At 37.6% G+C, this 72,089-nt stretch overlaps 1 protein-coding gene and 1 pseudogene across 1 annotated transcript; both read right to left on the bottom strand.

Annotated features, from left to right (window-relative positions):
* Positions 1-47,479: 47,479 nt before the first annotated feature.
* On the bottom strand, positions 47,480-49,826 carry LOC149233147 (cytochrome P450 71AU50-like). The gene is made up of 2 exons (XM_089376662.1): positions 48,737-49,826; positions 47,480-48,647 (listed from the first exon to the last, which is right to left on the bottom strand). Exons 1-2 carry the CDS (start codon positions 49,661-49,663, stop codon positions 48,030-48,032), a joined length of 1,545 nt encoding a protein of 514 aa, XP_089232788.1. The 5' UTR covers positions 49,664-49,826; the 3' UTR covers positions 47,480-48,029.
* A 2,783-nt stretch (positions 49,827-52,609) lies between these two features.
* LOC149233146 (uncharacterized) lies at positions 52,610-69,683 on the bottom strand (annotated as a pseudogene).
* Positions 69,684-72,089: the final 2,406 nt, after the last annotated feature.

Below are 72,089 nucleotides of genomic sequence, written 5' to 3'. Positions count from 1 at the left end.
CCATTTGGCCTTAGAAGGTTTTTGTCCCTTGAGTTCCACTCGAAGGTATTTGACATTCCCTCTCTTTGAAGTTTTGGTTCTTATGTCAAGTATGAGATCTTGCTGAAGTTCATCAAGATATTCTCACGAGAAATAATCTATTGATGGCAGTTGTACATGTTCTCCTTGATCATCAATCAAAGGAAGCTCAAACAATATCAAATTCTCAACATTAACAACAGAATATATTTTCATATAAGGAGGAAAATCTAGCTTAAATGCATTGTTACCAATCTTTTCTAGAATTTTAAAAGGACCATAACAAATTGGCTTAAGCTTTTTACCTTCCCCTTGAAGTCTCTCTTTGCTAATATATAACCAAACTTCGTCTCCAACTTGAAATTTGTGATCGAAATGGTGTTTTTCATGCCTTGCCTTGTAGTTGCTTTGACTTTTTTCTAGGTGTTCTTGCACTATGTAATGTATCAACTGAATTTTCTTAATGAACTTCCTTGCCTTATCGATGTCGCTATGACCATCGATGGTGACATATTTCTCAAATATGAAGTCCAATGGCGATCTTGGCAAGTACCCAAACACATGCCTCTGTCACATGGAATGAGTCGATCTTGCGGACAAGATAGACCTTCCTAGAATCTAAAGAAGACCTAATGACAAGAAAACCAATCACAAACTATCTTTCTCTAAATATGCATTTATAAACAAAGGCAAACAAGTGTTTTAGGCCTACCTTGGGTCCAACGCAAGTTTGTGGAAGCCTCGCTCCTTCGATCCAAATGAGCTCCCTTGTCGCGAATCTGCAAACACAAACAAGCAAACAAATTAAATAGCACCTGAAAAGCCAATATCATAAAACATATTTAACATGAAAGTCAAGGAATTCATGAAACAAATGACATGAGACAATTTGTTGAGAAAAATGAATCTGATTGTATTAATTCAAATCAATGAAGAACTTTACAACCTATGCCTTGACGCTGTACAAGCTCCTCCTAGGGTCCAGCAAGAAGTCTCCTCTACTTTGACAAGTTTCACTCACTTCCCAATGAAGCCAAAAAGGTATGTGATCTCTCCTCTCAAGCTCAACTAGGAAGTATTAATTTCACCAACATTTACCCTCAAAAAAGTTCAGCTTCCAACCTCCTCAGCAACCAGCCCAATGCCTGAATTTATAGTGCAATGGAGGGAAGTTACCAGGTCCTCCTTCAAAGGGATAAAGCCCTCCTTCAAAGGGATAGCTCCTCTCATCAAGGGATCAGCTCCTTCTCTTTTGGGATGCATGAACCACCTAAGAGCAACCAATCCACGTCAAAATTTCTTCTTGAATCATCTAGAATTAACCCAAACTGAGTTTTTTAGAATAAACTTGCGCCTTTTTTACTTTCACAGGGGTCCGCATCCACTCCTTTAGGGACAGAGCAGGAAGGTCTACAGTTTTTATAAACAGGAGGTGTGGGACCGCAGGAAATAGTGAGAGAAAGTGCGGAACCAGAGCTTTATTGATTTTCAATGTCTTTCTTTCATTTTCAAAGCTTGACTTGAAGAGCTGAGGTATGAGACTTGCTTAGGAGGACAGTACAAGTGGTGATAGACCCATACTGACTGAAAATAATCATGGTGATGATATTTTTGTGTAACAGATTGCCCCCTAAAGTGTGAAGTCTGTAGTAGATGAGGATTTCATTTATCATTTAGGAAGAGTGAAGTACTTTATCATTTCGAGGATCATCTTGTGGAGAGCCCGGTCGGAACCTGTAAACACATTCAATGCAAGATATATATATGAGATGATATCATCGCTGAGGTAGGCATTCCCATACTCAAATCAAAATTGACTTAGAAAACTAACTACTGCTCTGATACAGGAATGATCTTGTAAGACATCATAAGTATAGACTCATGTGGACACAGTATGGACGCAGCCATCTGTTTATGAATAGTCCATTATTTCATGAATACAAAATTCCTCGCAGCCTTGATTGTAGAAACTAGATCCAGGGTCTTCATTTCTACTTCCCGAAACAATACGATTCTATCCATGCGAATGAATGTGTTGAAGTCGAACATGGTAGAAACCACTTGATTACTAGTCAATGATGTAAACTGTTAACAAGTGTGAGAGAAACTACCAGTGATGTCAATGGCTCTCAAAGTACCCAGTACAATCCATGAGATGTGAATAAATGTGTTGATGTCAAACATGTCATGGAATCCTTTGATCGAAGGTCAATGATGCAACATGTCGTCAAAGGCGAGAAACCTGCCATTGAGGCATGCAGATCCCAAGGTACTAACGATTTCTAGATCATATTTTTAGATAATGAGCTGAAGTCGATAGAAAGTGATCCGTCACAGGCAAGCCCACAACACGAAATCATAGATCAAGTTGAAGAAATTTAGTTGCAAGGACTGACTCAAGGATGGTCAAGATGGATGACAAATATTTTGCAGATGAATGGCTTATTGGCAGTGACCTCTTGAACACATAACGATACAACAGATGGTTTGGTGACAAATGACCCAAAGTTAATACCCAGAAAATGGCTGAAGACTTTCAATGTGGTTTGATCAACTATTAGGCAAAGGATTTCCCAACCCAGGTGAATAAAAGTGTCATGTTCAAGAGTGGTTAAAAAGTATGACAAACAGGCTGATTTTCTCTCTTTCCCCCCACCATTTCTAGCAAGTACCTCTTTAATTTTGACAAGCTTGAGGAGGATAACATTTTCTTGATTATAAGCTCATCCTTCGAATGAGTCCAACTTAGTTTAAATTCGAACACTAAGAAGGAGTGGTTCATTCCTGTTTGTAATTGAACAGGTCCTTTACTGTGAAATTTTAACGAGTCCAGTATAAGAGAAACTCGGCGTTTTTCAATTTTAGAGAGTATGAAAAAACTTAAGAAGACTCCAGGGTTGACCTTTTTCGTAAATTTGTGTCTCCCAAGCCCGAAAAAGTATAAAATAATACTTGAGAGAACCTCTTGATCTTTACGACCAAGGAGTACTTTTCGTAATTAGTGCCCCTAATCCGAAAAAGTAAAAAAGCGATCAACGACACGTCGTTTTATAACCAATATTGAATTTGAAACGACAAAAATCTGGCAATCCTTTCATGTTTTTACGGTTAGAAAAGAGCTGTAAGTGGACCGTCTTTTAGTTCCGTTTTAACGAGTTTAAAAGAAAAACTCGACGATCTTTTCATGTTTTAGGAGTCAGAAAAGAGCTTAAAGGTGACTCTAAATGTTTTTTCGTCGAAAATGATAGATTTCGCCTGAATAATCCGTTATCCTGAACAAAAATGCAAACATTACTCATACCTGTTTGAAATGGATAAAAATGTTGCAAAAATACCTTTCCAAAGTGAAACATAAACAAATTTGCAATTTATTTACTCAAAAAACTTATAAAAAGGGCTTTCGTCAATTCATTTTTACCGTTTGAGTTGTGGGTGAGAAAATAGTGCTTTTGTTCAGAAAACGTCCCATGAAGATTGCGGAAAATCCAACCATCGGAATCGAACGCCGTCTTCTCCAGGTAATCCACATCATCCCACTCTTCATTTTTAACCGTTTCATTTTTTGTTTTAGGTTTTTATTTCATTTTTTGGAGGGTTTTTAGGCTTGAAACCCGCGCGCGGGGGCCTGTAGGTGTAACACTGGCAGCCCGCGGACCCTAACTTTTTCTCAATGGGGAAAAAGTCAGGGTTCCGCCCCTTCCATGTAGGCAAGGTGCGGACCCACTCACTGTCTCTAATACAGAGGGTGCGTTCCCCGCAACAAGGGTTTTTAACCCAAAAATTCTCAAATTTGGCCCAAACAAATTAATTTCTAGCATTCTAATTTGTCTTTTTACTGGAGGCAGAGAGTACATCATGCTAGATTAGCGTGAATGAGAGCATGAGGACGTGGATCTAGCCGCGTTGAATCATCAACCTTCGATCGATGCATTGAAGGCATGCGGCTTGTACAAATTCTGGGTCATACCTGGCATGAGGGCCCAGGTGGATTTCTTACAGTGGCTGGTTGACAGATGGAGCATACAAGACCAGTGCTTCTTCATTGGTGGCCACCAGCTCGAAATCGAGCCGGCAGACATATATTTCTTGACCGGTTTGCCTAAGAGAGGCGAAGACTTGAATCTATTCGGGACTAGGCCAGGTGGCCAGTCTGTCAATAGCCTCCAGCTAGAGTTCTGCAACATCCAGGCTAGAGACAAAGGGATAGACATAAAAACCATATCCCTTCCTGAACTCATGGTGATCGTGTTTACTGTCACCAGACTTTGCGGGAGTGTCGTGTTACATATTGCCACCGGATCCTAGATGCGGATGACAGTTGACTGCTTTCGAGGCACCATCTTCAACTGGTGCGATGCTATGTTGGCCGATGTAAAAGGCCAACTGACCAGAGCCAAGAACGGACAACTAAAGACCTTTGGTTATGGGGCTTTGGTTGTGAGTTTTGGTCTGGAGAGGGTTCCCATGTTGATCCCGCAGCACCTTATTGTTGGAGCTGGGCTTCCTCGAGAGCCCAAACTGATGCGATGGGTCGCAGTTATGGCCCGTCATCCGGACGAGGGGACAGAGGTTGTTCGATTCAAACCTGAGTATTTCCAATGGTTGGAAAACCAGGATTTTTCTATTCAGGATTTCCCTTACGCCGGGGTAGATTTTCGTAGTGACCCAGACATGGCTCTTCCACCAGGAGAGCAATGGGATGACTCAGGTAAAATCATTTTCAACATTTTCCTATTTTAATTTTTTTATTATTTTTCTATCGTCCCAAAACTGATAGTAAAAGTTTCAAATGCAGATGTGGGTCCACCGTAACCAACCGCTCTCCGACCTTACGAGAGGAAACAACCAGTTGCAGCCGCGCCAGCCCCACGGGACGAATCAGCAGAGGCTTTGGCCGAGTTGGAGAGTCATCTAGAGCGCTTGACAGGAGATATTCCGGAGACCACCATAGATGGCATTCCTCGTCGACTTTAGCGCTATGTGATTGGGGTCCCAGGACCTTTTAGGAGGTTCCTTTGCAAGCTGGCCCGTGCAGTGGTTTCTTATCGAGATCATCACCAGTGATAGGATGATTGCCTATTGTAGGCACATATGACATTTTTGCTTTTTGTACTTATCATTTTTGCCGATCATAAGGTGTTTTTCAACCTATGATTGAGGACGATGTATTTTTTGACACACTCCTATATAGATATATATATATATATATATATATATATATATATATATATATATATATATATATATATATATCACTATTACCGGCTTATCTTGTAAATCACGTTATGGAATGGTTTTAAATTTACATGTTTGATTATTGTAAAGGTCTACTTAACATTCGAGAAGCAATTGCATCTGCTAATGTATTTAAAGATCTTGGAATATGCTGATATTCAATATAATCAAATTCACGTTCCAAGAGACGCACTCTCAAAAATAATCTCAATAACACTGGATTTCTAATGGCATACACTCTATTAAGCTGTAATACAACGAGTTCAAAATCTAACCTCACTATCAAACTCCGAATCCAAAATGAAATAGATTCAGATAATAACTCAATCACTGCACTATACTCGGCAATGTTGTTCGTTGTTTGACTGAGGCTTACCCCATGCATAGATACCAAGTCGTCAGAGGGCGAATAGATAACCCAAGTTGCGGAAGGAATGTTCCGTGTATTACGACAAGCACCATCAACGAAACCAATGTATGTTTGGAGAGGCATCGACATCTGCAATATCAAGAGTAAAACCAAGATAAGCAGGAATAATGACGAAAAAACACTCTCTAAGCCAAGCACACTGTTTAAACTAAAACACACTAGCTAGAAAGAAAAAACTATCCTAACTAAAAATCTCCATACCCATTCTTTAAGCATAATACCTCTTCAGGTAAAGACCATTTCTGGGTTTACCTAAAGAGTCCCCGTCAAAGTCTACCAATTCATAGGCCCCTTTTTCTAGCTTTCGCTTGACAACATAGGGACCATGCCACATAGGAACGAATTTTCCAGCGCCTAATTTATCATTAGCTTGATCGTAAACTAAGACTAGATCTCCTTCCGAAAAATTTCGAGGGGTCACATTTCGATCATACTGAGCTTTCATACGTTTTGCGTGAGTCTCAATCGCCAATGCAGCATCACATCGATTCTCATCTAATTGAGCCAAGTATAACAAACGTTTTTCCTCTTCGGAAGTGGCTGGAAGTAACTCGATGTCCATTTGCAATGACGGGATTTCGCATTCAATGGGTAACATAGCTTCCAAACCATAAACTAGTTGGAAAGGAGTGAACCCTGTTAATGTTTTTACTAAAGTTCGATACACCCAAAGCACTGAAAATAGCATGTTATGCCAGTTCGACCGATGAATCCCAATGATTCGTCAGATCATGATGACTAAGACTTTGTTGATGGATTCAACCAGACCATTAGCTTGTGGATAATAAGGAGTTGAACTATCGTGACGCAAACCAAGCTGGCCTGTAAGTTTGGTCATCATAACGTTTCGAAAATGACGCCCATGATCAGTGATAATTGCTTGTGGGACACCAAACCTAGAAATTATATGATTGAACATGAAAATTACAGCTGTCTTGCCGTCTGCCTCAAATGTAGGCATCGCCTCGGCCCACTTGGTAAAATAATCTACCGCAAGGATGATATACGCATGCCCCCCGGCCGAGTGAGGGTTACATGTACTAAAATCGATACGCCATTTGGCAAAAGGACCAACGAAATTATAGGGTGGAGAGGAGCAGGTAGAGCGCGCATCTTTCGATCAAAAATTTGGCAGTTGTGGCATTTACGAACTGCGTTAATACAATCTTTAAACAAAGACGGCCAGAGTAGCCAGCGCGCAATATCTTTTGGGCTGTGGCATACCCAGACATATGACCACCACACGCTCCAGAGTGACAGTCATTGAGAACCCTTTCAGCTTCCTTGTGAGTTAAGCAACGTCGAAAAACAGAGTCTGCCCCACGGTGATAAAGAGTATCTCCAATAATCCTGAATTGTTGGGACTGGAATCGTATTTTCCGATGTTCTGACCTTGAAATTTCTGGCTGAAAGGATTGGATCTGGAGATAAACGATGATATCCCCATACCATGGATCTAAAGTGCTGATTAGAAACAAGGATTCGTCCGGAATGGGCTCCTCCGCCAGAGTCTCCGTGTGAGCACGCAGGAAGTCACACATTAACTCCACAAAAACTAAAGCTTTCTTAGACTTAGATTTTTCAAATTCCAAGTCGAACTCCTGCAGGATAACAATCCATTTAGAGTATTTTCCCCCTAGCAATTGCTTGGTCAAAATGTAGATCATAGGGTTGCAATCAGAATTACTGTAGTTTTACATAGTAAAATGTAGTGACGAAAACGTTGGACAGCTTGAACAGCTACCAATGCCAATTTCTCCACATGTGAGTATTTTAGCTCAGTTGGATTTAAAGTTCGACTAGGGTAATATATCACATGTTTAGTACCGAATTCATCTTCCTGAACTAAGACCATTCCAATGGTGGAATGAGAGGCGGCGAGATACAAGAAGTAATCCTGGTTGTAGTTGGGAGGATGCAATAACGGTGCATGGGTCAACGCGTGTTTTAGTGCATCAAAAGATTTCTGAGCTATCTCATCCCAATAGAATGGAGTATTCTGTTTCAACAACCAGGTAAAACCCTTTGTAACCTCGGCGTAGTTAGGAATGAATCGTCGTAAAAAGTTTGCTTTCCCTTGCAAACTTTGGAGTTGGCGAAGACTCGAAGGAGGAGACAATTTGACAATAGCTTCGACCTTCGAGGGATTGATGCGAATGCCAGCTTTCGAAACAAAAAACCTCAGCAATCGACCCGTTTCTATACAGAAAACACATTTGTGTGGATTCAACCGAATCCGATAATGCCTACACCTCATAAAGATTGCTCGTAAATGGATGAGATGATCAGCTCGATGTAATGAATGAGCAGGAAAATCATCGAGATAGGGTTGCACAATGTGCTTGATGTCATGAAACGCATAAGACGTGGCCCTTTGAAAAGTTGCTCTGGCATTCTTGAGCCCAAAAGGTAATTTGTAATAAGAAAATGTCCCCCATGGACAAATGAAAGTCGTTTTTGGTTGATCGGCAGGTAGAATATTGATTTGATTGTATCTGGAAAAACCATCCATGAAGGAAAATATTTCGCTTCCAGCACAATCATCAATGATTTGATCGATATAGGGAGTTGGGTAATTGTCCTTTGGACAAGCTCGATTAATGTCCCTATAATCGATACATATTCTTATTGTCCCTTGCTTTTTGTTAACCGGAACAATATTTGATACCCAATCGGTTAACGGGATCGGATAAATGAAACCTGCTTTGAGTATTTTTTCAACTTCTGCTTTAATAGCAACAGCTTTTCATGGGTGAATCTGACACAAATGTTGCCGGACGGGTTTAGCGTCCGGGTAAGTCTTTATTTCATGAAAAACAATCGTGGGATCAATTCCTGGCATTTCCTCATAGGACCAGGCAAACATGTCGCAAAATTCTTGAAATAGGGCCTTATATATTTGAATTTCATTTTCTATACATGAGGCACCTATATGAATGTTCTCAACAATTCCAGGCTTAACCGAAATGTCAATCGGAATAGTTCGAGAGATGTTTCCAAATTTAACTCCGAATCAGGATGTTTCATGGGATTCTGAGGTTCCTTGACATATTCAGTCGTAAAAATTGATGAAAAATCATTTTCAAAAAGATCATTCTTGGGTAAAAACGAAGATCTGTGATGGAGATCTTCCCATGGTAAATCATCCACACATAGGATTTCACGAATTTTCTCATCAGAGTGAACAAGTTCTAAAAACGTGATCGAATCCGAGCTTGATGTGAAAAGTGATTCTTCACGGACCACATTCATTAAGTCAATTTCAGTTGAAGATGGGTCGGTAAATGATTGCACGGCCTCATACGCAATTTCATATGGACTCAAAGGCATGACATCACCAAGTGATTCTATCTCAGATTCAAAAGGAACGATCCAAGGATCATCTAAACAATGGTGTTTGACGTAATCATATGAATGGTTGCAAATGAAGACGATGCGTTGATTGGAGGAAAAGGAAAAGTTCCTAGTAAACCGGCATCTTTAACTAGTCCTACTCCAACATCCTTATACGGGATAGTCGTTTTACCGACATGCTGAATACTTTCAGAAGAGGCTGGGTCGGATGAAAAGTAAGCCAATTGGTCTATTGTTATGATCTTTCCATTATGTGGAAACTTTATAACCCGAAAGACCGATGAAACGACAGCTGTCATAGCGTAAGACCAACTTTGACCCAAGAGAAGGTTGTAATCTATAGGGGCATCAACCACCTCCACATCTAGATTAACGGTTTTTCCTTCAACCCCTATAGGTAAATCCTATAGAATGCCGAAAGGATGAAACCCACGGCACTCAAAGGCCTTTAGAATCGTCGGGGATTGATTTAGCGAAGGAGAACCAAGCGATCTCCAACACTGTATCGACATAATACACGTTGAGGCTCCCTCATCAATCACAGTCCGATGAATAGGGTTGTTTTTTACTATCACTGGAATCTGGAAAGCCATTTGATGAGGTAAGCGCGGTGTACTATTTTCTAGATCAAAAATTATTAGGTTCGAGTCCTGAACGTCAACAGCTCCTATAGCTGACAAAAGTAATTTACGTTGTGCTGGACATGATTGCAACACTTCCAAAGCCAACATTGCCGAGGGTGAAACAGCTAAATCCTCAACAATGTTATAGTTCTGAGCCGCTCTCACATGTGGATTGAAAGCTGAATTTCGAAGTATACCCTTGGCGGGCGGTTTGATTACCAAGTCTGGATTAGGTTTCTCGATCTGTAGTGGATCGGAACCGGGAGCTGAGGTTGATGGGTTAGAATGAGAAGATTCTGCTTCTTTACCATCAACAGGGCTTTTACTACCATAATCATGTGATCGAGTCACAATCCTAACATGGGACATCATCAGTATGGGTTCTTCATTTGCACTCGAGGAAGAACCTATCATCTTACTATCTTGACTTGGAAAAGGATCCTTCAAAACAACAGGTGTTTGGGAACCTTTGAAAATCTTCGCAACCTCTGCACGATGAGGGCAGTCTCTTGTAAAATGTTCTTCGTCACAAATGAGACAAGGATAACGAGGTTTGTGTTTTTCATCATTAGATTCCGATTTTTCAGGTTTCTCCTTTGAATTTTTGTCTGTTTTATTCTTCTTCTTCCCTTTCTTCTTCTCACCAGATTTTGATTTGGCTGTAGATGACTCTACAACGTGAATATTGGCAGAAATCTCCACGGAAGAATCTCCTATCGAGAATCAGGCAAGGTTATGATAGGAGAAGAATTCTTGGAAGACTTCTTCTTACTTTTAGTGTTAACTATACCAATCATACCATCAGCGGCATGAGATCCCGAAGGAGCTGCAGCGATTTGATTTTGCTTTGGAAGATCGGGGATTTTCTCGTGTAACGTACCTGACTGAGTATAAACCAAGTCAAGGTACTGTGCTTGAGCAATTACTTGCTCCTCAGTAACAACTCCGGCCTTAGCTACATCTTCAGTGATCTTTCGCAACAAAGACTTTACAAACCATTCAGCCAAGATCTGATCCAGAATAAAAACCTTCACTAAACGTTGTCGACGTCTCCATTCATGAATATGATCTGAAATGTAAGTGGACGTCGATTGCTTTAACGAAGTTAGTAATTCAGTGCCATTGTCATATCGGACTGGCAACTGAAAATGAGGTAGCTAATTGACTAAAATTATAAAAAGTGCCTCGTGGTAAATCAATGTACCACTTGGCCACAAGACCAATTAGAGTGCGCTGGAAAAGTCTTAAACGGATTGAATCATCTGAAATGGAGTTAGACACACACCAGAGGTGATAAGTCATCACATGGTTCGACGGGTCCTCTCCTGATTTGCCTTCGAATTTAGGAATATCACTAGGCAACTTATTCGGCATTGGTGGCCAAAACGAAAGATAATTAATGGGATCGTTCGTTAGGTGCGACAAGTCAGGCAAGTCCAAAGTTGCGATAAACGGTAACTGACGATTAGGGTCCCTAAAACTCTGGGTCATGAGACCAGCCCCAGGAGGAGGATATCCAGGATAACTAGGAATAGGAATTGCATTTGGGATATTGTATCCTCCCTGAAAACCAGGATTAACTGGACCGTACTGGGGTTGGTGAGGTTGTTGATATGTGTACCCAGGGTACGGTTGATACTGATAGACTGGCTGCTGCACAGCAGGACCGAATTGGTACTGTCCCTGGTACGGTTGATAAGTAAATTGTGGTTGACTTGTGACAACCGTACTTGAACCAGGTTGTCCTACAAGCATCTGAACCGAAGTTTGAATCGTGGATCCAGACGGTGGTAAAGATGTCTGAGGAGTAGATACAGGAACAATAGAAACCGGAGCTGTCGATACTCCAGAAGTAGGTGGGGTAGATTGAACAGATGTTGCAGCAGTTGCAACAGTTGTTTGAGGTAGAGTACGAGGCGTACTAGGCCCAGGCTGAGAAACTACTGAAGGTACAAAAGTTTGAAGAGAAGACTAGACAGGTTGCTGTGGTGTACCAAAAACTAAGGGTTGTCCAGTTTGAGATGAAAACTGTACATTCGGTTGCAAGACCTGTTGACTTTGCGATGGATCCCACACTAAATTCATTCTGGGGTACGGACCCATAACAGGTTGAGAATACTGAGGACCATAACCGGGTTGAGGGTAGGATTAATAATTCAAAGGTACATTTCCCGTTCCTTCAACATATGATTGACCGGAGGGTGGTTGGAAACCTTGGTTCGAGTACTGACCTTGGGGTTGATACCCTTGAGGCACGTACTGATACTGGGGTTGACCTTGAGGCATAAATTGTTACTGCGGTTGACCTTGGGGTACATATTGAGTCTGGGGTTGACCTTGAGGAATGTACTGTCCCGTAGGTATGTACTGTCCTTGGGGTTGCCCCCCAGGCACAAATTGGATACCTTGAGGTTGCCCCCCAGGCGATAATTGAGGATTTTGAGGCTGCCCCCCAGGCAGTAACTGGCCACCTTGAGGTTGAGTATTGGGAATAGTACTTGACATCATGAGAATATCTTCTACGCTCAATAGCTTAGTACCATTGCTTCCAGTTAATAACCCTTGTTCAATGGGTTGAGGAGATGCTCCCGAAAAAGTACCAGAAAGTGACTGATACCCAGAGGGAACAGAAGGACCGCCGTACAAAAAGGATTCGGGCGATTGAGTAAACATGGACGACTGTCTTGACATATTTAATAGAGGATAGTAACCTCTAGGTGTTGGGTGATAAGGAACACGAGGTGGTGAAAAACTTAACCCTGGGTTTTCTAAGAAATTAGTCAAAGAAAGATACCAAGCACTGCTCCTAGGTGGACTGTAAAAAATCGATTCACGCTCCCTTAGCTCAATAGCAGGTTGATTTTTAGGGATAGAGATGCCTACTTCTTCTTTCAGAGTAGCAAGTTCTTTGATAGCTATAAGTCCAGAAGGAAGATTTTGGGTAATTATTCTTTCTACCCTAGGTGAACCAGGACCACTAGAAGCTGGAGAAGCAAACCCCAATGTCAGAGTAGCAGCAAATTCACTTTCAGGTTCGGATATTTCGGGTTCCTCACCTATATCACTAGTAGATGAAAATCTACCAGTAACTTCGGAAATAGACACTGACTGTGGATTATAACCTGCAAGGATAATTTTAGGGGCGAATGTTCGCCCTTTGGCGAAATTAAGGGGTTTTAAATTTTTAGTGGCAAATATTTTGTATCATAGTACATTTTTACAAATCACCTCAAATAGCCCACCTTATTTTAAGGGAGAGGGTAAAAAAGGTAAATTTAGCCCTTGAAATTAGGACTTACAAACTTCCATTCGCCCATTTTCAAGAATAGGTTTTATTTAAGTGAATCCATTCGCTCATTTTCAAGAATAGGTTTTATTTAAGTGAATCCTATGGGCCAAATACCATATTTATAAAAGAGGTATGGTAAATTAATAAAAATATAAATAAATGAGAGGTATGGTAAATAAATAAAACATTTTTTATATTTACTCCATAAGTCACCTTATATACATGTAAGGGTGTAAACAAATAAAAATATAAGTAAAGTGGAGGTATGGTAAATAAATAAAACGTCTTTTTATACTTACTCAAAAGGTATGGTAAATAAATAAAAATATAAATAAACTAGACGTATCGTAAATAAATAAAACCTCTTTTTATATTTAGTCCATAACCCTCGTTCTATTTATGAAGGCTCAAGAAAGAGGTTTTATTTAAGTGAATCCTATGGGCCAAATACCATATTTGTAAAAGAGGTATGGTAAATTAATAAAAATGTAAATAAACGAAAGGTATGGTAAACAAATAAAACATTTTTTTATATTTACTCCATAAGTCACCTTATATTTACGAACACTCAAAAAATGGGTTATATTTAGGTGAAACCTATGGCCAAAATACTATGGGACAAATACCATGGACTAGATTGTTATTAATACCATGCAAAAAACCATTATTAACCCTAATATTAGAATTAATAAAAATAAAAATGGCACATGGTATTGACCCATGGTACTCACCAAAATGGCACATGGTATTGACCCATGGTATTCACCTGGAATGTAGCCTATTTAAATGGGGGAATTAAATCAGCATGTAGCCTATGCTAAGATTCACTAGGACTTTACAAAGTTTTATTATTTAGTGAAAGACTCGCCAAGATCTTACAAGATTTTATAATTGAGTAAAATATTCGCCATGCCTGGTGAGAGATTCGCCAAAAAATTATATATACATATTATATTATTGATAAAATCACCTTTGATTTTTCCTATATACCATGGAGATTCACCCATTTATTATATTTATAAATTTAGGGGGGGTTCTTAAAATTTTCCCTGATAATTTGCTACTAAAGCTTGAAAATCAGGATGTACCACCAAAGAAGACTCTCCTTCTTCAGGTGACCCAACTCTACTGTCTCTAGGAGTTACGAGGACTTTCAACCCTTCAGGCTGGCTCAGTGAAAACTCAAGAGGTTGGCCCCGAAGTCTACGGGACTTCATTGGTAATTCAGCCACGGTTAAAAAATTTTAACTACTTCACACGCAAACAAAGTAAAATCTCAATGAAAACTACCTAAAGCCTCTAAAGAACCAAACAAATTTGAATCACATGCCTAAAGAATCTAGGAGATCAAACACACACAAACAGTAACTTTCCGTACTGAAAACACTAGTTGGTGATGAAATCCAAGGTTGCAGAGTTCAATACAGAAATGGCGGTTGGAACAGTTACCCCGGAAACCTGCTTAATGAATATACTGGCACAAGTTCCTCCACTTAACCATCTCAAGTGAAGAGAACCTCCCAGAAAATCCAAGTGAGTCTAGCCGACGTCTGCTCCAGGTATAGTGGGATCTTCCCACCACTGTCACCTTAGGAAGAATCCTAAAGAATATGGCCACTAAGGTTACCAACTAAAAAAAATATACCTGGGGGAACAGTCTACGATCCGATACGCACGTAAGGGCAGAGTAGCAAGCTCAATCCCCTTGAAGGCTCCTTGACATAATCCAAGGTTTACCAACAAGTGACCCCAGGCTCCTCGACAATGGTCAATCCGAGGTTTACCGTTTTTAATAAGTGAATATCTGGCATCGTTCCCAATGAGGAAGGATTGATTCCCACACTGGTTCGGACATGATCTTGTGCTTCTGCTTTAAGAGGAGCTTTCCCAGAGCATAAATACAACAATTGGATTTCTTCCCTACCACAAGATACAGGTACTTGTTTGTTTTTACTGTCTTGGAGAGTTAATTACTCTCCTACTCCAAGACACTAGCCTAAGCTATGTTGGTGTATCAGAGCCATAGAAATAAAAATATTACTAGATGAATTTCACTTTAAGCGTTATTTTTATTGGTTTTTGCTTAAGTCAAGAGGTGCGGAGACGAAACTCGTGGTATGAAGACTCGACTCAAAATCACTAAAAATGCACTTAAGATGATTAAACAATATTTTCCCTTCAATGAACTTCTAGCTAGGAAAGAGTTTGAGAATGCAAATACTTGTAAACACAAATCTTTCTTAACAAACAAATTAAAAGAAGAGCTTTTGTCCTTTCCAATGCACTCAAAACGAGACCACTAGTTATTTTCACAAAAATTTCCCTTTTCTTTTCAAAGCACTCAACCACTACAAAAACAAACTTTTTCCAAAAGAGATTTTTTTTTATTTTGTTTATAAAACACTCAAAACTATGAAAACGACTAACTTTGAGATCTATAAATTATAAAAACCTATTTGAAGTCAAAGCTTACAAGATGTCTTTTTTAAGGGTGTTTTACTTAGCTATATGTAAACTAAGGACCAACTTATGCAGAATCACAAATCAGTCAAAAACAACCAATTTTGTTTTCTTTTTTAAAAATGAAAATCCAAACTTTTAAACACAAATGTTACAGGGAAAAGTGTCTATTTAGAACTGCTCTATCCCACTAAGGTGTGATAGCTGCCTTAGAAACAAACATAGAAAAGCTACTTATGTTTTTCCTTTATGAATTATGGATAGAGAGGAATAGAAAGACCAACCTCTGTCTTGCGCTAATCCTTTGATTCGATCCCTCTCTTCTTTGATAGTCCCCAGCTACCTGCTCCCTTGCACGACCAGCTTCACAAAGTACCTGTAAGATCACAAAAGCATAGCACTATACAAAGACATGGACATATATTCATAAACAATCTAGGATCAGATGTAAATTGACCATACAAATGTAACAAGCATCAATGATACAAAAGCATGGAGGAAAACTCAAACAGCTTTTATTGATAAACAAGAAAAGATCAAGGAGGAGTTACAACTAGTTGTTCCGACCCAGCATCAACCTCCCAGCAAAGAAGCCCCTCTTCACCTCAAACAAAGCTTAGATCACCCAACAATCTGATGTTTGTCTCTAGAAACCAACAACAATTCCTTACAATATGCAAAATTCCAGCCTTTGGATCTCTGGGATGAGGGATCCATATATAGATATCTGTAAGGGGGATGAGTCAGCTTGTGATTTGATTAGTGTCTTCTCTCTGACAGTTCTTGCTTCCACTTGGAGACTGAGGGCTTCTTACTCATCCTTGGTTGAATTCAGTGAGGCAAGTGTCAAAGGAGAAGATTCTGGAAGCTTCCATTGCCTCTCCACCTCGTGGAATGACACTGCCATTTGTCATTTATCGCCCATCGCACCCCACAGAAGGGACTTTTGAAATGCAACGCACCCTCACAGTGTATTTGGGTGAGATGCAATGCACCTAGCGAGTGGAGCAGCTGCAATGATCCTGTTTTGACCAATTTTGAGTAGTTTTTCATGGAGAACTTCTGGGAGAAGCTGTAATCTGTTGACCTTGTTCCTTTAGGGGTTAGAACAACACTTTTAGGGACTTAGGAGCCCTTGGTTTATGGACATTTCATGCTTGGGGTTGTAGGGCACAAAAATGTCTATAACAGTTGCCCCCTAAAGTATGAGGCCGTTAACCTTTTGGTGTCGGGTGAAATGCTTTATTATGAGGATCCGAAGTTCTTTCAATGCTGGGAGGAGACCTATAATAAGATAAAATACAGTACATTATCTTCATAATATTTTCATGATCTAGCTGAGGCAGGCATTCCCATGCTCAGCTTTATAAATTCATTTTCATGTATATAGGACAGACAACCGTCTGAGTGTAGACTGCTGATTCTGATAGAGCCATCATCCTTTTGATAGGATGATTATCTGTGCTGCAATGATGTACATTTAATGTCTTTATTTCCCTGAATACATATCGCAGCCCGGATGGATGAAACTAGATCTGGGGTATTCAATCTCGTCCGATCTTCACTCAAAGTACAAGTCGATCCATGTGAGAAATGTCCTGAAGTCGAACATGGAAAGACATCGCTTGATTACCAGTCAATGATGTAAACTGTTAACAAGCGCGAGAGGAATCACCGATAATGATAATGACCCTCAAGGTACTGCAGTACAATTCACGTGGTGTGAATAAAGGACTTGGCATCGAAAACCACACAAAATCTTTCGGTCGAAGTCCATTGATGTATACCTGTCGCCGGAAGTGAGAAACTTGCCATTGAGGCATGCAAGCTTCAAAGTACTGAATGAGGTGTTCCTAGATCAACTTCTTGGATAATGAGCTGATGTCGACAAGAAGTGATCCATCACAGGAGGGCCTTAATGAATCCCACATCAATGACACGGAATGGAGCAAATGATTTTAATGGAGGTGAAAACGATCTGGTGATATAAGGTTCAGGGTGGCGGTCATGAAAGAATGGAGTATAATGTATGGTAGTGGGTGAGACACAGGTGAATTCTCTGAATGACTTCTCTTGAACATATCGGCGACACTGATGTGATGGATTAGTAGCATTAACCCCAAATGTGGATGGTATGGCGTGACCATGGTGATGTGAGCGGTGAATGAAACAACCCAACCCGACTCGGACACGGAGTGGAAGTGTCATGTTCAAGAGCGACTTGCTACCAACAAAGTTTCTTTGAGTTTTCTTCCCAATTTTTCCCCAGTCATTGCTGACCAGTAACTCTTTATTTTTTTCAAGCTTGAGGAGGATAACATATGCTTGTTCTATAATTTTCCCTTCGGGCAAACCCATCACTATGTTTTAACGAGCCTAACGATAGTGAAACTCGTTCTCGTCTAAAGACAAGTTTGTCGCTATTAGTTTTTTTAACAAGTTTAACGACAAAGATAACTCGGTCCTTTTCAATTTTAGAGAGTCTAAAAAGGAACGTAAAGGTAACTCCAAAATTTGTTTTTTGTCATCTAATCCCTTAAGTCCGAAAAAGTATAAAACAATACATAAGGGATGGATTTTCGATACTTTTAATGAGCCGAACAAAACAAGCGCTTGATATTTTTGTGTAATAATCCCTCAGGTCCAAAAAGATTAAAATCTAGAGGAGGGATAGCACTTCCTGTCCCTTTAACGAGCTGGAGAGGCCAATGGCTCAGAAATTTACGAGTCAGTTAAAAAGAGCTTAAAGGAGACTCGTCTTTTGTGGAACGAGTGATAAAACGGGTAGCAGCTGATTCCAAGTAAGGTTTGGAATTTTCCAATCACGGCAGTGTCACAAGGATGGCTAGTGAAATCACTCTTCGCAGCTGTTCCTCGAAATGGGTAAACAATCAAATGGAGGTGAATGATTGACCAAATGCAAAAGTGGAGGTGATGGTGCAAACACGACCAAGGCTTTAACGGCTGAAGTACTACATTCACAATGGTTATTTACCGGGGAATAGTTCATTTTTTAACGAGCTTAAACGTGGGTGGAAACATTTGCTCATGTCTTATGTTTATTTTTTAACGAGCTTGAACTATGTGCTAAAATTGCTCGATCAATCCAGTCGTGTGATAAGAATGTCTCATATAAAATGGCAACTTTTAGAGTTTTGCCCCACATCCTTTCTTTATGCAAGTTAGGAAACGACCAATCCAAAAAACAAATAAATGATCGCTCTTTGCTTGCACTCCAAAAGGTTTGCATGCCCCCAAGTATAAAACAGAGTTTCAAGGTTACCCCTTCTTTAGTCCGTTAAAACATTTGTTTTACTGAGAGAGGTCTACCTCTTACAGGTTACCAAAGATAGTTCTATTTACGGCTTAAACAAAACACTTCTTTGGCGATGTCTACCAAAATAAACAAAGGTGAGTGGCGATGCCCGCCAACTCACATAACTTTGATAAGAGAATCTTGTTCTAGAATAACCCCCTCTTCCAATCACGGATGGGGGGTACAGACTAGTCATATTCTCCCGCAGAAACCTACCCTATACCCGAAGTTTTCCTGCCGAAGCAGACCAGGGTGCATGCCCCCTGGGTTTCAGTCATGTCCTCTCGAATCACTCGTGCTCATCGGGTGGACGGACTGGAGATTGAGACATTTCTTGCGTGAAAATACCATTTAGGGATGGTATATGACTATTTGCTATGCGTGATCTGGGAAATGAAAGCTGGTCCATGAGCTTGACCACTCTTCCTTCGTGCGGAAAACACATTACTCTAAAGAGTGAGGAGATAATTGCTCCCATGAAATAAATATAGTCTCGTCCAAGGAGTAGATTGTAATCCAGGGGTCCTTGAACTACCATTACGTTCATGTGAACGGTTTTCCCTCTCAATGTTATGGGCACATTGGGAAGGATCCCTAATGGTCGACTGGTTCCTTTATCAAAACCTGTTAGATTTCTCATCTCAGGCAAAAGCGATGGCGAACCAAGCGCTTTCCAAGCAGTTGAGGAAAGGATACTCACAGAAGCCCCCTCATCTATGATGGTACCAGCCATAACCATTCTATATATTTGAACAATAATCCAGAATGGTATACTGGCCGGTAAACGGGGTCTGCCTAATTGATTCCAGTCAAAGGAGACAACTAGGTTGCTTGGAGGTGGGATTGAATAGACGGTCGGGTACGACTCTGACGAACTTCCTTCCTGCAGTAAAGGAATGGGTAAATTGCCCCCATGTTCGTTGGAGTCTGTGCTTATGAAAAGAATTTGGACGATGTCATCCTTGTTCTCTTCAGTGACTGTATCATCTGAAGATGGAACCTCTGAAGGCAAGACCGGGTCAACTGCCGCCTCGACCTTTTGACTTTTGTCTGGCATGGATTCAGATGGTTTATCCTCAATGATAGGTGCTTCGGCCGACCACCTGGACAGGCCAGCCGGATTTTCAACTAGTGGCGGACTCGGCAAGAGTTTTGTATATCCAGGAGGAAGTTGTAACAGTGAAACCGGATGATCATCCAAAACTCTTTTAGCTTCGTCTAAGAAGAGACAACAATGGATGGCACGATCGCTTTCGCACAGTTTACAAGGAAATCTATGTTTTCCTTTTTGTCGTGGGGCTTCACTTTCACTAGTTGACGGTGTGTTTTCAACATGATCATCAGAGGTTGATGACACCGGGTTGTGCAAACGAGGAGACCAGTCCCTTAAGATCCGAGGGATGCAAGGACAATCTCTGTGATAGTGGTCTCCTTTGCAAATGACACATGGCGATTTAGGCCTGGTCGGTGCAGTGTGTGGATTTTCGTTAGACGACACTCGTTTGCCCCCATTCGCTTTTGGCTCCTTCTTCTTCTTCTCTTTCTTCTTCTTTTCCTTCTTCTCCTTAGGTACTTAACTTTTGGCTTTACCAGCCCCATCAAGCGAAGAGGAAGGAGGAGAGGAAGAATTAGAGGAAGTAGAAGGTTGGTGGGTAACTTTGGACTCATCTAATTGCTTATTCGATTGTTCAGGAATTGTGGTGTTCTGAATGACAGAGGTTGAGAAGAGCCATACAGGCAAACCAATTGTTAGTCCTGGAAGCGACAATGTGGCCATATGGGGTGCACCAACATCTCCCCAAGAGGAGAAGGGACTAGGATTTCCTCCAAGGGGAATTCCTTGGTTGGTGGATTCCATTTTCTCAACCCAAGATCAACGTAGGAAAGGGGTAATGAATATTCCGTTTAAAATAAATTTTAGACGCTTTGACACAACTTGTTTTTTCAGTTTTTAAGAGTCGAGAAAAAACAAAAGATGACTCTAGTCACCTTCGATTTTTAATGAGCCTGAAGTGACAAGTGCTCAGATGGACCTTTTCCGTTAAGGAGTCTGAAAAGGAACGAAAGGGACTACTCTGGAAGTCTAGGTAGAGGGAGTACCAAACCAATCACAAAACTGCAGAATACTTTTTACGGTACGGCAGTCAATCTTCCCGAATGTTGTGTTCAGTGCATTGCGATCGATAGGGTGGCAGACACAGCTTCCTATGGATAAAGGATTTAAGCCTATAGGGGTCTCCCAAAATATACTCGACGGTACGTGGGAGCACAAGTCCATACTGGCACTTATCGTCTCAAAGTGGAGGAATCACCCAACCATCAGTGAGAACAACAGTTACCAGGTTTTACGACGCCAGAATACGTCTCTAGCCTAGACCTCTAAATGTTGTGCGTTAAGTTCCAAAGCGTTGTTATATTCATTGAATTTATTTTAAGTTGATCTTGCTTATGAAGTTTGCCTTTCGGGTTCACCACGAGATGTAGATGTAATTCCTAAAATGAAATCTAAAGATGATAAACAAACTTTTTATCTCTTTTGTGCAATGAAAATCCTAGCTACTAGGGAAAAGAAAGACAGAATCTTTTCATAAAGAGCAAAGAGCACACTGTAAATGCATTTTCCTAAATCAAGCCAAACAGACTGTCTATATGCAAATGCACATGCATGTATTTGTTTTCGACTTTCTTAGTATATGGATGCTAAAAAGAAAGTTGATGTACAAATCTGAATTTCTTTTCAAGTGACAAATATAAATAAGCTTCTTTTCGAAATAAAAAATAGAGACGATTACGACACCTTACGATTTTGAAATGAATACTTGTTTTTGACACTAGAAAATTACAAATTTAGACCAAAAGAAATAGTAACAGGATAATCGTCCATTAACAGCAATCAAACTTTCTCCTACGATCAAAATCGACACCTGCGACAGATTCAAATCAAAGGACGACAGTACGACTATGCTACTTTTGTAAAGGAGAATTGTAAATGACTCAACAAACACACAAAAACATCTATAGTTCTTTTGTACAAAGGAGGCGGAATAACAACAAAGAAAAGGGGTTTCAAACAGACATATACCGATCACAGGCAGCAAAATTCAGGAATAGAACTGGAAAGAATGAATCACAGAAGCAACAACTGCACAGAGCTAGTCTAATCAGCGCACCTGTAACACAGAGAATCTGAAATGTAACGCAGGTTGTCCACTCGGGAAGTGCGCTGAAATTCAGAATCTCTGAACAGTACCTGCACTAGGCCAGAAACGAGACTCTGTTCAGGTTCCGGGTCACAGTTTGCAGTTCAGTTCTTGGTTTTTGGCCGAGTAAAAAGCAATCAGTAATGCAACAATCAGGGGTAGATCTAAGGAGGATCTAAGAGTTATCACAAGGGCAATCAGGTAGTTTGTGAATCAGTTGTTTAAATCATAAATAGATCCAGTGGATGGATTGAAGCAACAGTTATCTACTTTGCATTTGTTATGGCAAATGCAGTTCGAATGCTACTTATAAGTTTATGAAACAAACAAAAAAGAATGATAAACAAACAAACTAATTAGCTCCCCAGCGGAGTCGCCATTTTGTTACAGGGAAAAGTGTCTATTTAGAACTACTCTATCCCACTAAGGTGTGACAGCTGCCTTAGAAACAAACAAAGAAAAGCTACTTATGTTTTTCCTTTATGAATTATAGATAGAGAGGAATAGAAAGACCAACCTCTGTCTTGCGCTAATCCTTTGATTCGATCCCTCTCTTATTTGATAGTCCCCAACTACCTGCTCCCTTGCACGCCCAGCTTCACAAAGTACCTGTAAGATCACAGAAGCATAGCACTATATAAATACATGGATCTATATTCATAAACAATCTAGGATCAGATGTAAATTGACCATACAAATGTAACAAGCATCAATGATACAAAAGCATGGAGGAAAACTCAAATAGCTTTTATTGATAAACAAGAAAAGATCCAGGAGGAGTTACAACCAGTTGTTCCGACCCAGCATCAACCTCCCAGCAAAGAAGCCCCTCTTCACCTCAAACAAAGCTTAGATCACCCAACAATCTGATGTTTGTCTCTAGAAACCAACAGCAATTCCTTACAATATGCAAACTTCCAGCCTCTGGATCTCTGGGATGAGGGATCCATATATAGATATCTGTAAGGGGGATGAGTCAGCTTGTGATTTGATTAGTGTCTTCTCTCTGACAGTTCTTGCTTCCACTTGGAGACTGAGGGCTTCTTACTCATCCTTGGTTGAATTCAGTGAGGCAAGTGTCACAGGAGAAGATTCTGGAAGCTTCCATTGCCTCTCCACCTCGCGGAATGACACTGCCATTTGTCATTTCTCACCCATCACACCCCACAGAAGGTACTTTTGAAATGCAACGCACCCTCACAGTGTATTTGGGTGAGATGCAACGCACCTAGCCAGTGGAGCAGCTGCAATGATCCTGTTTTGACCAATTTTGAGTAGTTTTTCATGGAGAACTTCTGGGAGAAGCTGTAATCTGTTGACCTTGTTCCTTTAGCGGTTAGAAAAACACTTTTAGGGACTTAGGAGCCCTTGGTTTATGGACATTTCATGCTTGGGGTTGTAGGGCACAAAAATGTCTATAACAACAAGCTTTTCGAAGTTTCATAAAGAGAAAACACAAAGCGGAATCCTCAACAAGGGTAGATTTCATAAATGGTCAGACTCATAAGAAGGCTGGTAGAAACCAAGGTGATCTTAGGTCCCTACAACTTCTGATCTCAGAGCTACGACAAGACCAAAATGAAAAACAAACCCAACAAGCAAAACTTCTAGGAATTTCACCTAAAACCCTAACACCAATGAAATCAACCTAAGGAAATCTTCTAACAGGTTATATGCAGGTCTGGGCAGTGGATAATAACTTCTAATCAAAAACTAAGCTGACTAACAGAGAAAATCTTAGGTTTTTCAAAGTTTTGACAGGGTCCGCAGGCCCACAGTTAACACAGATGTGGTACTGCTCTGTGCTAAAAGCAAAAGTGCATATAAGTACGCACTGTGTCAAAAGGCTAGGGTGCGGTCCTCTCCCAAAGTTATGAAAAACAAAAAATAACCCTGGATCTACTAATTCTACCCAATTCCACACACAACAAGCCAAAAAAAGAAACAAAAACATAGTTTCTCAGGTCAAAGTAAAAATAAGGAAAAAATCAAGCTCCCTAGTATGGTTGCCATTTTGTCACACGGAATGAGTCGATCTTGCGGACAAGATAGACCTTCCTAGAATCTAAAGAAGACCTAATGACAAGCAAACCAATCACAAACTATCTTTCTCTAAATATGCATTTATAAACAAAGGCAAGCAAGTGTTTTAGGCCTACCTTGGGTCCAACGCAAGTTTGTGGAAGCCTCGCTCCTTCGATCCAAATGAGCTCCCTTGTCGTGAATCTGCAAACACAATCAAGCAAACAATTTAAATAGCACCTGAAAAGCCAATATCATAAAACATATTTAACATGAAAGTCAACGAATTCATGAAACAAATGACATGAGACAATTTGTTGAGAAAAATGAATCTGATTGTATTAATTCAAATCAAAGAAGAACTTTACAACCTGTGCCTTGACGTTGTACAAGCTCCTCCCAAGGTCCAGCAAGAAGTCTCCTCTACTTTGACAAGTTTCACTCTCTTCCCAATGAAGCCAAAACGGTATGTGATCTCTCCTCTCAAGCTCAACTAGGAAGTCTTAATTTCACCAACATTTACCCTCAAAAAAGTTCAGCTTCCAACCTCCTCAGCAACCAGCCCAATGCCTGAATTTATAGTGCAATGGAGGGAAGTTTCTAGGTCCTCCTTCAAAGGGATAAAGCCCTCCTTCAAAGGGATAGCTCCTCTCATCAAGAGATTAGCTCTTCTCTTTTGGGATGCATGAACCACCTAAGAGCGGCCAATCCACGTCAAAATTCCTTCTAGAGTCATCTAGAATTAACCCAAAATGAGTTTCTTAGAATAAACTTGCGCCTTTTTGACTTTCACATGGGTCCGCACCCACTCCTTTAGGAACAGAGCGGGCAAGTCCACAATTTTTATAAACAGGAGGTGCGGGACCGCAGGCAATAGTGAGAGAAAGTGCGGAATCAGAGCTTTATTGATTTTCAATGTCTTTCTCTCATTTTCAAAGCTTGACTTGAAGAGATGAGGTCTGAGACTTGCTTAGGAGGACAGTACAAGTGGTGATAGACCCATACTGACTGCAAATAATCATGGTGACGATATTTTTGTGTAACAGCCTCAAATGGTGATGTGTCTGTGGAAGAATGCTTTGCCCTGTTGTATGCATGTTGTATGTAATGCAACTATTCATCCCACAACTTGGGATGGTTGCTACAATATCCTCTAAGAAGATGAATGATTGTCTTGTTGACCACCTTGGTTTGTCCATCTGTTTGCGAATGAAATTTTTTACTCTTATTCAACTCAGTGTCCATCATGTCCCACAAATTTGACCAAAAATTCCCAACAAATTGAGAATATTGATCACTTACAATGGAAGTAGGAAGACCAAAATGAACCAAAATATTTTCAAAGAAAAAATGAGTTGTTTGTTCAGTTGTAATTTTCTTTTTACATGGCATTAGAATACACATCTTGTTGAACCTGTCTACAACTACATACAAGTAATCATGACCTTTCCTTAACAATGGAAAACCTCCTACAAAATCCATTGAGATACTCTCCCATGGACTTGAAGGTACCAAAGTGGAGTGTACAATCTTAGTTTCCTATTGCTAGGCTTACTTGTTACACACAAAGAACATCCTCTAATGAAATGAGATACATTATCAAACATGTGTGGCCAATAACAACACCTTTGGAGATTCGTTATTTTCTTGCCTACACTAAAGTGTCCAGCAATCAATGAAGTGTGTGCCTCCCTTATGATAATGTGTCTTTCTCCCTATGGAATACATAACTTTCCCAAGTGATACAACAAATTGTTATGTACATGGTAATCTAACTCTTCAATTTGGTTTCCTTGCCTCAAGCTTGCATACACATCTTGAAAGTCATCATGCATATTTCTCAATGTAACTTTCATGTAAAACATAATTTTTCTTGAGTATAATAGATGAATTTACAATAGGCCTAGAAAGCATATCAACTACCTTATTGTAGATTCCCTTTTTGTATTTGATAACCAAATGAAACTATTGTAGAAAACCCATCCATCTGAAGTGTCGTGATTGTTGTAACTTTGATTGTGACTGTAAGTACTGCAATGGTTAATGGTTGGTATGGATAATGGTCTCCTTCCCCACTAAGTAGTGTTTCCATTTTTTAACACTTTGTACCAATGTGTAAAGTTCTTTGTCATAAGTGCGATACTTAGTAACAACACCATTAAAAATTTCATAATGAAATGAATGGGCTTATCATGCTACATAAGAACTATTCCCATGGTGTAATCACTAGCATCCGTTTGAATCTCGAATGGATGTCTAAGACCTAGAAGAGCCAATACAGGTGTTGAATTGATCTTATGTTTTAAAGCATCAAATGCTTTCTGATGTACATCTCCCCAATGGAAGACTTTCTTGACACTAGTCAATGCATGTAGTGGCGCTGCAATGGAAGAAAAATTAGCAATAAATTTCCTCTAATATTGTGTTGCTCCAAGAAAGCTTCTTACCTCTGTAGCTATATTGGGCTTGGGCCAATTCACAATGAACTCATCCTTATAGGGGTTTATCTTCAAATCACTTCCTCCAATAATGTGTCCCAAATACACTAAAGAAGTCTTGCCAAATTCACACTTTGACATCTTTAAAAAAAACTATTCTTTTCTCAAGACATCAAGTACTTTGTTCACATGTATGACATGTTCATCTCTGGATTTGTTGAATATGAGAATATCATCTAAGTAAAAAATGACAAAGTCATCTAGAAATGGTCTCAATACATCATTCATAATTCTCATGAAAGTAGCTGGAGCATTTGTAGGACCAAAAGGAATAACAAGCCACTCAAACAATCATTTTTTAGTTTTAAATGCAGTTTTCCAAATGTCCTCTTCAGCTATTCTAACTTGATGATAACCACTTCATAAGTCTAACTTAGTGAAATACTTTGCATACCTCATTTGATCAAGAAAATCATCAATTCTTGGGAGTGGATAACGATTCTTTACCATTATTTTATTCAGTGCATGGAAGTCCACACACATGATCCAAGTCCCGTCCTTCTTTGGCACTAAGACAATAGGTGAACCACATGGCGAAGTAGATGGGCGTATGATACCTTTATGAAACAATTCTTGAATTTAATTCTTGATTTCCATGCTCTTCATGATCGATATGTGATACATGCCAATGTTTGGAAGTGGAACATCCTACTGCAGCTGTATCTCATGCTGGATTCCCCTCTAGGGAGGTAACCCCTTTGGTTCCTGAAACATCTCGCCATGCTTGCTTACCACATCAAACAAGTCAGATTTTAACTTATCATCACAACCTTCAAAAGATTCAAAATCAATATCATTCTTTTTCTTGATCATGAGATGCACAAAATTTTTACTTGCATTTACTAGTCTCTTCATCTGCCCTACATTAACCAAAGAATTTTTAACTTTTTGCGATGGGCTCTCACAATGTACTCTACTCCATCCTTGATAAATTGGTATTTGTTCTCATGGCAATAAAATACCGCTTTCCTATCATACAAATATGGGCTTCCAAAAATGATTCCTGAGATGTCAAGCGGAACTACATCTAAGTCAACTTCATCGATGAATTTTTCAGTAATGGCAAACCTGAATAAGCATTTCCTTGTAACTTGTAAATTTTCATTATTGACTATCCAACCCAACGGATATGGCTTATGATGAGGTACATATTCAAGGTTAAGCTTTTTGACCAAATCTTTTGAAATTAAGTTCGATTGTGACCCACTATCAAATAATGCATCAATCTTTGTATGATTTTAAATTACCCTTACATGGAACAACTCTATTCTTGATTCTTCATTCAGAGTGTTGTTGTGGCTATGTGAGGAACTAGTGCTTGCAATAGCTTCTTTTCCTTCTGTGACCATGGCTGAAATCTTTGTCTCATATCCAGAATCAGATCCAAGATCATGTTGTGTGGTAGCGGTCATCTTTTGTTTCCCCTTATTATTTGGTTTCTTAGGCCTTAGTTTAGGATGTAGTTTCCAACAGTGGGTTTCATCATGCCCCGCTTTGGAACAATGTTGGCATGTAGTTTTATCCCCTTCTTTATTCACACTTGCATTCTTATTTCCTTTCCATTTTGCACCATTCTCTTTCTCCTTACCCTTCAATGGATTCTTCTTACTACCCTCTTCCCGAATGTTCTTTCCTCTTGCTTCAATGTGCATGAATTGAACATAAGGATATTATGTTTTAAGTTGGAATGTAAACCCCCAATATATTTCAAGAGTGTATCTTTGGAATTCAAGTTTACTCCTAACAACAAAGCCCTCTTCCTAAACTCCTGGGTATATTCTTGAACTGTTTAGCCCTTAAGTTGCCTAAAATTTTTCAAACTCATAATGGCTTTTTTCATATAAGCTAAAGGATAAAAGTGTCTTTTAATTGCATAAACAAATTCAACACAAGAAATGGATATCTTACCATGAATTCACATTTCCTCTTGAGTATTTGCTTCCCACCAAACTAGTGCTGCTCCTTCTAGTCTTAATGAAGCCAACTAGATTTTTATGTCATCTTCTTGAAGGTTCTAAATTTTGCAATAAACATCCAATTGTCAAATCCAATTGTCTAACTTTTCTGCATTCACCTCACCACTCTACATTGGGAGTTCAAACTTAATGTCCAATTTGAGTAAAGGAGTTTTTTCCTTTGGGGTTTTTGAATGAGTATGAATAGTTTTTTTAGTGGAAGTGGAAGATGATGTTGTTTGAGATGATGAGGATGATGAATATGATGAGGAAAATGAATATGGTGGAAATGGAGGAGGATTTCCTCCATTACCCTTTGAATCCTTCTTTTCATTTTTTTTTTTTATCTCCTGAGCTTCCCTCTCCATGTGGGGGCTTAGAACTCTCTCCAGCCATTCTAGTATTCCTCTCTTCATAGAGGACTCTAACCATGTCAGTTAAGTCATAGAAATATTTCTTGAATGCTTCCTCTTCTGAAAGACCTTTAGTCTCTCTTGCTCCAGACATGATGGCTTTAGATTCAAGCTCAGCTTCTGGTACTACTTGTACCTCCTCAATATCAATTGAAGGTAAAGCTTGAGGTGCTTCAAGTACAATTGGGATTGGAAATTTGGGTGGATATTGTGGACTTGTGCCTCTCCTTCTTCTGGGAATTACCTCAGGATTTTCAACCAATAGTTTCCCTTCTTCTCTATGCAACTTTAGCCTTGTAAGCACCACAAATTTGCAACCGTTAAAACCCTTCTTGCACAAAACTCAAGAAATCAATAAAATAGCCTTTGCTCTGATACTAATTTGATCTATTGTTGAATTTTAGTTTTGTTGTGTTAATTTCAACTTCAGAATTAAAAACAACTGCTTATCATTTGCTTTATGTGCATAGGTTTCCTTTATGGTGTTTGTGAATGAACATGTAAATTTATGTCAAGTTTTATGTCAAATTCATGAGAAAAATAGCATGAAAGTAAAGTGTTGAACAACAGCGAACAAATGTACAGAAAACCATAAAAATGAACACTTAACACAATGTTTTGATGAAGGAGTTCACCCCTCCTAGGCTACATCTCCTTGGGCCTCTGTATTATCTCAAAACGAGAAAAACATGTTGTTTGCAATGCTCTACTGCTCCTGAAAACTACTTCAATGTGCTCAGAACATTAAAACCATCTAGGAATGCCTTTTTCTGATCCCAATTTGGTCCAATTTTGCAAAAGGTATGGAAAAATCAATTTCTCATAGAAATTCTCCACTAAAACTGGAGGAACTCTAGTTAACTCCACTAAATCTGGAGTTACCACCGAATTTGGGGGCTAAGCCAATTACTTCGCCAACTTAACTCGCAATTTAATTAAATGTTAAGCACATTTTAATTAACATTAAACCTGGATTAGCGCATTTAAACATGTAGTTAGGCTAGCTGTTAGCCACCGGGTTTAGTTGGGGTGTCACATATGAGCAGTAAATGTCAACAGAACTTCTGGCAGTTTTTGGTTAACCGAAAATCGTTAGCCACCGATTTTTGTAGTGTTCACATGGGAGGCGAGTTGGCCTGCAGGCTAGCTCCCTCCTGCCCCCAACCACAAACCGTTTAAACTTTATATATGTTTTGCAACCATTACATGTTAAGTCACAAGGGATGGTAGAATGGTAAGGCATGGGCACTATGCGAGCGAGGTCACAGGTTCGACTCCGCTAACCTGCCCATAAAAATTTTACACTATGCGCCAATAAGTCGGGCCTTTGGGGAGAGACACGTGGTGACCACCGAGCTTGCCACATATTCTCCTCCTCATTGGTACATCCTCCAACCAATGGAAACGAGCCAAATCACCACACTGCAAACCAACCACAACGCGCCACATAGCAAAACCTGGTTGGAAATTGACCACCTTTGACCCTACCCAGTCATCTACGACGTCAGTAGTACAGACCGCTGATTGTGCAGTGACTGTACCTTTTTTTTGCAAAAATTATTCTATCTGACAAAGTAGGCAGAATGTGATATCTTCCTCATACAAGCTTGGTTTTGACTGAAACGAGTTGCATTGGGATCCTATCGTCGAGATGGATGCGGTCATTCAGGTTTTGAGTGATTCTGGGAACTTTGATTTTTGAGCTAAAAACTGATCACCTTATCAAGATCAGATCAAACTTTATGTTTAGATGATAAACATGCAATTCTCCCAATGCTTAACTGCATATACTATGTAACTTTTTACTTCCTTAATAGAAAGTTTGATTTTTTCTTTGGAAAATAAATAAATTTAAATATTGTTGTCCCAAGGGGCAGTAATTAGTGATAGAAGTAATGTGAAATTCGTCAAAACTGAGAGATCCCCATAGGTTTACTAGTATTTATGTGTCAACTATGTGTCAAACGGGTTGTTGGGTTCCTTTGGAATCAAAAAAATAATAATAATATTATTATTTTTAAATTATAAAACTAAAATGCAAAATATAATATGTTTGTGTGTGTGAAGGTTAGGTACTTTATACTACTTTCAAAAAGATGTACATATCAAATCTTCATTAGCTACTAGTTTGCGGCTTGAGAAACCAGACCACCTTTTTATCCAACCTATCCATTTTGTCTATCATTTCAATGATACACACAAAAATTTCTTGATGAGTATTCACAATCTGTAAGGACTCTACCATAATAATTTTGATGTGCCAATACAAGATGATAGTTTGCATGTATGAATATTGATGAGCCCAAGTGAAATTTCCTATTTCAAGGATCTAATTCTTGTTATCTTGATTAATCTATCTAAAATATATTTACGAGTATGATGAAATTAATTTTCTACCTCAAAGATAGTTTTGCAAACTTCCTTAGGGATAAATTCCATATATTTGACCATGGAACGATGTGTTGTAGTGTGCACATGAGGTTGACTAGATGAGGTCAAAGGAGAGTTAGGGTTGGCAGGAGAAGTGAATCTTCCTTTTATGCACCCTCTACGGTGAGTAGAAATCCCCCACTAAGCCATGGAGAGGAAAGAGCATGAGAGGAGGATATTAGAAGAAGAACCATAGAGAGAGAAACATGAGCCAACATCTAGGGGAAAGAACCCAATAGAGATAGGGGAGGTCCTAAGGAATATACCAACCCACCATGGAAAATAAAACCCCAATAAACAAGAGGGATTGAGAGCAACATAATAGACAACTTTGAGGAGGTTGAATCAAGAAAAAGAATTGAAAGACAACCCGAATAAAACAAATAGACCCAAAGAAGGAAGTAAAACTTAAAGGATGATGAAAAAAAGCTGCATGCAAATGAGAAAAATAAGGGAATTCACAGTTGAAAAGCTAGAAAACATTGAAAAAACTAATAAACCAAACCTGAGACCCAATCGAGGAGCAGTCTAGGATCCAAAGACCATGAGGCTAAAGCTTTCTATCTTCCAACTGAGAGCCACCACCAAGCCTGAAAGTAGAGGAATTGTTATTGAGAGTCTTTAATCACTATTTGACCACCTCTCCCATCCATCTAGAGCTCCAAATAAAGGTAATGACCAGAAAGGAACCAAAAAACCTGCAAAGAAGTTTCGCTAAACAAACAAAAAATTGTATGAAGACAATATATCAACCTAGCATACACATGCATTCGATGAGCTGGAAGCCAAACTATATCCCAATTGTGCCATCCTATGTCATGATAAGCCACCATCACCCCAATAGTTTCCATTATTAATCTTGAAGCTAGTTTGAAGGTGGAAAATAAGACTAAGTGTCCTTCCGAGGGATCCCATGCAACAATCTCCATCATTTCTGTAGCCTCACGTGATTCAACCACATCCAACCTCAATTGTTTGTGTACCTTCATGCATGAAAACCACCAAATGGGCATTGTACTGCCACCATGAATTATTTTCTCTACACACATATCAAGACATGGGCACCCTCCATGGGAGAAAATGCAAAATATCATATTTAAATAAATTGAACTAATTAAAATAATGTACATTAGTTTTTAATTTATATATATATATATATATATATATATATATAGATAGATATATATATATATATATATATATATATATATATATATATATATATACATATACATATATACATATACATATACATATATGTATATATATATACATATATGTATATATATATACATATATGTATATATGTATATATATATACATATATGTATATATATATACATATATGTATATATGTATATATATACATATATGTATATATATATATATATATATATATATATACATATACATATACATATACATATACATATACATATATATATGTATATATATATACATATATGTATATATATATATATATATATACATACATATATACATATATACATACATATACATATACATATACATATACATATACATATATATATACATATATATATATATATATTATTAATAACATCAGTAAATATTTACTATGATTTAAAAACCTTACACATAAAAAAGACATCATAAAAAATATCACAAATAACAAAAATCCACCTTAATTAAAATAATTTTTATATCAATTATCTCTCTCTCTTTGTATATTCCATACAAGGAATATATATGTTTCGAGGGATTGTTGAGACAATTAGGCTTGAGGCCATTACAAGAAATACCCATTATGAACTCAACATGTCACATTCAAGAATATAATTATCCCTAGTCATAAAAATGTTGTTATCCTTGGTCATGGATTCAATTTGGTATGGTCATCACCCTTGACGGTTTAGAGGCTTGAGGTTTCTGTGACCCATATATTTGTCCATGATATTTTTATGTAATCAAGTCTATTTGAACACATGATAACTCCATTGTAAGTTTCCTTACTTTTCTTATCCCACTATCAATAATGATAACAACTCTAATTACACTTATTGTTGATCTTAATCTTTTTTTACTACTCCCTTCATTAGGGCCATTGAACATTCTAATCCCACCATCTGCATTGCAACCCTTTATACCATCATTGCTAGTAAATAGGGAGCTAAAATAGAGAAATAATAATTTCTATCCTACCATCCACACTCATACTTTTATATTTGCACTACTTATTCCTCAATAATGATGGTAACAAGAATAGCAATAGTAGTAGAGATGGTAGGATCAAAAGTTTCAATCACCCCACAGATGGGAGCACCAACAAAAAATTTAGATCAATAATGATTATAATCAGTGTTGTTGTCATTATTGACAATGTGAAAAGTGGAGTTAGGCAAACTTGTCAGACTCTAGAAGAACAAAGAAAAACATAAATTCTTCATGCTTTTTGGGATGAAGCTAATGTTATATGAAAACAGGTTGATCAAACCATTTGTTGAATAGATAGAACTATCATGCAATAATTTCCTCAAGTTATCATATTATAAGAACATATCAATAATGATAATAATTCAATGTGACCAACTCACAAGACTTGCATATTTACATGGAAAACAATATTTCCAACGCTATACGATATTTAATGCACTCTAAGAGCTTGAGGGGATAACCCTGGTTGTTCTCTCAGATGTCGGATACCCTCTCGCCAATAGAGAATTTCATACATACATGGACATACGTAAGATTCCTATGATGCAACAACCCTAGGAATTTTGTGCCGCCTCCACCTTGATTGCCACTGCCACCACCAAACCGTAGAAATGTTGGCATATACGATACAAGATATACAACGTAAGCATTTAATTGGCATACCCGTTTGAATTTGAATTTTGAGTTTGAATTTAAAAACCCGCCCTCAAAATTTTAATTTCTATAACTGTGACCGCCTGGAGGGTGCAACGAAAGGCTGCTAGTCCTGCTCTCTGGAGGGTGCAACGAAAGGCAGTCTAGTGGTGGTGATGGTGATCATGGTGGACATGCACCTCCAAAATACATACTCAACTTTTTCATTCGTACCAGAAAACATGCATGCATCATTTGTAACACCAACTCTGTGAAGTCTAGTCTTGACAACCAAGCCTTGTTGGAGTCACCCCCATCTTGTTCTTGAAAAAAATTAAGATTTCCAAATAGATTGGCACCTCAAAAAGACATGCTCAACCATTTAATTCCTACCAGAAAGTGTGTGTGCATCATTTGTTCATCAACTCTGTGAGCCTAGTCTCAAAAACCAAGCCTTGTTAGACCCACACCAACACATTTTTCTTCAGAAAATATTGAGATTTCCAAATAGATTGGCACCTCCTTGGCCTCTGTACTTCAATATCCTTCACCCCCCTATTTTGTTCAAGCATGGAGAAACTTTGAAGGTCATAAAGCTCCTTCCCACTACTCCACATACAATTCCTCTAGGTAGGACATAACCCATGGAGTTCCATCATAAAAAAGACAACTTAGGAAGGACTTTTGACTCTTGAGCTTGGTTAAGATCATGCCAAGTATGCCATTGTTTGTGTTCATGGTTCTACAAAGAACTCCAATATAAAAGTTCTTTTTTGGCCAATCTTTTACCAACAACCATAGTTGAGAGGAGAAGAGACAAGAGTAATAAATGTTCCTTGCTATGAGAATTTGATCAACAATTGTAACCTTCCTGGTAAGCGAAAGATCAAGATTACTCCATGCTTGATATTTTCTTTCGAACTTGACCACTATCCTCTTGGATTGACTAGTAATAGAGAGCTTCATATCAAAGGGAATGCCCAAATATTATATGATATCCCTAGGTTTTATAAATGTTGTTGTAGAAAAATAGGGTTTGAAAGTATGACATTCAGGCTTATTCTTCTTGAGGCTCACAAAAACAATTTTTCCACTAATCTTCGATAGAACAAGCCATACCACATGTTAAGTATGAAGTTCCATTCAATCCTATCAGAAGCCTTTTCAAAATCAATTTTCAGTAAAAGAGCAATTTGGCTAGTCACCTGAGCTAATTCAATTATAAGATCATATGGAATTAATCTTCCTTTAAGCATTGCAATTTACTCCTTTCTAATTATCATGGAAACCAACAACCTAGGATCTTGACCGATGCTTTGGCTAGGATTTTGTAGGAGACATCAAGGAGAGTAACAAAATGCTTCTTTGTTATTTCCAGAGGAAAGTTTGCTTGAAGAAGGACATGAAGATGAAGGAACTAGAAGTGATTTTGAAATCACTAAAGATAAAAAGGATGATTTAGAGCATGGTTTTGTATCTTCATAGGATATATCTGAACCATCATATGAATCAACACTGGACTCAGTTAAATCTAGTAATATCAAGGAGATTTCCAACAATGTCATAGTATTGTCTGGATCTACAGTGATTGGGGCAGATGAGAGGATGCTTTTGGAAATTCCAGCAATGATGGTCCATCCATTGAGATTAGTGAAGGGAATATTTCAGGTGAGTTTTTTTCCATTCAAGTTCTTTGTAAGGAACCTCTTGATAAATTGCTTCCATGTGCACCTTGTTGATTCTTTGTTCTGTCTGCAATGCCTTCTGATTTGGAAGAGTATTTCTGTTATTATTTATTTCTTTGGTTGTTCAACAAAATTTTTGTATGTAGTATTTAGGATTGTTTTTTCTATATGTGTGCTTGCTAATCTAACTAGTTTTATGTTTTTGTGCTTAGAATTTTGGTTAAAACTTTGCAATTTTCAGCTAGTCTTCCTAGATTGTAATTCTTGTAAAATGGATCTTAATTTCATTGAAGGTATGACTTGAGACAATAAATGTTAGATTTTGTTATGTAGCTCTCATCTAACTTAGTAGACATCATATTCCTACATATGGAAACAACTAGCATGCATTTTTCCCACACTAGATTCTTATGCAGTGCTTGAGACATTGTTTCTTTGTTTTGGAGTTTTTTTTTGAAAAATAAAGGTTTATATTTGAAAATATGCTACTATAAGAATCCACACTTGATACATGGAGCATATGTTGTTAGTGGAGATATGATAGCAAGTGCATTGTAGAGATATCACTATATGAACACATCTACACTAGGGATTATAACACATCCAGACCAGGGATTATAAATCATCGGTTCTTATACATATGTATTTTAGGAAGAGCTTGATGATATTTTCACTACTATTAGGTGTGCCTGAATGCCCCTCTACATGATAATAGGAAACCAGGAAACCTCTTTTGGAGCATACGTTTTATATTCAGGGCCATAATGGGGGAGCATTCCTAGCTGTTGAAACATATCTGAAGATGGCATCGACTATACAAGGGAAAACTATTTGTCTTTTATGTTATGTTATGTTTTTTATGTTTGTTTTTTGAAATGCAGAAAAAACACTTGTGATGCATATTGGTGCATTTGAGTAGGGTCATATATGAGAGTTGGGTGTGTTCAACCTTAACGTAGTTTAATTGTAAGGTTTCCTGGAGCCTGAAAGTGAGATGCAAATAGTTTAAGTTGGGTTTTCTTTTGGCACTAAGTGTGATCCATTGAGGCCATTGTTATTCAATTGATTTTCATGACTTTAAAGGATTGAAATGAGAATAATTTTGAAGCAGATCAGGTTTGGGCTATATATGATGATGATGATGGAATGTTGCACTTTTATGCTCGTATTAAGAATTCTATTTCATGAAGAAAGTTCAAGATGAATATTGTTTGGCTTGAGGCCATCACCAATGAAGAGAAAATTGTCACTAACTGGCTAGATGATGGATTTTAGTAGGGTTGTGGGCATTTTAAGCATGGAAAATCTGCCAACGACAACATGCTAAAAGGGTGATGTTTGGGCCCTGTACAAAGAGTGGAATTCTTCTTGGAATGAAGACAGTCCTCTAGAAGTTAAATGTAAGTATGAAATGGTAGAAATTTCAAATGACTTGTAGAAGAGGTTGGAGTGAGTGTGGTTCCTGTTGTCATGATTGATGGTTTTAAGTCTATGTATCAAAAGAAGTAGGAGGTTAACTTGGTTCCTAGGAAGGAGCTTCTTAGATTTTCTCATTAGGTTCCAACAAAGAGACTAGACTTGTTCAATCATCTTATGTGAGCCCCTTGATGCTTTACATGCCATAAAAAGGAAAACAAATGTCTAAGGATTGTGCTTGTTATCATTCCATCATATGTTTACTGCTCTTATTTACCTAATATGATTATTATAAGTGTCTTTCCTATTAGGCCAGGTTTGTAAATCCAAATCAAATTGTGTTTTGCATTAAGGGAGAATATGAATATATATAAGGAGAGGGAGACTACTGGATTTCATCTCCCAAAGTCTCTTCGTCTTCTAACTTCATTTATTTTTTTCTATTTACAATATTTACATAAGTTTTCCTAATCCCAAACATTAGGTGTCAACATCCCCCCCCAAACCTTATTTGAAGGGATGTTGGTGAGTCCAAGCATCATTCTGAACCTTTCAAACTTTTCCCTTCTGAGCACTTTGGTGAAGATTTCTGCAATCTTCTCATTTGTGGAACAATATCGTAGGTGGATTTTTTTGGCCTCAACATGATGTCGAACCAGAAAGTATTTCGTATTGATGTGCTTTGTTCGATCATGGAACTCTGGGTTCTTGTCCAACTTTATTGCAGAGGTGTTGTCAATCAAAAGAGGAGTTGAATGTTCATTTTTAACAACTCGTATTCTAATGCATACTAATCCAACACATTTCAACACAAGGTTTGCATGCAGAAAACCAACGTTGTTGAAGGAGAGAACACACCATTGAAAGAACCAATCACAATTCAATGGTCCAAATGACCACACAAGAAATATACACTAGGGGCATAGGCTTGGAATAAGCGTATAGCTATATAGAGCATGGAGGGATAGAATATGAAAGGAAATAATGGTAGGGAATATGTCAGTGAATAGGAGTTACAGGAGGAGAGAGCTGAATTGGGACCTATTGCTCTGATACCATACTAGGCCAGGTTTGTAACTCAAAATCAAATATTGTTTTGCATTAAAAGAGAATATGAATATATAGTAAGAGAGGGATACTATTGGGTTTCATCTCCCAATTTCTTTTCATTTTCTACCTTCCTTTATTTTTGGCTATTTAGAATATTTACATAATTTTCCTAATCCAAAAAAAAAAACCAACAAGAATAAAAAAATCAAAGTAAAACTCCAAACAAGGAGGGAACTCAAAAACTATAAAAAGGATTCAAGATCCTAATCAAGACAAGATCATTTAATAAATAAAAATAATTAATAGAAATAAAATAAACTAAAATAAAAATAATTAATGGAAAATAAATAAAATAAAACAAAAATATACTCAAGTAAAAAGAAATATATATATATATATATATATATATAGAGAGAGAGAGAGAGAGAGAGAGAGAGAGAGAGAGAGAGATAAAGAAAAGTAATCAATAAATAAAACAAGGTCAACAATAAAATATGAGGTTGAGGCCTATTAAACAAATAAAAAAAATACTAAAAGGAGTTAAGAACGAATAAGATGATAAAATACTTAAGAAAACATGAAGGATCAAGCATATAAACTCTAATGAAGAATAATCCAACAACAAATACTATAAAAATGACATCAATATCTACATAGATAAATAAACAAACAAAATAAATCTAAAAAAGAAACCTAAAATCATGCAAGTGCACCTATGCTAACTCCAAAGATTCCTCCCATGCTGTCAAGAATCTCTTCGCATGCAGACTCCTCATAAATCCTCTCGGTAGCATGTTGTGTGGATCAACTGGCACCTATCTATTGACCAACTCAAATGGACTATACCCGGTTGCGGAACTTTTCTTTGTGTCGTAGATAAATTGAGCCATATCTAAAAGTTCAGGCTTATTCTTCTGATCAACTGTCACAAAATGTCTCAAGTAATCCTCCACTAGTGCATTAATCCATTCAGTCTGCCCATCTATCTGTGGATGGTAACTCTAACTCTGCAACAACTCTGTCCTGACCAACTTGAACAAAGTGGTCCAAAATCTGCCTGTAAATCGTGGATCTCGGTCAGACACAATACTCAATGGCATCCCCCAATACTTCACAACATGTTTGAATAATAGATCAACAGTCTTCTTGGCCCCACACGGTACCTTCGTCAGAATGAAGACGACATACTTAGAGAAACGATCAACAATGACCATAACTCCATTATACCCCTGCACTTGTGGTAACTGTGTGATGAAGTCCATCGAAACACTGATCCATGGTCTCTCTGGAATCAGTAAAGGCTGCAACAATCCTCCCTGTCTTTGGTTATCCAATTTGTTCTGCTAACAAATGATGCATGTATGCACATACTCCCTCATCTTCTCCCAAAAGTACCCTCTCTCCAATAATTCCAAAGAACGACGCTTCCATTAGGGGATTTTTGAGGTCTAAAATGGGCCTCCTAAGGAAATTATAAAATAATAGTGGTAATAATAAAATAAGATTATATTACATCTTCAAATTTTAGAGGGAAAGAAGACAAAACTATTTTTTCAACTCGTATTTTCAACTTATATCCATATGGTTTTACTCAAATTTGAAGTGGAAACACCTGTTGGATGCAGAATTTGATTCCTCATCCAAGGAGTACCCATGTTGGATACTTTTGATGGACCCTGCTACACAAAAAATGAAAAATACATGAAAAACGTGATTGCAATAACGTGTTTTCATGTATTTCTCATTTTTCATTTTGCAGGGTCCATCAAAAGTATGTAGCATGGGTACTCCTTGGATGAGGAATCAAATTTTGCATCAAACAAGTACCCCCTCTTGAAATTTGAGTAAAAACTTAGGGAGATAAGTTGAAAATATGAGTTGAGAAGGTAGTTTTATTATTTTATTATTTTTTAATATTTGTACTTTTTTACTCCAAAAATGATGAATCATCCCCATGGTTGACATCATCTTCTTGAATCTTATTGGTTCTTATAAAGTTTATTTTGGTTGTACATTTTTCTTAGGAGGCCCATTTTATACCTCAAAAATCCCCTAATGCCTGGGTGGCCAGCCCATGGAGAATCGTGGCACTTGTTCAAGAGGTGCCTCCTAAGTCCATATGACTTCAGAATGTAAAGTCGGTTCCCATAGAACAAGAGTCCATCTCGTAGGAAAAACTTCTGAGTCTTCCCCTCCTTCACCTACTTCAGGATGCTCTTCGCCTGAATATTCGTCTCCACACTAGCTCGAAGTCTACTCTACATCTCATTGGGCATATGTACTTGACTCCTATTGTGCTCAGTCCGGTCCTCTCCCTCCTCAAGTGCAGCTAACTGAACCTTCCTGCTGAGGGCATCTGCCAATGCATTGAGTCTCCATGGTTTATACTCAATAGTCATGTCAAACTCTGCTAAGAAGTCCTGCCAATGAGCCTGCTTCGCTGAAAACTTTGGCTGGGATGCAAAAGAACTTGTTGTAACATTGTATTTCTTGACAAAAAAAGGCTTCCCAATCAAGTAATGCCTCCATACCTACAAACAATGGATGATCTCAGTCATATCCTTCTCATGAACCGGATATTGTTGCTCTCTATCCTACAACTTTTGACTCTCATATGCCACTAGATGCCCATCCTACAAAAGAAATCATTTTATCGCAAAACATGAATCATAAATGTGCACCTCAAATGGTTTCTCAAAGTTAGGTAGCCTCAGTATTGGTGTTGTAACCATCCTCTTCTTCAAATCTTCAAATGTTGCTCGACACTTCTCCATCCAATTCCATCACTTATCCTTCTTCAGAAGGTTTGTCAGTGGTGTAGTCACCTTGGAGTACCCCTCTACAAAACTTCACTGGTAGTTGGTCATCCCCAAGAACACCCTCATATCATGGAAATTCTTCGGTTCAACCCAATCCTCAATCGCATTCACCTTGCTCGACTCCATCTGTATGTGACCTTGACCCACAATGTGTCCAAGGAACAGAATCTCGGTCTGGGAAAACATACACTTTGACTTCTTCAAGTACAACTGATTCTTCTTCAGTGCCTCAAACACCAAAGCCAAGTGCTTCTTATGATCCTCCATGTTATCATTAAATATCACAATGTCGTCCAAGTATACTACCACGAACAAATCCAAATATGGACACAAAACATCATTCATCAAAGTGCAAAACATAGAAGGAGCATTGCACAACCTGGAAGGCATGACAAGGAACTCAAAACTCCCATACCTTATCACAATTGCAGTCTTCTTCTCATCCCCCTCTGCTATTCGCACCTAATAATACCCATGCCTCAAGTCTATCTTGGAAAACACTCGAGCTTTTACAAGCTTGTCGAAGCAATCCGCAGCAAGTGGCAAAGGATATTTGTTCTTTATCATCTGCTTGTTAAGAGCACGATAATCACAACACATCCACAACTCATTCGTATCTTTCTTCCTCTGGAACAATACTAGAGCACCATATGGGGACCTTGAAGGTCGTATGAAACTTGCATCAGCCAAATCCTTCAACCGTCATTTCAACTCCTCCAACTCTGGTCCTGACAATCGATAAGGAGCTTTTGTCGGAGGTTGTTTCCCTACCTCTAGCTCAATGTTATGGTCCACTGCACGTCTTGGTGGAAGTAATTTCGGCAACTCATCAGGCATCAAATATGCATATTTGTCCAATACATTGGAAATATTGACTGGAATAAGCGTCCCCACTCCATCATCATCCTCAACCTCCCTGATGACTGTCGCATGTGTCTCAACATTGGAATCCTGCATTTCCCTGGTCATACTTAGTGCATAAACATGTTGCACCTTCACTTTCCTCCTCTTCTTGTGAGTAGGTAAAGTCCAAGTCTATGTGCCTCCAATCAACATGATCTCATTGCAAAAGGGGACAACAATTTCCTTGTTTCCCTTTAGAAAATATTGCCCTAATATCATGTTAAAGTCATTCATCTCCATCACCACGAAGTCCAAACAACCCTACCAATCTCCAATTCAAACTGGCACTTCATCTGCCAATCCCGACACTTTATCCTTCAAGTTCACTGCCTTGACCTCCACATTGGTTGGATTCGACAATCTGCAGTCCAACTTCCTTCGCTAACCCTATCGTCATAAAGTTATGTGTGGCACCCATGTCCACCAAGGCTTGGATGGTTCTTCCATGAATCTCCAAGTCAAGAAACCCCAAACCATGCAACTAACTTTTATTTTTCTCCAAGACTTCGGCCTGCATACATCTCCGGTCTCTGCAACATTCTATTGTACTGGCTCTGATACCATCTGTCACGACCCCAATTCATTTTTCCTGATTGGAGTAATGTGCGACACTAGCTAAAAATTGAAACTTATCTTTTTCCATTATGTTTTCTGGACTATGCCTACATTCAACTTCATTAATTTCTTTACAACAATTATGTGCAGAATTCATAACTTTAAACAACTACAACAGTATGCAAGAGACATTAATTCAACACTTTAATACTTTATCAAATCATATATAAATTTCTGGTTTACAATGTTACATCATAGGGAGGAAAAATAGCCTTGACCTGTTTTTATAGTTTTTTGCATGGGTTGACCTGCCCATCGGGTCTACATGACCAGACCATAGTCTCCTGACCATTCACCCACACTGTTGCCCATTCTATTGTCTCGGTTGTTGGGTCGCAGCACTCTGCCACGGCTACCCACGGCACTTAACCTCCACCCAAACTCTGCACTATGCATTGTAATGTTGTAGGTCTGCGGTCTGCTTGCCCTACAGTCACTGCTTGACTTGACCTGAACCCTGTTGCATTAATTGTCTATCCCACCTGGTGGGTTCATCTGTTTCACCTCTACTGAGTTCCCTTCCTGTGGTTATTTTTCGGTCCGAACTTCCATCTCTCACCCAACAACTATGATGGATGGTTCGATGATGATCCCTCTCCACTTCAGCATTCATAATATATATGGTTTCCTTTGTGTTGTAATTTGATGGGTCGTGTCGCTTGGGGCATTGACCCACCAAGCCGACCCACCTGTCAAGCTTGACACACCCATAACATGTGCATTGGCCCAACCTCCAGCTCGACCTCCACATCGTATAAACTCGCCATGGTCGCCCTCTCCAACACTTAACCGATTTTCCACTTTTCCTCTGTCACTTGGTTCGTACGTCCAAGTGTGCACTCCTCATTGCACTTGCCAAACGCGTTTTCTAAGTTGCCTTTTCCTGTCACATTGACTCACCCTAGGCGTGGGCCCTCTCGATCGCCTAGGCGTGCCCGACCGTTAGGACCACCTATCGTGCCCGCCCATCGCACGGTCGCTCATTGCACATGGGTCACCCTGTCATGCCCGACTTCCACTTCTGATTAAGTGCACCTGTGTTGGGCGCTCGACTCACCCGAGGGTGGTGATGCCGAATTGGGGTCCTAAGAGAGATTGTGACAGAGCTAGCGAGAGAGAGAGAGAGAGAGAGGAAGGAAGAGAGAGAGAGACAGAGAGAGAGTGGAAGGGAGAGACAGAAGGAGAGAGGGAAAAAATAAGAAAGGCATAGAGAGATAGAGGTGGAGAGAGAGAGGGAGTGACAAGGGAGAGATGGAGAGAGAGTGAGGGAGAGAGGAGAGGAGGGAAGAGAGAGAAGAGGAGAGGAGAGAGATAGGGATAGAAGGGGGAGAGAGAGAAGGAGACATAGAGATGGAAGGAAGAGAGAGAGATGGGGGAAGAGACAGAGTGAGGTGGGAGAGAAATGGAGAGAGGAAGGAAGAGAGAGAAGGGGCAGAGAGTGTGAGAGAAGGGGAAGAGAAAGAGACGGAAACGAAGAGGGAGGGAGAGAGAGATGGATAGATTGTTGGGTTGTGTTATATTCTTTCCACGACTAACCCACGTAGTGAACTGGGGGGTTAGGTGGTGGCGAAGCCCCCCCTTCGTTGTGTTGATTGCACAGCGGGGGGGTCACAGGGGGGGCGGTAGCTCCCCCTTGTCTGGGGGGTTTGAGAGGGGCGAGTAGCCCCCCTCTACGAGGTCCGGGGCAGCGCCCGGGGAAAATTTTTTTTGGACCCTATATTAGGTTAGGCAAACCTACCTATGGTTTTCGGTCCTTGGTTTTTGACGCGATGGTTTTCGGTCCATGGTATTGGATGCTTCAGCATGTATAAATATGTATTGTAACATTGAAATGAATATAATGAAAAATCAAGCTGGTAGTCCCGGTTTTGGGATCCAGGAGAAAATCTCTGTGTATATATGTTTTATGTGTTATGCTCTCGCATTGTTTATTTTTCTGTGATTTAGAATTCGTATGCAGGTAATTTCTGTACAGGGTTAAAACCTACATAAATATGGAGAGTGAGTGTGTATGTTTGGGGAGTGATATAAAGAGAGTGAATAAGAAAGAGACACATAGATACAAATATAGATATTTATAATATTATATAACCAACCTAGATCGATCTTAATCCTAAATTTATCAAGTACTTAAAGGGATCAAATCTCTTGAGGAGCAAATTTTTCCTCAAATTTTACACTCAAAAAAGAAGTTTACACCTCAAAAGATTTAATCCCTCTCAAAATTTGATAAACCTGGGATTAAAATGGATCTAAGCTAATATAAAACAAATTATACCAACAACTTTAAATAATTTCTTAAAAAATGTATTTAAACAAATATTATATATATTTATTTAATTAACTAAAATTATATATATGCGTGCCAATTTATCTGTAAGATCACTATCAAATTTACATTTTTCTCGAATTTAATTGGATATCAGGTTTGACATTGAGATCCCTATCAAAGATACGTTTTCTAATTTTAATTGGATGTCATGCTTTACATTCCAGCTGTATACATATTTGTCAAATAATTATATAAATAAGATACGTCATGTATGACGTCAAATTCGAGACCTACCCTCTCTCGGCCAATGATTTCCTTATATAAATAGGATACGTCATGTATGACGTCAAATTCGAGACCTACTCCTCTCTCGGCCAATGATTTCCTCTGTCATGTAAGACATGAAATTTCAGACCTGCTACCTCCTTTAAACAAATGTTTTATCTTCGTGATGGGATTGGAAGAATACTTTTCCTATTTTGCGTGGCGAACAAATCCACATTTGCGTTTGTCATTTTATCGCCACTTTCGATTTTGGCTGTGATCAAATCCATAAGCATCCCGGTGGCTTCACGTGATGAGCCGTTGTCATATCTATCCCTATAGTCTACTGAGACAGTTTATTGAGACGGAGGTATAGTTTACTGACATAGTAGGAGGAATTGGTCAAAAGTGATTGGAATTCGAGTAAAAAATTTCAAAAATTTTGTAGAGACAGTGTTTGAATTGTGTTTTTGATGGTGGAAATGGATTCAATACCATCAAAAATCTTTATAACACCTAAAATTTTGAGGTTTAATAACTATAATTTAGATTTACAAAAATCTTTGCCAAATTTTCTCTAAAATATGACCAGAATTTCCATAACTTTGGAACCAATTCCTCCAACAGAAACTATAGCCTAATTAATTTTGTAAATAGTAAAATATTATATTCATCTAATATTAATTTATAATTTTATTTTTAAATATGATTAAATTGTAAATAAATTTTATACATAGTAATTTTATACATTGTCATATCTATCTCTAAATTAATTTGTAAGTAATAAAATATTATTTTCATTTAATATTAATTTATAATTTTATTTTTAAATATGATTAAATTTTCTAAATAGTTTAAAAGTCAGATGTCAATAGATACTGGATAATTTATAGGCATTAGATAACTATTATTAATAACCTTAACGATAATGTAAATATTTGATTAATACTTGTTACATTAAAAAAATGCAATTTATAAAAGACGCGTTTGGCCAGTTCCTTTGAAAATAAATACTAGAGCTCTTAGAGCATAAACAATATAAACAATTTGCCGCAGGGGCGGCGGCGATCAAAGGGGAGGCGGCACGAAATTCCTAGCACTGTTGTGTCGTCAAAATCTTATCTATTTATATATACAGTGATTCTTATTTTAGATCCTATAGTATTTTAAATGTGGTTTGATATGGTCGCTTGATATTCAGAGCATATTGATTTCTATTTTTTTTAAATGACAGTGGCATGGCGGTGTATTATATCTGGGTATCGAGCGACCATGTTAGGCCGCGTTTAAAATGCTATAGGGTCTAAAATAGGAGTTGCCGTATATATACACGCTACAAAAACATACATAAGATTTTGAAAATGGCAAAGTAATGGCTCGCATTACCCAATGGATCAACATTGATAGTGATAATAAGAACATGCTCAAGCACAAGAGTGTTACGGGGATGATCTCTGCATTACTTATCTCGGGGTTTTTTTTGATGGGGCATTATAAAGTGGGATGTGTAGATGTGGTTTTTGGATTAAGTTTTCAAAAATGTAAGAGTATTGAGTACATTGGAATGCTGTAAGTGGCATGAACATGAAAATTGAAGTAATGGTTTTATGGGGCTTGTAGTACAAGCATGAAAGTTGAAGCAATGATTTTATGGGCTCAGTGTGGTTCAAAGATTTCATGGACATCCCTCACAGATATTTTTTTTGGGGATTCTTGGACCATTATTGATCATAAAATAAGATTCTATATAACTCTCTTCAAGATTAGTTAAAATTTATTGAAAAACAATAAGACCACTTTTCCGAATTCCATTGTATAACATATTAGACAGTGCCATAACCAAAATGTAGATCAAATATCCAAAACAACCTATGAACCACACAAAATGTACATCAAAATAAAATAAATACACTCACCATAAATACTAGAAGCTTCCACATACCAAGGCAATGATCATATACAAAATGTACATCGAGATAAAAATAGATACACTCACCATAAATACTAGAAGCTTCCTCATACCAAGGTAATGATCATGGAGTTGTCTATAACGCGACTTTTTGAAAGCTTTTCCGGTCGAAATCCGGCAAGAATTATTGGAATCGCAAGTTTGATAGCTAGTTTCTGCACAATGAAAGCGTCCCAGGGGTTTTTCAGGGTGCTGAATCCAAATATGCAGTTAAAAAACCATTTTAACTGCAAGAAATCAAGATTTGACCTCAATTTCTTCGCCGGATTCCGTCACCGGAATCTTCAAAAAATCGCATTATAGACAACTCCAATGATCATATACTACAAACACAAGACAATGAAAATTGCCGCCGATAAAGATAAGTATTCATCTATATGTTTTCATTTTATATTTCCTTTTTTGTATATGACACATATAAACGAAGGTATATAGTGCTTGTGTACAGGTAGATAAGTTGGTACCCTACTTTTTTGTTTACTCATTAGTGCCACATAGTGTTGACGAACATATTGAAAAATGCGAACTATCATACATAAATGTCAAATATATAGGATGGATACACACAGAAGGTGGCCACAGTTGCCCAATATTCTGAATTATGTACTCTTTCTTATATAATATAAAACAGTCGTTTTTCCTGGCTGAAAAGAATATATATATGCGCATGCAGCGATGTATTAAAGGCCAAGAGGGTATCCGGCATCTTAAAGGGCTGTCCCGTCATGCTCTTTAAGGTGCATTAAATATCGTATAGGCTTGGAAATAAGGTGCCCTATAAGAGAGAAGTGGGCCGGCAAAGCCACGTACTCAAGTAATAAAGGTAATCTGCAATCGGGATAAGGGTTGCCAACAAACGCCAAAGAACAGGACCACAGGTGGAAAGATTCTCTGCCTGGTTCTCTGCCTCTGATTCTCTGCCTGGAAAGACAATAAACAAGTCCATACACATATATCTTGCGAACTACAATATCGGAAATCGAGGGGTTGGAACGGCCAAGAGTTCATGCGCCTTTGAAATGTTAATTCCATTATTCTTTTCAGACATATCCAATTTTTGCTCATCGAGGAGCCTCCAGTTGAAACAGTGAGTGAGCTGCGCCACGGCGAACTCTACAACAAGCGTTCCCAATTGCTGTCCGGGGCATCCTCTCCTTCCGGCTCCAAATGGAATCCACTCAAAGTTTTGCACTTTTGCATCCAGGAACCCTACGTCCATGAATCTCTCTGGCCGGAAACATTCAGCATCTTCCCCCCATGACTTCGGGCTCCTTCCAATTGCCCATAAATTCACTAAAAGGCGAGTTCCCCGAGGAATTTCATAGCCCAACACAGTGCGATCCTCCACAGATACGTGGGGAAGGGAAAGCGGCGCAGGTGGGTGGAGTCGTAACGTTTCTTTCACCACAGCTTGTAAATAAACGAGACAAGGCAGATCGAATTCATGTACCATACGCCCAATTCCAACTACGCGTTCCAGCTCGTCCTGAAGCTTCTTCAGAACTGGAGGGTTTCTCAGCAGTTCGGACATTGCCCACTCTATGCTTCCAGACGACGTGTCCGAACCAGCGGACAAGATATCCTGCCAACAAAACAAATGTCAAGATATAATCATCATTTCATATTCGATTTAAGTCATTGAAATCTAATAATTGCAGGGAGAATCTATACATAGATGACAGATTTTATATTGTCTCGAGTAATTTGGAACTCCATATCTTCATCCGCAGAGGCCGCGAGCAAAACATCCACGAGATCTGGCATGTAGTTGGGGTTATTCTGCGGTGGCGAAGCGTGTTCCTCTAGTATCTTCTCTAACAAGTCGTCTTGGATCTTGTGTATGTTCTTCAATCGACGGTTGAGACCTTGAAGATCCATCCATGCCAAGTATGGTATGAAATCTCCCATGTTCAAAGACCCTGCTAGTACAAACGTTTCCTTTATCATTGAGTTGATCCCAATGCCACCAATTAGGTCTTGGTCACAGTACTTTTTACCGAAGGCCATCCTGCAGATTATATCAATCCCAAGGGCTGACACGGCCCTGCTAATGTTCACAGGATGCAGATCCGAATTAGCAATAGAGCGAATCATAGCAGAGACTTCCTCTTCTCTTATGTGGCGGAAGGAATCTATGCGTCTTGAGCTCAGCAACTGTAACACACAGATTTTACGCATCTGCCTCCAGTAAGGACCATAGGGAGAAAATGTGATGTCGGAGGAATTATACCACAAGTACTTCGAACCCATGGTTGGAGATCTGCTGGAGAAAGCCAGATCATGAGTCTTCAGGAACTCCTCGGCCACATCTGGAGAAGAGACGACCAAAGTGAGATAGGAGCCGAGGCGGAGAGACATGAGAGGCCCATATTTCATAGAGAGAGCTGTAATTGTTTGGTGTGGAAGCTCTCCCATCATTAGAAGGTTTCCAACAATCGGCCACTGAAAAGGCCCCGGAGGAAGCTTCTGTTTTCTTCCCCGGAATAAGAAACTCCATGCCGTCACGACGGCCAGAAGAATAACAGTAGCGAGATTAAAATAAAAGTATGGGCATTCATGAACTGGACACGCAGAAACCAATTCAATCACCATTATCATGACTCCGAGCTCCCTAGACAGACGGTTGAATTTGTAATAGAGATACACAGAGAACCATGCAATAATGTGTGATCTCCTACCTACCAGTCATGGAGCAGTTCCAAGGCAAAATCCGAGAGGCCCACGTAGCTTATCAGTAATTTTTCATTTATTATCCCATTGGTCCTTGATTCTCATTATGTGGGTCTTTATTGAGACTGTTCCATCTCTCCATCAATGGGTAAGCACTGAAGCGAAAGTGATGATGGACGGGATGTCTTTGATAGCATTACTTTGATAAACAAGTTTACTAGGAAAATAAATACATTTATATATTATTATATTTTGTAGCGGTACGATATAATTTAGTTTTTTATTGATTTGCTATTAGTTTTTTTTTATTAAAAAAAATTTAAAATCTATTCAAAGTTTAACATTATGAAATTAAATTTATTATTTTTAAATAAAATTTATTTCTATTTATCTCAAATATGATTGGTTGAAATTTCTCCCCTCTTATTGTCTAATAATAGCAAAAATTAACTTTTGTGTACTATATTATTAATTATTATATACTATATCACTAATTACTATGTACAATAACTATAAATAATTTGAAAAATAACATTATATATTAATTACTATGTACCATAAACACAAATGGTTTATAATTAAATTGAAAAATATCATTTTTTCATTGGTGTAAAGTATTGAATAAACAATTTTTATGGGTTTTATTTTCTATTTTAAATAAACATAATTTAAAAAATATAAATTTGAAAAAAAATATAAAAATAACATCTGTACAATTTGTACAACTCTCACATGTGTACTATAATATGAGCATTATATAAAAAATTGTTATCATTCAATATTAAATAAATAATTATTAACTTGTTATGTCAATATAATATATATATATATATATATATATATATATATATATGTTTGATTATATTTAAGCAAATATTCATATAACTCATTTTACAATTTTATTATTGTTTGGAGTACATACAGCATATAAAGACATTAAAATATTTTATTAAAGTAAGTGGCGGCCTTGTTATTATTATTATTTAATTTTCGAAGGCATACATACTCTACCCTTTTCTGGTTTTGAACCCATGACCTCCTAGGAGGAGACACATGCTCCTAACCATTAAGCCCACTCAAGATATGAGAGAGATTAACACTTATTTTTTTAGGTTTGAAAAATCATTAAAATTAATTAAACTAACAATTGCACCTAGAGCTGTAAAAGAACGACTATAGGAAGAGTAGAGAAATGTGGAAGGAAATAATCAAGCGAAATATATGGACAATTAAATACAATCAAAACTTGAGTTTCTATAGTAGCAGGAGATTAAATTTAGGAAAAAAGTTACATTAACATAAATATCCAAGAACAATGGCATAGTAATGATTGTATCATTCCCCTTCATGGTCCCTCCTCATTCTATGCTTTACTATATGACATTTGAGAAATGGAGGGTAGTTATGTTTTCCAAAGCAAAATGTTAAATATATAGAATTTTAGAAATGGCAATTTCAAGATCCAAAACAAATAGTGGACCATGTGTCCAAGACACATTTCAATTGTGTTCTGACACAGATTAAAGACCAACTTCTGCATACCTACAAAAATATAGAGTAAGCAATCAATTTACTATCAATCCTTCTCACACTGAGAAGACATATTTCATTTAAGCTATTTGTGCTTCTGCTGAAATGAACCTAAAAGAAATCCAATAAATGTCTTCCAATAATCTAAAATTAGAATATCATACATGGAAGAAAATGGATGATATTTAGTTGATCAAAAGGCCAAATTTACAAAATGGTTACATCACACTTGCGAAAATGAGACCTTGTTGTAGCTAGTGTTGATGTGGTTGGAGTTGTTACTAATGCTACTAAACCTAGTCTACTTTGCCTACGTAAAGTTTTTCTTTGCAATTGAAGGGCCCAAGCTATCCATGACACTAAAGACCTATAAAACAAAATCCCAAAGGTACATTTCATTACAAACTGCAAAGTTATATTTCTTTAGAAGGTTGGCATCACAGTCTCATTTTTCCAAGCTTACCATAGACAAATTAAAACCAAACCATAATAGGTAAAACATAGGATTATTGTTGATTAATAAATCTTTGTCTGTAATAAAAATGTATCATTGGATAAACAAGTAATTGATCCTCACAATAGTTTCCCACAATTTATGTTTTTAACCTGTGAAATGAATATTGTACAACAAATCTGCAAAGAATTTCCTTGCTTATAAGACAATGAGTTGCTAAACACAAAGATGAAATGATTCAGAGATATAATGAATTTATTGTTCAAAATATCTACAAATCCAAAAGTAAATACAAGAAGTCATTCTCACTGTCTTGAATGGTTGTGCCAGAACTCATTCCCTATAGGTCACCTTTAAAACTTGTTTAGGAAAGCCATTGATGGTCGTAATGACATACAAACCGGAGGAGTTGTGTCTCCAGATGCAGTCTTTGAACGAGGACCAGTAGTATAAGTTGGATAGCTAGGAGCATATATATCCGAAGGTCAGTATCCCAGATTGCCCGGCCCTCTTGACCTACATCATTGGTCTCAAAAATCCAGTATACACCTTTCAGGCCTCGCCCGGTTCGGCCCCTTAGCGGGTGCCTCTCCGTATCTTACCTTGCCAATCTGATCGCTTACCTATAGATGTAGGCTTTATACAATATTTTCGAATAAAATCTTACCATATCATTGGAAACAAATAACCAAAGTAAACCTGACATTTATTGCAACTACAGAGCAACTTTCCAGCAAAACTCTCCCCCAAAAATTTGCAATCAATCTACTGACATTTTACAGAGTAAGAAGACTTAGCCTGGATCCGACGAATTAATGAGCAAACAATCTACACAATGACAAACATGGAAAAAGTGGAAAAACTTGGATATTTGTCCATGCCTAGCCACATCAGTCTGAATCATTGTCTGAAATTTCCATTGCCTTCAGACCCCTTGGTTTTTGTAGTAGAAATGTAACAAAAAAATATGGAATGGATTGAGACTCTTCATAATCTGAAAAGGTTGAACACAATCAAAGAAAATGCTTGCCAAACAAAAAAGGCCCACACTAGAAGTGACCCAAATCTATAGAGAAACAATAAAGGCCATAATAGAGAAACAAGGAAAAAACAAACCTTCTTAGTACTTTTTTTCTCTCTAACTTTGTAGCGTGCCCTTGCTAAATCTGAGAGCCAACTTCCAGGAAAGAAATTCTATGTAACAAAACAAAAAGCATGTTAGATACAAGCCCTCCTTCCTTCCATGCTTGTGTACACGAAGAAAACAAAATGACAATAAATTGACAACATGTGTCCACAGTCTTTGCCACCTGTAGAAGCTTCTCAACATATTTGAGACGCTTTTTGAGTCACTGGGAAAGTTTTGTTCCTTTCATGAAAAGAAAATCATCCTCCTTTTCTTTCTAGGACAATTGCAGTGAAATTCTTGTCCATTCAAATATTTCCATATATATCTTCTTTAGAGGAACACAAGCCGCTATATCATATTGTGTGGAATTACGTGCTGCATCAGATACTCTAGTGGTTCCAATGGCATTTGGACTGAAGAAACCAACTGCTTTGGCATGTTTCTCCACAGGAGATGGTGAATGCCTATCAACCTTTTGCTGAATACCATTATTTAGAAGGTGGGCACCATTTAAATTTTCATAATTCCTAGTAGAATTGATTTTTAGTCTATCCAAATACAAAAATCAATTGGGCATGTCTAACGATAAAGTTAAATAAAAAACAAGAGAAAACAAAAAATGTGAAACCGAGAAACTTTCTGAACATCTATAATATTACTCATTGACTGCATGGTACCAACCCAATCTCTAAATTTAAACTGAAGAAGATTAGTTGTTGGTTTATGGAAGTGAAAATCAACTAACCTTTTGATGAATCCATGGCTATGTTCCCAGACCGGATTGCAAGGCCTTAAAGTGGTGCTCCTTGAATGAACCGTTACATGGGATTGCACAAGAAATTTCTATTTTTCAGATTTCGAAGCATGGCATTCACTTGTACGGATTTCCTACCATGAATACTAGAATCCTCCATCAAACTTATGGATTCAATTTTGTGGTCTCGAGGCCTCTTTTTCTTACACCACAAGAAAAAATCATCATTACCTTCATTGGGATCATTGGACGGTTAATTCCCTTCAACAAGTTACTCCAGTGGTCCAGGCACAACATTCACATTCCCATTTTTATTATCATGTTCTTACTCTTTATAGATGCCAACATTATCAGAGCTTCTCATAGATGAGGATGCTCCTTTGATCCTCGATCTGACCATGCTCATTATACCTTTTCCCTCCAAACCTTCGAGTCTATTCAAATGCTTACTACTTCCACTCTAACCATTAATATCCTTGCAACATATTTTCACAAGGGGCTTCTTCCCATTGTTGCTTGGATAATGATATAGAATCTCCGAATTAACTCCTTGATATCTACAACAAAAAAAGGTGATGAAATTTCATAACAACCCAATGACTTCTATTTAGCCCAAACAGACACCATACCTTGCAAAATACTATCCATAAATGCACACCACAGCTTCAAATACTATCAATTACCCTAAAATCCCTGGCAGATACATTAATACCATTCTTTTTTGCATTAATTACCTTTACAAGCATTACAACACAATCAAAATCTCTTGAACAAAGAAACTAATCTCAATCCTTATAATAAAACAGAAATCCCTATATATTCAACAGAAATTTACAAGCACAGACTTTTGGAGATTCCCCTATTATCTAGAATCAGATGGGTCATTTCACCATTATCCCATGAAGCTAAGCACCACCGACGGAAGCCATGGAACTTAAAGCTGCATCAGGATACAGTCTCATATGATCAGATTATTTTCCCCTGTAGCTCAAAAATGTATTCATAAACACCACTCCCTCTTCCCATGAGACCACTAACATGGGATCCCATTGAAACAACACCCATCGCAAAGACATTGTTCGAGTAAATCACGGTGGAAGAGCCAAGACTTCCTTCACAGCTTCCTCCATAACATCCCTCATCATCGTGCTGCCTTGGACTATAATTGTAATTGCGTTTTTTTTTTACTCCAATAACATATGCATAGTTTTCAGTTGAGATAATCAATCCATGGTCTCCAACACACACTAGCCTTGAGAGGCTATGAGCCAGAGTGCTTACCACTTTGATCTTTTGCTTCTTTTTCACAACTTGAGCTACAACACGTAAGATGTCGGCTTTTGTTTTGGGTGACACAGCCTTTACAGCTCTGCAAATGTTGCGATCATCCCAAATTCCTTGATAATTAAAGATTTGGCATCCTCTTATGTTGTTTTTGCATTTGACTAATAGAGGAGGTGAGAAAAATGCCTCGAAGCATACTGGAAAAGCAAGGAGAAATAGAATACTAAGAAGGGAAAGTTTGTGGCCCATCGCTACAGAGATTATTCGAGCCCTCCAACTTGGAAAATTGGTTTCAAGGTTTGATCTCGGTGCATCCCTGACATTACTACACTACCACACCTGCTTCAAAGTCAATCGAATCCCATTCGAAGCGGCAGGTTTATGAGGGTGAGCTTGCAAGCCGAAGTCTCCACTTTGAGACTTTGCCCTGAGAGCCGAATTTTTCCAGAGTGCACATAGGTGAAGAAGGAGATTGTCAACCTAGGTAATTGCAAGGAAGGACTGGACATGGTAAGCTTGCAGATCTGAGTGCTTCAAATGCCACTACCAGCCCCGGGTACTTGAGATAAATGTTAATTTTTAAGTGGAGGAAATGATGAAAATAAACACTTTTGATTGGCGAGGTGAACAGTGTTTGGTCACTCAAAGTTGGAAAAGAAAACGCCTTTCGGGTAATTATAACTCTATTTTAAATTATTATTATTAATTATAAAAAATTATGTATATATATATATATATAGATATATATATATATATATAATTCTTAGTGGTAGAGATTCATCTCCACTTTATAATATGTATAAATTTCGCTATCAACTCCACATTCAGTAATTGAAGTAATACATGGGGTTGATTCCAACCGCTACCATTATAACCTATAGGTGCTTAAGTATGCCCCTTCCGCAGAAACAGGTGAATCAGGATATATATATATATATATATATAACAAAATTATTAATGGTAGAGATTCATCTCCACTTTATAATATGCATCAATTTCACTATCAACTCCACATTTAGTATTGAAGGAATACACGGGGTTGATCCCAACCACTACCATTATAACTTATAGTTGCTTAAGTATGTCCCTTCCGCAGGCACATGTGAATCAGGGGGTTTGAACCTCGAAAAATTCTCGTATATAAGATTTCATTTTCACGGTCGTCACCAATTGAGTTTCCTTTCAGGAGCTAGTGTTGAAGGAATTACACATCTACCATTATTGAAGGAAGTTTCTCTACCAAGATGATCCAATCCTCGAGTGGGAAATGAACGAAATTGTTTGATTATCAATATGGCTCCCCTTCTACTGTGAGCCTACCTGAACTCTAATACCAACCACCTTGTCATGCGGTCAGTCACCCCATCTTCTACCTTGAGCTCTCTCCACATAGGGTTCTACTGAGCTCACCTCAGTCAAGCCTCGTGAGGCCATATCACAACTTCCATCCTCGTCTTTGGTAGCTGGAGTTTTAGTTGCACAAGTCAACATTCTTAGTATTACATGGCTACTTTCCATGTGTTGCTTTGATTGGAAAAGTTGAGCTTGTTGTTTATGTTTCTAAACTTATCTTCTCAACATGCAAATTGGAATGTTAGGTTGGCAGCAAAAGGTGTCAAAATCGCCTCTCGTGGATGTCAAATTCTTATAGCTCTCCCTGGTATGAAAATCTCAGGTATACATAAGATTTTTCTCTTAATCTTTGTCCATATATTCAATGTTGTTATACATCCATTCTTGGTTAGCTTATTCATCGTTGTTTTTCTTTTTGATCTCCCTTCACTCCTCAAGTTCTATTCCCCTCTTTTCCTTCACTAGAAATCTAGTATAGTTCTCTAACTATTTAACTTGTGGTAGTTTATTTCTTGGGGCCAAACTTCATCGAAAATTTTTCATTTGCTCGCATTCATCTTCACGGCCTCTCTACTCCCTCATGGATGGCTAGTGGCTTTTCTTTGTGGCCAAGTATGGTATGTAATCTCTGATGTTGAAAGACCCTTCTAACTGAAACGTTTCGTTGATCATTGAGTGGATCCCTCCACTGTCCATTAAGTGTTGGTCAATATAATTTCTACCAAAGGAAATCTTGTAGATTATATCAATCCTAAGGGCTGACACAGCCTTGTTAATGTTCACAAGAGAAAATCCTTCATGATATGAAATATTAATAGAGTGAATCATCGCAGAAACTTCATCTTCTCTTATGAAGCAAAACAAATCTATTCTTCTTGAGCTCAACAATTGTAAGACGCAGAGATGGGAATGTGCTTGTGCTTTTGTGGGGCAGACACATTAGAAATGATAGGATTTTGGTGAAGGAATCTTATGATCACATCACCTCCACATCCCAATCATTTTCCTTCTCTAGTATTACCTCTCTGCTATGGAAGTGGGAATCCCCCTTGAAGATCAAGTGTTTCTTGTTGTTGGTCATTCACAACCATATTCTAACTTGGGACAATTTACATAGAAGATACTTCTTTGGTCCTCATTAGTATTGCCTGTGTAGGCAAGAATTTGAGGACTGCTTCCACCTTTTTCTACACTGCCCCTTTGCTACTGAAATATGGGTGAAGGTGGCCTCCTTTTTGGGTGTCCCTCATATTAATGATGTGCCCTCCATTCACGAATGTTTCAGTCTATGGAATATCAGAGCTAAATCCCATGGAACTGTCCCCCTCTATATCTTTTGGGGGATTTGGTGAGCAAGGAATGCTCTAATTTTTTAGGGTAAACTCCTTGTGACTAAGCCTATTTCTCTAGACATTGTGGTTTTTTTCCAGGAAATTGGTCCCTTGATTCCAAAGAACTCCCTTCAATATGTCTCATATGTTGATTTGGCTAGAATTTTCCCTATCTGTTCCTTTGATGGTGCCTCTTCTAAAGGGGGTTGTGGATGTGGTGTCTCGCTACACTTGGACCCTTCTATTCATTGTCATCTCTTCTAGTATGGTGGCAGGGGGGACAATTGTAGATTTGAGCTGATTGTGTAATGGGGTGCTCTCTAGTGCTCTTCCTGGCTGGGCATTGATAATATTCTTATTTTTGGTGACTCCCTTGTTTTGATCAACTGGATTCAGGGTCGTTGCTCTCTTGAGGTTCCAGTTCTCTGCAATTGGATTCAACTGATTAGGAACATTATCTCTTCTTTCTTAGTGGTCTCCTTTCAACATGTTTATAGGGAGGAGAACATGGAGGCTGATGTGCTCTCAAAATTGGGTCTCTCCCTTTGTCCAGGGTTTATGTTCTTTGAAAAGTTCTCTGATCACAGGGGTTGTGGTATGGGATCGTTTGATATTTCATTCTCATTTCTGATGTTGTGATTTGGTCTTCTTTTTTTACGATGTCCATTTGGGTCGGGAACCCTCTAGACTCCTCTGATTTTCTTTCTTTTTGGCTCATCTGCTGTTGAGAAACTGTCCTGTGGACGATCTTCTTCTTTGATGAGTTGATCTGTAGATTCCATTGTTAACTACTTATTATGATTTGATATAGATCCATGAAAATGTAACTTTCTTTGTTATTGGAATGAAAGTCTATTTTTTTCTTCTGAAAAATAAAACATAGAGTTTACACATTTGCCTCCAATAGCAGCCATACATAGAAAGCGTGATGTCGGAGGATTTGTACCACAAGTACTTAGTGGCGCTAGAGGTAGGTATGCTGGCGAAAAACAAATCATGAGCCTTGAGGAATTCCTTGGCCATATCCGGAGAGGAGACGACTAAGGTGAGGGCGGAGTCGAGGCGTAGAGACGTGAGTGGCCCGCATTTGAGACAAAGATCTGCTAACACTTTGTGTGGAAGTTGTCCCATCATGTGAATTTTTCCAATAATTGGAAATGGAAATGGCCCCAGAGTCAATCTCAAGTTTCTTCCCCTAAAGAAGAAGGCCCATGTCACCACCAATGCAAGAAGAAGAGCAATACTAGCAAGTTTAACGTAGAACTCTAAGCTTCTTTGAACTATTGGGTCAGAACCCAGCTCAATCGCCATTGCCACCCTCCACAGGCAATTCCTAGTATTTTGAATTCAGTGTCGATGGCGGTACATGTTTGAACAGAGAGGAGCTTCCTGAAATTTTGGATTATATATATATAGCATAATAGGGATGGAATTTGATGGCAATTGACAGGTGATTTGCATTTCAAATACATTTAAAATTTTTCCCAGAAACAAGAAGTCTATTCTTTGAGTTGAAATAATAGCAAGTCATATATTTAAAAAGATTTGAAACATGATTTAGTTGGTTTCACCTTGCAAAACTTATTGTAAACCATATATTACTTAAAAAAATCAAATTTAACCAATAAAAATGTTGCAGATTTGAAATTTCTACCCTAAATGTCCATTGAAATTAAGATGAGACAAATCTGTGATAGGGATCTCATTTCTCATCAATAAGCATTATTTATATATATCCACCCCTGAAAGGCAATTAAATGCTTAACACGTGGATTTCTACTAGCTTAAGTTTGGGTACAAAGCTTTCAAGCTTTCTATCATTGCCCACATCGGAATCAATTTCTAATAGTGTACGCGTGAGTTTCTATCCTCGTGAGAATAGTAATAATTTACTTAAGGCTTTTTGATCCATCTAAATGCTGGAAAAGATAGCTATGATTATGCCATTTTTGATAATTTATTGAATGTATGATCGCTTCTTGATTAATCTAAATGTTGAAAAGAAAATATGATTATGGCATTTTTAATAATTTTTTAATAACATATTTAATTGTGATGTCAACATATTTATAAATATATTTAAAAAAATAGTAATAGAATATTTAATTGTTATGTCATGAAATATATTTATATTTAAAAAATAGTAATCGGATATGTAATTGTGATGTCATGAAATCAATTAAAAATGCTGTAAAAGTTGTATTCACTTAATTAAGAAATAAGAAGGATATGATGGCAGTGTGTATCCATTATTTAAGTGATAAATGAAATATTAATAATTATAATATTTTCTATTAGATAATAGAGTTAACGAATATATTTTCTTTATTTTCCTTTTTTCTTTTGTATTATTTTTTATAAAATAGATGATAGGATGGGAGTCCATTCAATGGATAAGAATGGACATTCGTATACGTAATTATGGTTAAACGCGTATATTCATTATTTAAATGATAAATGCAATATTAATAATCATAATATAAAATTTATAAATATATGATTAACTAAATACACCATAGAAAAGGATCAACTAAATATAATCATACAATCAACCGAGAGGGCGTTCCTGACGGTCTACACGGACCTTGCTCTTATGTTGCTAATTTGGTAGGCTCTGAGATTTTCTCGGAAGTTGGGAAAGGTCTAAGTGAACTGTTAGTCTCTCTCACTGTGATACTGTGTTACTATTTCGTTGGGCTTGCAGATATTCGTTATGCGATTTTCATTTTCTTTTCGTGGTCAATTTCCACGACAGGCGACAAAGCAAAGATTTCGAAGGGTGTTGGTTTCAAATCTTGGCAAAGCGTAAAGTGGTAATCTTAAGTGATATTGTTAATTCTCATGAGAGTTTAATGTTAAACGTATTTTTATCGGAGATTTTTGCAGAATTTCAGAAAAGAAGAGCACGACATCAATTATTTTAAGAGTCTGTATAAAGAATTTTGTGGGAACTTTTCTGCCGTAATTTTCTTTGAGAAGGTTTTTTAGGAGCGACAATGAGTTCTTCTTTGTTCAGTGCAGCTATTTGAGCAGTGTGAACAGTGTGGTCAGCAGTGAAAGGAATGCGCAATGAACAATAAGCAGTGTGAGAGTAGGGAGCTTTTATGCAGCAGAAGTATCGAGCAACGAGCAAGGAGTAGCAAATGCATTCAAACATGACAAAGGAACAAGAAATTTCAGAACATGTGGAGACAAATGATTTATGACAAGTGAAAATTGCCTCATCCGCCAAAGCTGGGAAGTGGGTTTGGACCAATGCCAAACAATATCTGGACATTTTAAAACGAAGAATAGCTCGTCTAAAATGGGAGCAAACAAGGAAGAAACAGTCTAAAAAGAAAAGTACTCGAGCCCTTCGCAAAAAGCACTCAATCAAGTCTCCTCTATAAGCACGTGGCAACAAGAAGTCGAGAGGAAAAGTCATTGGTGATTTTGCCTTATATAGTCTCACATACACACCTCTCACCTGAAAATCTGATTTTTATGTGAAAGAATTGTTAAATGCAAAACAAAGGTTGGAGGTTTTAAAACCTAAAGGGCATGAAATAGATCATAAAATTCATATAATAACGGCTGAGAACAAGGCTTTAGCAGAAAGCTATAAACTTTTAAAAGAACAAGTGGCATTGTTACAAGAAGCTCTCCTGATAGGGAAGACGAATGGTAATGCATGAAGACGGATGTGCAAAACATAAAGAAATCTGTAATGGAAAGAATAGAAGTGGTGAATGTGAAATCATTCCAGGATAAAAGGAAAATGATTGCCCAAATAAACAACCATGAAGAGAACACAAGAGAAGAAATGAAAAGAGATTCCACCAAAGTTTCGAAATCTTGGGCTCAAGTTATTAACAATTCTATTAATAAGGAAGGAGAAACAAATATTAAAGTTGACAACATGCAAGATAGTGAAGGCAAGGAAAGACAAAATAGGGCATCAAACATAATTATTAAAAGGGTGAAAGACTATGGGAAAAATGAATGTACTCTTGACCTTGCAAGAGACTTCTTGAAAGACAAGTTACTTTAGCAAGGACAAATATGCCAAGCATGGACGATGGGTAAGTTTAATAGGGAGAGAGCTAAGCCCATAAAAGTCATTATGCCTATCTTGTGTGATAAATATATCATTCTAAGCAATAAACATCTCTTGAGGGGTTCTCGTTTTTTCTTAAAAGAAGATTTAACTGTAAAACAACAGGAGGAAAGAAGGGAGGAAATTTTAAAGGTTAGTGCAGCAAGAGATGAAGGCAAGATAGCATGGATTTACAAAGACAAAGTTGTGATAGCTCGATTTGGACCTCCTTCCAAAATAGAGAACACGATGGTAATAAAGAAGAGGCAACAAAATCTTCAACAGGAAATCAGAAAACAAGGTGAGTATGGGAAAGCAAGGACAAAGACTCAAGTGTGAGTCTTGCATGTCAAAATAAATAGTAATCAAGTCATACCCAGGTTTCCTTAATATTAGTTTGTTGGAACTGCAAAGGTTACCTATGGAGACGAGGACTTGGGTTAGGGCATATTGCAGAAGATAGGGACATAATTTGCTTCATAGAAACACAATGTGAGCATGAAAGGTGCAAGACACCTCTGTTTGAAGGATAATGGAAGATGGCAGTGTGGAACAAGGCATCAGGGAATGGCAAAGGGAGAAAGAAGGTCGTCTCATTCAGTTAGAAAAAGAAGACTCAAATAAGCAATTCATTTGGTTTAAAATATCAGAAAATGGAAACTACATCAGAATTGCAACATGCTATTTTGTGTCGTAGGTTTCAAAAATATACAAAGGTAGAGGGATTAACCACAAAGATCCATTTGCAGCCTTAAAAGCGGATATTGCAACATATTCGCAGCTAGGTGAATTCCTTATAGTGGGTGATTTCAATGCTAACACTGCAAGTGAGCAGGCTAGCATTTTTTGTTGTAAAGATGATTGTGACCCTATTTGGCTTACAGAAGAAAGTAACCATGAGTGGGAAAGAATTTCAGAGGAAAAGGGCTACAATCTCTTTGGTGAACAATTGCTTACTCTATGTGGGGCCTTTGATATAGTTAGTTGTAATGGCTTGACTAGATGGGCAAAATACGGTAATTTCACTTGCAATACTTACAATGGAGCAAGTGTGGTAGATTATGTAATTTTCTCGCATGGTTTGTGTGAAAAAATGGAGAAATTTTTGATTGGAGATTAGCTGTGGGATTTGAAATCAGATCACAAGCCAATTTATTTATGTTTCTCTTAGATTGGAAAGAAACAATTGGAGTAAAAAATTCAGCGTGTCCAACAAAATCTCTCACAGGGAAGAATTCTTTTGAGCCTAGAAAATTGTAATACCTTCAAAATGATGCTAGAGAGACTCTTCGAGAAGAAGAAAATTACAATTCACAGCCTTCATAGTCATGAATTAACACATTTAATTCAATGCACACTTGCAAAGTGCAAAAGAGAAAAAAATTAAGAAGTCTGAAACAAATTGCTTTCTTGTTAATGTTTGGTTTGATGAGGAATGCAAAAAGGCAAGGAGAACGTGGAAAGAGTCAAACAAGGATAACATAAAACTCAAAGCTTACAAACAGTTATTAAGTAAGAAAAAGTCTGATTTCATGGTTTCAAAGAGGGAATAACTAATTTTCATTGGGAAAAATAATCCCAAATTATTTTGGAAGGAGCTCCAACTGAAAAAGATACATATTGGAAATAATATTACAGCTTCTAAATGGTTTGACTATGCAAGACAACTCTATGAGCAGGTTCCCAAGGTTGACCCTCCCCCGTTGGTCAATACTGATACTAAACTCTTCACGGTACAAGAGATAGAGATGGGTATCAAGAAGTTGGGTGTTGGAAAAGCAAAAGACTTAGCTGAACTCCAAGCAGAATATCTAAAGTGGGGCTCAAAGATTCTTGCACCTTACATTACAAAAATCTTCAACAACATCATACAATAAGGGCTCCCCATAGATTGGACAACTAGTCTAGCAATACCTATTTTCAGGAGTGGTGATGTCAATAATCCCTCCAATTATAGGACCATCATGATAAACCCTTTGTTTGCAAAGCTATTTGGAAGCATGCTAGAAAACAATATTAGTAAGTGGGTAGAAGAAAGAGATAAGAGTGCTAAAGGGCAAGTAGGTTTTAAACCTAAACATTCCACAGTTGATCATTATATAACTTTAAGGCACATCATTGAAAAAGTTTGGGAGAAAAAGGAAGAAGTATTTTGTTACTTTGTTGATTTCAGAAAAGCATTTGACTCAGTTCCTAGGGATAAGATTTGGCACATAATGGAGGAACTTGGGGTTCCTAAACATTTGAGAGCAGTTGTGCATAAGATGTATGAAGAGGTGAAAGTCAAAACTAGAACTTCAGTAGGGATTTCTGAAAGTTTTAGAAGTGATATCGGGGTCAAGCAAGGTTGCCCACTGTCTCCTACCCTTTTTTGTTTATATATTGACAAGCTTGAGGAGTGGTTAAATTCGCAAGGGGTGACGGTATCTATTTGGGCAAGTTTGTTATAATGCTTCTTTTGTATGTCGATGACCTTATTATGATTACTAAATTGACTCTTGGTTTGCAAGAGCAGTTACTATCCCTTGAGAATTTTTGTAGAAGTGTGGGGATGTAAGTTAATATTAGCAAAACGAAAGTAGTGGTCTTCTCTAAGAAAAGAAAACATAACCAGCATAAGTTTTACTTTGAAGACAACATTCTGGAAGAAGTTGTGGATTACAAATACCTTTGAATTGACTTCAACAGAAATCTACGCTGGAATGGTTGTAGAAAGAAAAGAACTTTGGGGGGTTGGAAATCGTTTTATGCTTTTCAAAATAGGTGTAGAGAGGCAAAGTTATGGGACTCGAAAAGCACTCAAACACTTTTTGGGATTCTAGTGATTCCGATGATTGTCTATGGTTGTGAACTACAGGCTAGCAATACATCCGACATGCAGTGGAGACAAACTAAGAAAATTCAGAAGCATTTGATTACAAACAAACTTAAGATTAAAAGTGTAGTTCCTTATGATATCTTGTTAAGTGAAACAAGGACTGCTCCTATTGAAGCAATTTCTATGGTGCGAGACATAAGGTATTTAAAAAAAATTGAGCAAATGGAAGAGGGTAGATGGCCTAAGGTTGTCTTTAATGATAAATTGTGCAAGAGCAAAAAAACTTGGATGTAGCAAAATAACAAATGGTTTAGTAAATGGGGTATTTGTTTGAATGCGTGTCCCATAAACAACACAGAGATAAAAACTTTTGTTATGGAAAAGTTCCACAAGTGTACTTGGGATAAGGAGCTAGGAAGAAAGAAAAATTACTATATTGAAGTGTTTAATCCCACTCATAGTCATCAACCAAAAACATACATAGAAGCCAATATCTCTTGGAGAGCCAAAATTCTTATTGCTTAGTTAGGGACTAATTCTCATCAACTCCATTGTGAAATAGGGCGCTCGAAAAGGCCCAACGAAGTGTGGGAGGAAAGAGTATGCATTTTTTGTTCTTCCGGAAAAGTGGAAACAAAAAAACATTTCATTTTAGAATGTGAGGCCTTCAAAGACAACAGGGAAAGTTATGCAGATATGCTGGCAGCTAGCTCTTGGGATAATCTATTTAGCGAGGGGTTTGTTGAGAAGATGAGAGCATTTATTTTGAAGCTTCACAGAAAAAAGGTCTAATACATCAAGCAATCTGTCCCATAGGCTATCTTTAGCCTCATGGACGTTAAAATAATTTCTTTCTTTCTTCTTCTTCTATATTTTTTTATATTTGTTTATTTAATTTATATTATTTTTTATAAAAAAATATATTTAAGATTTTTAAATTATTTATATATTTAAAACTAATTATGACATGTTATGATTAATTAAATGTTAGACTATGGTATACTATTTTTATGTATATATCAAAGTTTAATATAATTGACCTGCAATGTTTAATTATGTGTTATTAAGAGTTGGTTTTCTTACGTTTGGTTGTGAATATTGTTCATTTGGAATTGAGAAAAACAAATGAAGTGTATTATTAAAACACTTACTCTATAGAGGTTTTAGAGGGGGTTTAGCTATAGAAAACCAAAACCCAAAACAATTATTTATTCAAATTAAATAGGTAATGGAATTAATTTCATAAGTTAATGTGCTCAATGGTACATGAAGTAAATCAAAATACTAATTGTTCTGGTATAATTTATAACATTGATGTATTGGTTCTCGACCTTGATACCAACAATTCAAATACATGTTGTCTTGACTGGAAAATTTGTCATAAAAAAACCTTTAGCATTAAAATTATCATGTAGAAGGTCGATAACCAATACATCATTGTTAGAAATTAACCATTAAAAAAAAATTGTCATTGAGAAACCATGGAACAATATCTACACTCATTCCCCACACAAAATGTAACAACCCTTTTTACCACACCCCTTGATTATAAATATCCCTTTGTAAAATTTGGGACATCTGTAAATTTAAGTGAACATGAATTGATGGTTGGCTAAAGGGAGGGACACAAATTATTTTCAGGTTGACTTCATGAGATGACAGGGTAAGTTTCAAATTTCATTTCGCTGAATATGTTGTGTATCTTTGGCACAACACATCATATTGGTCCAGAGCAGTGGGGGCACAACTTAATTTTCCCTATTAGGCCTACAAACAAGAGGGATTTGAGTTCACTCCATGTGGCCATAAAACTAGTAAACTGTTAACAAGCTTAAATAATTCCAGCCATGGCCATAAAACTTCCAAATTAAGGCTTTAACATGTATTTAATCTGCATTCCTTTTACAACACACTAGCTAAACATGAAATCCTCAACAACGAGATGAAATGATAGACATCTCAAGCGACCGAATTGACAGTCATGTGCAGTAAGCTTAAGGAAAAGACTTCGAACCGTGGATTGTTAACCTAAATCTTTAGATCCATGGAAGCCTGGTAGGATACACTATTTAAATCAATAAATCTGACTTTAAATTTGAAATTATTATATATTGACAGTCATGTGCAGTAAGCTTAAGGAAAAGACTTCAAACCGTGGATTGTTAATCTAAATCTTTAGATCCATGGAAGCCTGGTAGGATACACTGTTTAAATCAATAAATCTGACTTTAAATTTGGAATTATTATAAATTGAGCGAACTCCTTTCTATTGTTAAAAGAAACAGGTAAAATGACGACTCTGATAATAAAAAAATTGCTCAATATTCAATCACGCCCATTTCCAAATCCAAATGTGTTGGTAAAATGCGCGGTCATAATTATTTTCAGGTTGACTTCATGAGATGACAGGTTAAGTTTCAAATTTCATTTCGCTGAATATGTTGTGTATCTTTGGCACAACACGTCATATTGGTCCAGAGCAGTGGGGGCACAACTTAATTCTGCCTATTATGCCTACAAAGAGGAGGAATTTGAGTTCACTCCATGTGGCCATAAAACTAGTAAACTGTTAACAAGCTTAAATAATTCCAGCCATGGCCATAAAACTTCCAAATTAAGGCTTCAACATGTGTTTAATCTGCATTCCTTTTACAGCACACTAGCTAAACATGAAATCCTCAACAGCGAGATGAAATGATAGACATCTCAAGCGACGGAATTGACAGTCATGTGCAGTAAGCTTAAGGAAAAGACTTCGAACCGTGGATTCCAAACTTCCATTCCACCATCCACAAAACATCTACTGAGCAGTCCCAAATTAGCCGGCTACTAAAGAAAACCCATTCAAGCCATTGCTAAAAAGCTGCATGTCTCAATCAGTCAACAGAGTCGGAGGTGTCCCCGAATTGTACCTGGGTGGCGAGCTGCAGAGCGGGAGGCGCCGAGTCGAGGAGAAAGGTGAGTGAGCAGCGCACGATTTTGCAATTCCTCATTTCGAATTGGAAATGGCATTAACTCTCCGCGGCTCGGTCCGATCTGTCAGGGAATGTCAGGAACGCCAGCGCAGATCCTATCTTCGTCAGGAAATGTTAGGATTGCCAGGGGAGGGTGGCGGAGGGCGGAGGGATTGCCAACGGCCAGAGCTGGACGATTTTTTAGGCGGCAACGGAAACCGGGCTATTCCTCCTTAGACTACTCCGATTTTTAAGATGATCTTATTAGAATTGCAGAAACAGACACCGATGCTTCAAGGATGCGATAACTCCATTGAAATGCAGTTGTCGACTTTTTGAAAACCACCTTTCCGGCGGGTTTTTCCGGTCGAAATCCGGCAGGAATTTATTGGAATCGCAAGTTTGATAGCTAGTTTCTGCACAATGAAACCGTGCCAGGGTTTTCGAGGGTGCTGAATCCAAATATGCAGTTAAAAAACCATTTTAACTGCAACAAATCAAGATTTAAACTCAATTTCTTTCACGGATTCCGTCACCGAAATCTCCAAAAAATCGCATTATAGACAACTCCCGTTGAAATCATTAAGATGAGGCAGATCTGTAATAGGGATCATTTCCCATCCGCAAGCATTATTATATATATCCACACCTGGAAGGCAATTAAATGCTCAACATGTGGATTTCCACTTGCTTAAATTTGGGTACAAAGCTTTCTATCCTTGCCCACTTCGCAATCATTCCCTATTTGTAATAGTGTACGCGTTACTGTGAGCAGGGATGGAATTATTTCGAAATCAAATACATTTAATTTTTTATATAACTTTACAGAACTATCAATTTTTTATTCGGCAGGGAAATAATGGTTTTCAGAATGAATTGATTTTGAAATCTAAATTAACGAAAAAAAATATTTATAAAAGTTTTAAATATTTTTTTTCCAAGATGATTTATTTGAGTTTTTATGTTTTTAAAAGGAGGGGAAGAAACTTCAAATTAGCAAGTGTCCAAATGTTTACAATTATTGTGTCAATAGACAGCAACCCATTATATAACTTGTGGGTCAAACCCAGATAGAAAGGTTAATAACATACCGTCCCAACCACACGAGATATCACCCCGAGTACCATTTGAATTCTTATTTTGCCATCATTATATTGATGTATTTTGCAACGCAGCAAATTTCATAACGATGAATCGTAATTATTCTCAGTGTTTTTCCATAGTCATTGTCCTCCGTAATTTTCCCTATTATTCTGAATTAAATTTCTGAGTTCCTTCAATGTTGATATAGTACAGACGAGTGTTGCCTAACTTAGGACCATCCGACACCTGCCATTGAAGAACTAAAAAACTATTTATTTGTTTCTTTCCTGCTTGTTTCTTGAAGCATAACAATGAATCGTGATTGTCCTCGTGATTGTCCTTCGTTGTTTTGAACGATATTTGTGCGCTTTTTTCAATGTTGATATGGTACAAACGAGTGTTGCCTGGACCATCTTACACCTTTTGTTGAAGAACTAAAAAAATAATTTATTTGTTTCTTTGTGGCTTGTTTCGTGATAGTTTGTAAGTCAGCAGCAGGTTGCAATTTTTCGGGCAAACGTTAGGAGCCTTTTCACCCGTAAAATACGTTTTAAGTTTTTAAAAGACCACTTATGGTTAAGTGTTGTGAAATGTGAAGAACGTATTTTTGACGGGTTAATTTTTTTGAAAAACGTTATCAATATCTTATCTCGCACCATTCCATTAGTCAAAGAGTTTTTCTCTTGGAAAGAATATACTATAGTTTCGGGATGGTAATGTTGATCAAATATGGAATGGTTTGGTCAGCAAATCAACGATTTCCGGGATCTGTGCATGGTCCCCCTGTCTTTCCTTTCTTTCATCTTCGGATTCTAACAATAGCAAACCCAACGAATGTTGATTTCTCCGTATAATCGAGTTCATGAATCAATATTCCAAGTGTTGTTGCGTGTGATAGTAGAATTCTTCCATTCTTTGATCATTGGAAACTGTAAAACTGTTGACACCCTGAATGATAGTTTGATTAGAAGAAACTTCTTCAAACTCATTGGCCTCTGAAGCTAATGTACCTGGTCCCTTGAAGAAATATTGCAACAAAAAATCTGTTGAATAATCGCATAGAGGCAAAATCAGACTCTAGAGATGATAGCTCGTTCAAATCTGGCAAATTTTTGGCTAAAAGAGTTGCATCTGCTCCATGATAATAGAAAGGTGGAGATCTCTCCAATGCTAACGACGACATAGAGATGGTAGAGATTCTACTTTCTTTGAAAAATTAAGGACATTTTGCCCGTAAAATTCCCTCTGATTGGGCAAGGTGCCAGATTCCAACCTTGTTGAAGGGAAACAACGGCCCACAAGAGAAGAGAATGAAGTGGTGGTTGTATGCGAGTTGGGTTTCGAACTTTCAATGAAAACAGGTCTGTTATAGGAATAGCCCTGAAACCAAATACTAATATAGTAGAGGCATTTTGTATGAGTCTGAAGATTCTGCATACAGGGGTGGGTTCTTTGTATCAAGAAGTAGAACAATCGACCCAAATTAATATCATTATTGCTGGCATTGCTTGTTCCATGAATTCCTTGGGTTTTTTTTAATATTCTATTGACTCCATTGGTTATACATGCATTTACTTATCATTTACCTATCCATTATCATGGTTTCCCTTAATTATTGGTTTGGAAAAATCCAATCTATGGAATGTTTGGATAATAGATTTGAATTACTACACATGTAATTCGTATTATATTTTTAATGTTTAGAAGAAGGGAATTACTCACAATGATTTGTACCATCTTTTAACAGATTTTTGTTTTTCCACATTGTGGGAAAGTGGGCAGTGAAGCCTTTTATAACTTTCGTAGACTCTATTGCTTAATCACCTCGCTAATCATGGGGCACCCATTGTTTTAAATACAATTGTAGGACAACTATGTTGTAGAAATTCTACTTTGCAATGCTTGGATATATGCCTTCACATTTATTTTTCCAATGACAATTTCTTATGGCCTTAATATTCAAGTACTCATTCTTTTATAAGTATATAGATATATATCAATTTTTGATATTTTCATGCGAGTAAAATAATTAGTTATAGTTTTTGTACCATATTCTCCCAGATTTTTTAGTTTGCACTTTATTGGTAAATGGAGAGTGAAACACTATACAATTGTTGCAGACTTTGTTCCTTAATCATCTTTCTAATCATGGATACTAATTTTCTTATAAATAATTGTAGAATAACTTTGTTTCAAAAATTCTATTTTGCAAGCCTTGGTTATACTTCTCCACCTCTACTTTTGCAATAGTGAACTTTATTTCAGTTTTCTATTTATGGTAGGCCACTTTGACATTGGTGAACCTTTTTTAAGTTCTCAATTTATGAGAGGTCAAAACATTCACAGATCCATGCTTCTATATATATATATATATATATATATATATATATGATCATTCAATATCGGTAAAAGAATTAATCATCATAGTTGGTGAATAATTTAGCGCTCATTCGTCCACCTTCTTTTCCATTTGAGAACATTGTGAATAGATTTATTGTTAGTAAATATATTATGAGTTGAACCCAAACAAAAATGGGTGACTCGGGCCAACCCTACTACATCAGTGATCCACCATCCCTCAAACCCTGGTCCTGACTACTCGAGCTACTGAGTTGTTAATATTGTTGCCATCTTGAGACCAAAAGTGTGCACTTTGGCTTCTGTGGCACATTTATCTCTTTCTTTGGTGTTGAAGAAATCAATTTTAAATACAATAATGTAGATATGTCACCTTGGATTTTTTTTTTTTACAAAACCATCTAGAAATTGCTTTGTTTGGCTCTTTTTATGCTTTGGCAATTATTACGAATAGAAGCTATAAATTTGTCGATAATTTTTTTTAATGTATTTTTACTCTTAGGCTTCAAAGTTTTAGGCTTTCTCTATTTGATTTTGTGCCACAAGTATTGTAAACTTTCGATTTTTCATGGGTAAATCTATTTAGGCCCCTTTTGATTTGTTGATGTGACTTGAGGTGCATGTTACATATGAATGTTCTGGCAAGTCCCGCGGTCAAGGACAATAAGTGATGGAGATTTTAGTGTGACTATTCATGAAATTTCAAACTAAGATTCATGATTCAATAAGTCTTTTCTGTCTTATGGTCATTTTGTTTCTTTACTTATAATAAATATGTGAAAAATTGTAACATAATTGTAATATTGAGGGGTAATATTTTAATCAAATATTCATTGGTGAAGGGTTGATTTATTATTAAGACATCACTTTTTAAGGGAGAAATTTTAAACATAACATTTCTTGATGGGCAGCATAAAGACACAAAACATCAAAAAAAAAATTGTCTGACATGTAAAAGAAATCCAAATTCCAACCCTGATCCTCACTCTCACATTTCAGTGAGAGATGAATCCAAATTCCAACCCTCATCCTCACTCTCACATTTTAGTGAGAGAGGAGATTTCTATTAGAATTAATGGAGATTAGGTGATTATTCTTACATAGTTATGATTGTGCTTTTCTTGGATATTCAATTCCTATTATTTAGGGATTTCTTTTACTATCCCTAACAAAATGTATCTATTTATTATTGGAGTTTAATGTGAAGCCCAAGCGGGTGCATTTGCTTGTA

Source organism: Pinus tabuliformis, chromosome J (genome assembly GCF_031772625.1).
Source record: "Pinus tabuliformis cultivar Carrire ecotype Pingquan chromosome J, CPIR1, whole genome shotgun sequence".
Lineage (NCBI taxonomy): Eukaryota > Viridiplantae > Streptophyta > Pinopsida > Pinales > Pinaceae > Pinus > Pinus tabuliformis.
Note: the sequence above shows the minus strand (reverse complement) of the source record. Positions and strands in the feature narration are given on the sequence as shown.

What these genes read in the sequence shown, in the direction of transcription:
- LOC149233147 (XM_089376662.1), bottom strand. Translation starts at nt 49,663, where the DNA reads ATGATAATGGTGATTGAATTGGTTTCTGCGTGTCCAGTTCATGAATGC. An exon ending in ATATAAAATCTGTCATCTAT is followed by an intron (nt 48,648 to 48,736) that starts GTATAGATTCTC and finishes TTTTGTTGGCAG; the next exon opens with GATATCTTGTCCGCTGGTTC.